Source organism: Pinus tabuliformis, chromosome 6 (genome assembly GCF_031772625.1).
Source record: "Pinus tabuliformis cultivar Carrire ecotype Pingquan chromosome 6, CPIR1, whole genome shotgun sequence".
Classification (NCBI taxonomy): domain Eukaryota; kingdom Viridiplantae; phylum Streptophyta; class Pinopsida; order Pinales; family Pinaceae; genus Pinus; species Pinus tabuliformis.
In genome coordinates, this window is record NC_142292.1 from 100152529 (window position 1) to 100224617 (window position 72089).

A 72089-nucleotide genomic window follows, 5' to 3' on the forward strand; every position below is an offset into this window, starting at 1 on the left:
ACTATGAAATCAACACGTTAATAATACATATATTTACCCATAATAACATCTTACTATATACTTTTTATACATTTTAAAAATACGAAAATGATAGATATATCTCGTAAATCCAAATTTTTATTTGGATTAAAAAAAAAAACAAAAAGATCTCCACGCTGAATGGGGGCGCCCATGTGACTAACTATCATATAGAGGTAGTTGCTGAGAAAATTCGACCATTCAGTTGATGAACGGTAGGTTGTTGATCTGAAATACAGGACAGGAGTAGCGGGACAACCACACAATTCTAAAGCTATGCGGGTTCCTTTTCCGGGAGTTTGATTGTCACTTTCTTCTCAGTCATCAATTACCGCAAGAACAGTAACTTTTTAATGGGAATTTTTTTGGCCAAACTTTACTTCTGTGACGCTGAATTATTTTAGATTAAAATATTTTTTTTAACTTTTAAAAGATTAAGGTGGTCAGAAGATTCAATGTCAACTTCAACAGCAGAATAATGGACCTTTCAGTGGCATTTAGCAGCATATTCCATGTTTCTTTACAATTGAACTTGTAGGCTTTAGTGATGACGAGTGGTTTGATGATGTATTTATTGTTTTGATTTTTAATATAGGCAGCAGTTTTATATTTTTCAGAATGGTCATAGTTATTTAGATTGTAGGAAGTATATGGATATTTAAATTTATTTAGGGTAGTTTGCTAGATTTATAATATTTTTTTTTATCATTTATTATTTTATTAGGTGGTCAACAAATCTGGTTTCCTAGACCATTTAACTATATGGAATTTTGATGTAACTCGCTTTTTTTAACAGATAATAAAATATACCACTAAACTTAAGCAAAAAAACATTTAAAAAATTAAATCAGTTATTAGTAGCCATCTCTCCGCTTCAAGAAATTATTGCTTGGTAGACTTATAATATTTTTCTTTTGGATTGTTTATCATGTTGTTAGGTGGTCAATAGACTTCGTTTCCCTCTCGGGCAGGTTGAAGCCACCTAACCATCTGAAATTTGGATGTAACTTTCATTTTTTAACCATAATGAAAGATACTACTAAAATTAAACAAAAAAACATTTCAAAAATTAAATCAGTTATTAGTAGTCATCTCTCCCGTTTAAGAAATTATTGCTTGTTAGACTTGTAGTATTCTTCTTTTGGATGGCTTATCATGTTCTTAGCTAGTCAACAGACCTGGTTTCCCTCTTAGCAAGTTGAGACCACCTAACCATATGGAATTTGGGTGTAACTTGCTTTTTCTAACCGATAATGAAAGATACTACTAAACTTAAACAAAGGAACATTTAAAAAATTAAATCAGTTATTAGTAGTCATCTCTCTTGTTTAAGAAATTATTGCTTGCTAGACTTATAATATTTTGCTTTTGGATGGCTTATCATGTTGTTAAGTGCTCAATAGAGCGGGTTTCCTTATCAGCAGGTTGAGGCCACCTATCCGTCTGGAATTTGGATGTAACTTGCATTTTTCAACCCATAATGAAAGATACTACTAAACTTAAAAAAAAGAACATTTAAAAAATTAAATTAGTTATTAGTAGCCATCTCTTCCGTTTAAGAAATTATTGCTTGCTAGACTTACAATATTTTGCTTTTAAAAATTTAAATCAATCATTAGTAACCATCTCTCCCGTTTAAGAAATTATTGCTTGCCAGACTTATAATATTTTGCTATTGGATGGCTTATAGTGTTGCTAGGTGGTCAACAGACCTGGTTTCCCTCGGTAGGTTGAGGCCACCTAACCATCTGGAATTTGGATGTAACTTGGCTTATTTAACTGATAATAAAAGATACTACTAAACTTAAACCAAAAATAACATTAAAAAAATTAAATTAGTTATTAGTAGCCATCTCTCCCATTTAAGAAATTATTCGTTGTTACACTTATAATATTTTGATTTTGGAGAGTTTATCATGTTGTTAGTTGGTCAATAGACCTGGTTTCCCTCCTCAGGTTGAGGTCACTTAACCATATGGAATTTGGATGTAACTTGCCTTTTTAACCGATAATGAAATATACTACTAAACTTGAACAAAAAATGTTTAAAAAATTAAATCCATTAAAATCCATTATTAATAGTCGTCTCCCTGTTTTTGGATGGCTTATCATGTTGTTAGGTGGTCAACAGACCTCGTTTCCCTCTCGGCAAGTTGAGGCCACCTAACCATCTGAAATTTTGATGTAAATTGTCTTTTTTAACCGATAATGAAAGATATTACTAAATTTAAACAAAAAAATATTTAAAAAATTAAATTAGTTATTAATAGACATTTCTCCTGTTTAAGAAATTATTCTTTGCTAGATTTATAATATTTGACTTTTAAAAAATTAAATCAGTTATTAGTACCCATATCTCCCGTTTAAGAAATTATTGCTTGCTAGACTTATAGTATTTTGCTTTTGGATGGCTTAGCATGTTGTTAGGTGGTCAACAGACCACCTAACCATGTGGAATTTGGATGCAACTTGTCTTTTTTAACCGATAATGAAAGATACTTCTAAACTTAAATAAAAAGACATTTAAAAAAATAAATTATTTATTAGTAGCCATCTATCGTGTTTAAGAAATTATTGCTTGCTAGACTTGTAATATTTTGCTTTTCGGTGACTTATCATGTTGTTAGGTGGTCAACAGACCTGGTTTTACTCTCTACAGGTTGAAGCCACCTAACCATCTGGAATTGATAATGAAATATATCACTAAACTTAACCAAAAACACATTTAAAAAATTAGATCAATTATTAGTAACCATCTCACCCTTTGAAGAAATTACTGCTTGCTAGACTTACAATATTTTGCTTTTTGATGGCTTATCATGTTGTTAGGTGGTCAACAGAGCACCTAACCATCTGGAATTTGGATGCAACTTGCCTTTTTTAACCACTAATGAAAGATACTACTAAACTTAAACAAAAAAAACATTTAAAAAATTAAATAAGTTATTAGTAGCCATCTCTCAAGTTTAAGAAATTATTTCTTGCTAGACTTATAATATTTTGCTTTTGGATGACTTATCATGTTGTTAGGTGGTCAACATACCTAGTTTCACTCTCCACATGTTGAAGCCACCTAACCATATGGAATTTGGATATATCTTGCCTTTTTTAACTGATAATGAAAGATATCACTAAACTTAAACAAATAAATCAATTATTAGTATCCACCTCACCCGTTTAAGAAATTATTGCTTGCTAGGCTTACAATATTTTGCTTTTGGATGGCTTATCATGTTGTTAGGTGGTCAATAGACCACCTAACCATCTGGAATTTGGATGCAACTTGTCTTTTTTAACCAATAATGAAAGATACTACTAAACTTAAACCAAAAAAAAAAAAAAAAAATAAAACCAGTGATTAGTAGCCATTTCTCAGGTTTAAGAAATTATTGTTTGTTAGACTTATAATATTTTACTTTCGGATGGCTTATCATATTGTTAGGTAGTCAACACACTTGATTTTCTATAATATTTTGTTTTTGGATGGGTTATCACATTGTTAGGTGGTCAACACACCTGATTTTCGTGTCGATAGGTTGAAACCACCTAACCACATTGGATATAACTTAGTTTTTTTAACTGATAATAAAAAAAATACTACTAAACTTAGAAACAAAACATTTAAAAAATTATATCAGTAGTAGTTATGAGTAGCCATCACCCTTTTAAGAAATTATTGTACGGTAGCTTGTTGATCTGAAATGCACTCGACTTATTGGTGGTGAGTGGAGTAGCTCGGTAATCATAATGGACGCGCTCATCATCTCTGAAAACCTTTATACCTTTATAAGAATAAGTTGCCATTACCCCCGATGTCGCATCCATCAGGGTTTTGTTAGGCTGAATGTTACAAGTTATTTGAGCAACACATAATGGAAAAACCCAGCAGGGTGTTGATCGTTGGTGGCACTGGATACATGGGCAAAAGGTTGGTAATGGCCAGCTTGGCCCTGGGACACCCCACCTTTGTTCTTGTACGAACTAATCATGTCGCTTCCAATATTCATAAAGCTCAGCTTGTAATTTCCTTCAAACAGGCCGGTGCGCACCTCATTCAGGTAAAATGGTTTGCTCGTTTATATTCAACCTCTAGCCTAGATAAGCTGCCATTAATTGTTTGATAAAAATTCTGATAGTTGGAGTAATTAACAATCCAACAATAGAAAACAAATGTGTTTTTTGGTTCTGAGCTTTTCTGAATCAACAATGAAACTCAGACGGAAATGCAAGAAAACCGGATCTAAAATTCTTGAACATTGAAACTCAGACGGAAATGTAAGAAATCTGATCTAAAATTCTTGAACGTTGAAACTCAGACGGAAATGTAAGAAATCTGACCTAAAATCTTTGAATTTAGATTGGGTTCGGGATTTCTGATTTCAATTCGATTATTTCTATTAAGCTTCAAGTTATGGTGAGATTATTTGCAATTGGTTGTTGTATGTTTCAGGGTTCAGTAGATGATCACGAAAGCATTGTAAATGCATTAAAACAAGTGGATGCGGTAATATCCACAATAGCGGAAAGCCATATAGTTGAGCAGCTGAAATTGATACAGGCTATCAAGGAAGTAGGCACTATCAAGGTCATTTCTTTCACCCAATCCACTTGTACTTGTTTTGTTTTGGTATCAATGGCCTCTTTTTCCGGCCCATGACCGGCGGAAACGATGCGTGTAGAATTGTTTGATAACGTTGGTGGATTTTATCTGAAATGTACAGCGTTTTCTTCCGTCGGAGTTCGGAATGGACGCCGATCGGATGCACCATGTTATGGAGCCCGGCAACTTATTATTTGAACAGAAAAGGCAAGTTCGGCGTGCAACTGAGGCGGCAAGGATTCCGTATACATACGTCTCTGCAAACTGTTTTGCAGGCTATTTTCTGGCGGGGCTTGCACAGTATGGCCGTTTCATACCTCCTACCGACAAAGTATTTATATACGGAGAAGGCAATCGAAAAGGTATTATATTAAATTCCATCCGTATCGTTTGATTTGAGTCTACCTTGGTGGGGAATCTACTAGGGTAGTATCGTTTTATTTGGACCTACCTGGGTGGGGAATCTCCTGGGAGGAAAGGTAATACCTTATGCAGTAGTCTTTAACGCGATTTTTTGAAAGCTTTTCCGGCGATTTTTTCCGGTGAAAATCCGGCAGTAATTTATTGGAATCCAAGTTTGATAGCTAATTTCTGCACAATGAAACCGTCCCAGGGGTTTTTCAGGGTGCTGAATCCGAATATACAGTTAAAAAACCATTTTAACTGCAACAAATCATGATTTCATCTCAATTTCTTCCGCCGGATTCCGTCACCGGAATCTCAAAAAGTCGCATTATAGACAACTCCATAACTTATTCACTGAACCATGCACTTTATATATAAATAATTAGAATTGATTAATTGTAATTTATAAAATAATTAATATTATATTTATTTCATTTTTAATTAAAAATAATATAATTTTTAAAACATATAGTTTTGAAGTATTTTTATCCATAAATATATATAATATTTAATTCTAATTTTACTCTCAAAGAAGTAATATATATATAGAATAAGAGTTTAGGCGGAGACCATTTAATATTGAATGGAAGAATAATTTGCTATCATTAAATTTGTGTGAAGCTTAGTTGAGTTTGGAGGTCCTTTGAGATAATTTAATTCCCTCAAAGGTGATTCCCATCTTCAACCCTTCTCTATAAAATTTGAATATGTGACCTCTTGGAAACTAAACCTCACACAAACCATTTAACTTTTAAAAAATCATTTTTTTCATTTTTTTCCCTCAATCCTATAAAGATTAAGTTGTTTTTATTAAATAATTATTTAATTACCCAATTTAGGCTTCTGTGATCCATAATTATGAATGTTAGGACATTTTTCGATATTAATCACATTTGAGCTTAATAAAATATTATAGTTAAAGAGTGAAGAACTTAATTATATTTTGACTAACAAAATGAATGTAAAAAATATTAATTTTGACTAAAAAAATAAATGTAAAAACTATTAATCAATAAAATTAATACCCTATAAATACTTAGAATTGACTACTTAATTATCTAATTATCTAGCTACTTTTGACATAAAATATATTTAAATTTTAACCTATAACGAAACTATAAAAATGTTAAGACTAAGTAAATATGAAATTTAAAATATTTAAACTCTTAGAAATAACTAAATAAATAATTAATTTAGCAATGAAATTTTGATTAAATGCTTCCATAAGAATGTTAAATTTATAAAAATTTAACTAAAATAAATAAAATAATGGGCTCAAAATTTTTAGAATCGACTACCTAATTATCCAACTTCTTTTTATAATAAAATATATTTAAATTTAAACCTATAACTAAACTATAAAAAAAAATGTTAATACCAATTAAATATAACTATAAAAATGTTAGGACCAATTAAATATAACTAAATTATAAAAATATTAAGACCAACTAAATATAAAATTTAGAATAGTTAAATAAATAAATATTTATTTAGACTAAAATAAATAAATATTTATTTAGACTAAAATAAATAAATAAATATTTATTTTTAAAAATATATGATGATGATGGTTAACATCCACTGAGACCAAAATTTGGTCTATTAGACCGAAAGAAACAATTTATTTAGTTTGATTTAAGATTTTATTTCTATTCTCAAAAAGCTTGGAGAGAAGCCTCCCGAGCTCACTATAATTTTGACATCGTAAAAGGCTAGGAAGGTCAGTGAGTATTGCGACAAAGATTATGAAACTGAGATCTAATGTGGTTGTATGCGGGGCACTTTAAGAGGAAGTGGTTTTCATCCTCAATGTTCCTATTCTCACAGAGATGGCAAATCCTTTCCATCCATGGTGTTTTAGGAACTGCCCAACTACCTGTTTCACTATGGATCTCATGAGAATTCATTCTAATCTTCGCTATATTAATTTTCTTCTTTGAGCTAGTTAAAATAGAGAGATACTTTTGATCTTCTAGTGTGGGGTTGATGACCTTCTTATAATAACTTAATTTTCTTTTAGTCGCTAAATCTTTCTCACACCACATTTTTTCTTTGAACTTAGAAGTAACAATATTTTTAATGTTATTAATGTTTTGCAATGCATCTTTCTCCTTGATCTCTCAATAGTTTAACCAGGCCCTCGTGTCTTTATACCACCCCAGTTTGAGCCTTAGGTGGTTTTGGCTTAATTTAAAGCTAGCTTAGGAAGTCTATGATCTCCTATGTTATTGACTTTGTGCTTTGAAAGCTAGAATTTAGCTTTAAAAAACTGTACAAATATCCTACTAAAAAAGGTTAACAGATTAAAATTAAAATCTACCATAATATTGTAATTTCAAATTAAATTAAGAAAATTAAAAATAAAATCTACCTTATAATTAATTTATTTTCTTTATATCACATTCATATTATTTTTTGTTTTTTATTATATAGAAATAGGTCATAAAGCTGTTTTTTATTATACAGAAATAGGTCATTTGCTTTATTTTACATTTTTTGAAAACTTCAAATAAAAAATAATTATTTTATCTTAATTTCATTTTGATTTTTTTGTTTTTATATATATTTAATATTTGATTTTTATATTAATTTTTCATTATGTTGTATTTAATAATGAGTAGTTCACTTAGTGTTGTTAAATAATATTTATAAGGAAATAATTTTTTCAAGCAATAACACGATTTTTTGTTGTTTAAAATACATTTTGTAATACATAAATGGATTTTGGACCCTCAAAACCTATAGGGCACTCTAATTCTAACAAATTAATAAGTTTAAATTCAAGTTTTTAAAAATCTCTACCAAATTTTGGCTAAAATCAACTAGAAAAAATCTTGTGAAAAAATGTCATTTTTCTATAAGTTAGACTACATCTATAAAATTATATGAATATTAAAGTTTTTATTTAAATTGTAACTCTTAAATCCATGTGCCTATGTGGTCTTAGAGGGATGAGTGGTTAGAGTGGCCTGAGTGAAAATAGAAATTCAACTTTGTAATAGTTATAGTAGTACTTCAACTTTGTAATAGTGATAATAGTAGTTAGAATTGATTATAGTGATAAATGAAATAATAGGAATACAAATTATTTTTGAGGTCACACATGAATATGAACCTAATTATAATCATATTAACCTAATCCTTTTACAAACCTTTTATATATTTATATATATATGGAACTTAAAAATGACCACTAACCCATTTAAATGATATTAACTTTTACACCTTTGTACATTAAAATCTTCCTTATCTTAAAGTGTATAAGTTATATATATATATATATATATATATATATATATATATATTTGTTTCCTTTTCAATTTTAATTCATATTTTATACAAATACCTATACTTTGACCACACTTGCGAAAAAAATAAACTTAGCTTTGAGAGAAAGAATGATTTCCATTGCATTTTTTTAAAGTTTGGTAGGTCCATTCCATTTTATATTATAAAATAAGCAAGTTTACACCACAAAAATTAACCAGTGGCCTCAATTTTCCCCCGAAGTGAAGCCAAGTGTGTTGGCCACCAGTCGATGTTATAAGCCATCCAAAAACAATACTATCTTAATCATTCCAGCCAAGCTAGATATGTCTCTATCTCATGTCCATACACTACATAACTGTAACAACTGATATTTGCAACATAGAAATTAAAAGCTAACCGCATAAGACAAAATTATGCATGGATAAGAGTCTAATCCTTTTGATCCTCTGAGGTAGATGCAACGGGTGCTAGATCCTTGGCGGATGCTCCTGGCATATCATACAACTCTATTATGCAAGGGATATGGTGGTCGATTCTGTCCAGCCTAATATCCTGTTTATGCCGCTGGAAGAGGATTTTCTCCATGCCCTTCTTATAGTTCAAAATTCTTTGTAGTGTCACTGCCATACCCACGGAGATCTGTGCCATCGCCTTGCCTAATAAAATCTTCATTAACCAGTACAAGTACAGGGTTTGCTTGAACTGTGTGATTCTTCCACGAGTGTTACCCAGATCCGGAACTAGGGTTCTCCAGTTATCCATTTCTTCTTTTGTCTCGCTTCCTTGTTTTTCCTCCTCTTCTCATTCTTCCAAAAAATTTTGGATTCCCACATCGTCCCCTCTCAGTATGCCTCTGCTGCTTCTGTGATGAGATTTTCTACTGATTTCCGACCCTTGCGTGGTTCTGACGTGCTCGACCCCTTATCTTTCCTGGGTGCTGGGCCTCTCCTACCACGCCCACGACCTCTCGCAGCATGAGCCATGACCTGCTTTCGAGAACAATGATGACATATAGAATAAGTTAGATTAAAACACAAAATTTTTGTTATGCACCACCTCGCCAGTTCATTGTTTCTTACAACGGGATACATCGTTCCCTGCTTCTCCTCTCCGCCAATTCTCACCACATTCATGCTGGGGTAGACCGAAGCCCGCAACTCACAATGGGTAGGTCCATGACCCTTACCCTTTGGTCCACCTTGTTTCCCTTCCCCATTACTAGTGTTTGTATACAGGTCAACCCTCCCCAGCCCAAGCTGAGCTCGCAGACCCCCCTTGTTTCTAGCTACATGCCTGCAGAAGTTCAAGTTCTTTACCCCCTCTGCCCAAGGATTAGTGACTTTGCCTCTCAGTTCCCCCCGACTGGGTTTCCACCCAGAGTTTCTGGCCTTGCCATCACTCCAGTAGGGGTTTCAAATACCCTAGCCCTTTCTTTGCGAGCCGCAGGCATGCCTGCGCCCCAAGCCTCCTACTAGCTGCTTCCCCCTGCCCATTTCTACAAGCATTTGCACCTCATGCATTTCCTTACCGTAATCAAGCTCCTCCCCAACCTTGTTTATAGAGCGCAGAACTTCCCATTCACACAAAAGCAATTGCCCCCCCAGCAGTCATGGGTTTTACCTATTTGATATAAGGTATGGGCACAAAACTAGGCAATGGCAAGGAGTTTCCTTCCCCATTCCCACCAGAAATTTTCTATCCCCCAAATTCTCTTATTGGTTACCCTCCTTTCATCCCAGAAAAATCCCAACCATAACATAATTACAATGTTGAAGTGGAGCCGAATTACATACACGAAGTCTGCACACGCTTGTCATCGACCTTGATTCTTCATGTTCTGACATCCTCCCACTACACTATAACGCCACCCTTCTCCACAAGCTTTCTTTCTAACACTACACGTTGAGTTACCTCTCCTACCAATATACCCTGCCTTACCCCCAGTCCCACCACCTTGCCCACCTCCCCAGCATGCATTCATGCCAAGGGTCACCGCACCCCCTGCCTTGAGCATGTGGGGGACGACGGTATTAAGTGCCCAGGTACCATTCATGACTGCACCCAGGTTGTCCCAACTGTCGGCCCACATCCCGATCGGGATCATGAGTTGCTTGGAATCTACTTTCTCGGCTTTTTCTGAAGTCCTAAGTCAGTATTACCTCCAGGAGTTTGAATTTTTCATCCCAGGGTTGGACTGGCCACTGTTTTTCTAACCTTTCCTGTTGATGATTACACCCCTAGTTAGCTAAGAAGTCAACCCCTTTGTTTCCTTCCCTCCTGACATGTCTGACCTGAATGTAATTGAATTTGGGGATGATTTCGCCTATCTCTTGGATGACTCTTATTGTCCTCCAACTTTGGCTGAGTTTATCCCACTTAGTGCCACTGTTTACTTTTATCACCATATTAATGACCAGGCTTGAATCCCCTTCCACCTCTAGGTTTTGATATCCCATTCTAACAGCTATTAGGAGACCTTGTCTCACTGCAGTAAACTATGTCTCATTGTTACTGGATATCCCACAGCTTTCATCATAAATAAGTTGAGTGTTTGCCTGGGGGTCCTGGAAAAGGCCACCTAGACATGCCTCCCCCACATTCCCTTTGGATGCCCCATCGAAGTTACATTTCATGAAGCCTTCTTTTGAGGGGGTGAAATGAGACCGAGAGGTCGCACCACCCTCCTTATATTCCACGTCGTAGTAGCAATCATTCTTGGAGCTAAATTGAGTTTTTGGAGGATGAGGGCTTCTTGGGGAGGCTTTTGGCAGTCTTCTTGGTGCCATGACTCAGCAAGAATTGTTTCCTTGATATTATGGACTATACCTTCCCATACTTTCTCCTATGTAGTTGCTTTATTCTTAAATATTCTATGGTTTCTCTCCTTCCAAATCGCCCAGAGGGTGAATCCTAGGGCCAGACCCCATGCACGATTTACTACTGGGCTTGAGTAAATATGATTTCGCCATAGGAGGATTGTTCCTTTTATGTTATTTTGGTCTCGGTCTATTCTATTGAAAACTCCTTGCATTTGCCTCCACTTTTGCTCCACAAATGGGCATGTGTTGAGGATATGCTCCATGTCTTCTCTGTGTTGATGACATAACCAACAAAAGGAAGGCCCCTGAAAACCTCTTTTCTACAATTGGTCCCAAGTCAGGATGTGCCCTTTACAGACCATCTAGAGGAAATGGGTTACCTTGGGCCACCATCCTCCCTTCCAGATTTTTTTCCATATGATATCTTGTCTATCCTGATCTTGTCTTACTTGGATGTCATAGGCTTCGTTTATAGTAAAGGTGCCTTTAGTGGTATGTCCCCATCTCAAAATGTATGGATCATGACATATCGTTATCTGTATTGTTCTCAATTCTTTGTCAAGAGCTCTCCATTGTTCCGTTTCTATTGCCTGATCCCAGTCTTCCTTCATCTTCCATCTCCTCCAGCTTCCCATTCCTTGCTCTTCTTTCCATAATTGTTCCACCACATGCTTAGTCATATCCATGGTATGCTGGTAGATGTCCCCGAGCTCTTGTCTCTCTATCATTTTTTCTCTTTGTTGCCATGAATCCATCTAGAATCTTGTTGTTTTTCCATTGTGTATTTCCTAAAAAGCATGCTGGTTAATAAGGCGCCCGTTGCAGGCTGCCAGATTCCACACCGTTGATCCTTTTGGGGGATCTTGATATCTCAGGATATCCTCTGTTCTCTCAGGCATATTGTATTTCCTCGTCCAAATTTATTTCCATAGATCTGTTCCCCCTCCCATCCATCTCCACCAAAGTTTTTCTCCCATGGTTTGATTCAGGATGTAGGGGTCTCTCAGACCTAGCCCACCATCCAATTTCTTTTTGGTCAATCCTTGCCAAGATACCAGTGCCCATTTCCTGATTTGTTGTGCTCCGCCCCACAAGTATTTTTTGAATATATCCACCATGTTGGAACACGCTCCTTTTGGGGTAGCCATGCCTGAGAGTTGGTAAATGGGAATCGATTGTAGCACGGCTTTGAGAAGAACTGTTCTGCCAGTTAAGTTAAGAAATCTAAAAGCCCAACAATTGAGCTTTCCTTGTAAATTTTGGAGAATGTTCTACCAACAGGCATTTCTTAAAGGGTTATCAGAGAGGGGCATGCCTAGGTATTTGGACAGTAGATTTCCAGTACTAAACCCTAGGATTCTGGCTAGATAGTTCTTGACATTCCCTTGGGTATTGAAGAAGAAAATGTACAGGATTTTTCATTATTTATCATCGTCCCCGAGGCTCCCGTAAAAGTGTTTAGAATTTCTCTAATTCGATAGGCTTCCTTCAAGGAGACCTGACAAAAAAGAATAATATCATCCATGAATTGCTGATGGGCATGTCGTTAACCCATATCCTTAGGCCTTGAAGACGGGATTCTCGAACCTCATGTTTTATGAATTGGCCTAGACCTTCCGCTTCTATGATAAACAAGAAGGGTGATATAGGGTCCCCTTGCCTAAGGCCCCGGGTAGGGTTAAACGTTGAGGTAGGTGTCCCATTTAGCAGGATCGAGAAGACCAGGGAAGATATCATGGCAAGGATCCAGTTTATCCATATTTGGGTGAAGCCATAGGCTTTGAGGATACTTGTCAGGTACCCCCAATTGAGTCTGTCATACGCCTTGGATAAATCCAACTTTATCATCATAACAAGAATCTTTTGGGTCTTAAGAGAGTGGACTACTTCTTGAGACGTGATGAAACCATCAAGGATTTGTCTACCTTCAACAAATCTTATTTGTTCAGGAGAGATGAGGTTGGGGAGAAGAGGCTTCAGACGTTTTACAATGAGAGTAGAAATAATCTTGTAAATGACATTACATAAGGCTATGGGCCGAAATCCTTGAGGATCTTTAGACTTCGCAGTTTTAGGAATCAATGCTATAAAAGTAGAATTCAGACTGGGGCATACCTTTTGGTTACATCTCGATTCCTCCACAACCTCTAGGATCTCTTGCCCCATGAATTGCCAGGTGGCTTGATAGAATTCTGTGGTGAACCCGTCAGGTCTAGGGGCTTTGTTCTTCTGCATTCCTTTGACTGTCTCTTCCACTTTTTCTAGGGTAGCTGCATACATCAAGGCCATGTTCCAGTCATGAGTTATTAGATGGGGTATGTGCTGCGTGATTCTTTGAGTGGCTCCCATTCTATTCTCAGGGGTTTCTGAGAGAAGGTCTTTGAAGTGGTTGACCAAGAGTTCTTCCATCTCTTCATGTTGAACTTTGCATTGTCCTTCCTCGTCCTTTAAGGAGTATATTATGTTGTGCTGACGATGGTGCACCATAGCTTTGTGGAAGAATCTTGTATTTCGTTCTCCTTCCCTCAACCAATGGACCCAAGATTTTTGTTTCCAAAGAATCTCTTCCTGCTTTCTTCTTTCCTCCATCTTATTTATTAGCAGTCCTTCTTCACAGACCAGTTCTTCAGACCTCCCTTCCTGGATAATTTGTTGTTGGACTTCCACCATATGTTTGCTTATCTCGTTCTAATCCTTGATAATGTGTCCAAATTCTTCTTTATTCCACTTCCTGAGCTTCTTCTTTAGCTCTTTAAGTTTCAGTTGGAAGGTGTGCATACTGTTTCTGCCCTACTGTTCACTTCATGTCCACCATTCCTCTATTTTTTTAAGGAGACTCAGGTCTCTGAGCCAGAAGGATTCAAACCTGAAGGGGCAGTTCTTGGGTCTTGCTTTTAGGTCCACCTCCAGTCGTACTGGCCAGTGGTCTGACCCCATGCATGGGAGGATCGAGGCTTCTATAAAAATATCTCAGCTTATCAGCTACTCCGAGAGTAGGAACCTATCCAATCTACATGCTATTTGATGTGTCCCTCCTCTTCTGTTGTTCCAAGTGTGAACACCATTGATTGTGGGCATATCAACGAGGCGTAAATTTGTTATGGTTTCACTGAAGGCTTCCATATCTGCATCTGCCCTTCTCATTCCTCCCTTTTTTTCCCCTAGGGTTGTAATCATGTTAAAGTCCCCTCCCACTATCCACAAGTCCTCTGGGTATAGGTTCCTTAGGTTTACCAACTTTTGTAAGAAGGCTCCTCTTTCTCCAGGGATATGAGGCCCATATACCCCTGTAAACAAAACACATTCTTTGGATCCTATATTTTGAAATTTACCTATGAGAATTCTTGGTAAGCTGACCCAATCTTCAAACCAAACTTTCTTCAAGTTCTAGAGAATCACCAGCCATCCTGTGCTGCCATTGGCATCCTGAGCCATGATCTGATACTTGGGCTTAAAGTGCTTCATAATTTCTTTCAGTTTTATTTCACTGATTTTAGTTTCCTATACTATCATAATACTTGGCTTGTCTTTTTTCAATCTCTCTTTAAGGTACCTCTATTTTCCTCTACTATTGAGGTCTCTAATGTTCCAGGTTGTAATAATCAAATCAACAATTTTAGGGGTTGATGGAAAACTTCTGACAATGGAAATACTCTTCCAGAATTCACCAACAGCTCCCCAACCATCTATATGGATTCATTCATCGTTCTCCTTCCTCTTTTTTCCCCCTTTTCCTTGTGTTCCCACCTCTTGCCCTTGGTTGACTTGGGACCCTAAATGGTCTGGTTGGCTGATTATCGCTAAGCCCTGTTTGTCTTTATATTGTTGAAAAGTGTCCTTATAGAGTTGTTTCTGGTCTTTAGGGATGAATCTTTCATCCAAATGTCTCCATTCATGTAGTAGCCGCTTCATGACTTGCTCTTCTACACTTAAGTCCTATTTCTGGTTATCAATCTCCATTAGGGTTTGTTCCACCATTTGCTCGGTATCCATTGTTCCTTGATCTACCTCTGTCTCCATCTTCTTCATTTTGTTTCCCTCTGATTCTCTACCTTTTTGGCCTCCCGTTTCCCAGGTGTTGTCTAGCGTGGGCTCCCCCATGTCATCCCCCTATAGCACCAAAAATCAGTTATGGGGTCTTTTTTCTTTCTCAGTTTGGTTTACTTTCTAGTTCCTTGGCAGTCTCTAGTTCCATTTTCTCCATTGCACCTCCTGAAACCCTTCACTATCTTCCTTTGCCATCATTTCCCTTACCCTTCTCTCCGTAGAGGAGTTCTCTTTCTGATTAAGGGGGCATGCCTGGAACAAGTGGCCATATTCATGGCATCGGCAACACCTGAAAGGTATGTGTTCGTAGTCTAAAGGTTGTGGCCATATCTCATCGTGATATTCCAGCTCTATATAATCTGGGAGTGGCTCCGTAATATTCATGTAAACACAGATCAGGGCATAGGAAGTGTATCTGCCTTTTCTTGTCGAATCTGCCACTTTAACAAAGGTTCCAATAGAGTTCCTGATTCCTTCTAAGATCTCTGGATCCCAGAAGTCCATTGGTAAGCCGAATAGCCAAACCCAAATTGGGGCAACCAAGAGTTTCTCCTGATCTGGGTTGTAGCATTCTTCCCAATGCCTAATGAAGAGTCCTGCATTGTTGAAAAAATACGACCCATCTTCGAAAACCCTTTCTTTGTCTTCCAGATTTGAGAAGATCATTGTGAAAAATCCCTTTGCCCCAAGCTTGAGATCGATGTGGCCTTTTGGTTGCCATCTTTGTTGGATCCATTTAATCAACTCTTTCTCTGTCGGCCATGCCCCGATGAACTTGCAGATGAGGGCATGATCCTTCATATATTTTCAATATTCCTAAAGTTTGTTGTTCGAAATAACAAATCTTGGTTTTTTGGCAGCTCTTGGTAGGCATTTTCCTCCCAAACCTGCTTCCCATTTAGCTCCCAAGACAAGTATTCCTTTACCTCTTCCTCCACTGCTGCCAATTGCTCCATGGTGGCTCGATTCTCCTGCGGCAATGTTCTTATAGGAGAGGATCTCATGTTCCTATAGGAGGGAATCTCTCCCCTTGCCATTTCGTTCATTTCTTCCTTAGCGGCGCGTGGTCAGTTTTACAGGCCTTCATTTAGTAGTATGTTAGCAAGGATGTAAGGGCAGAGCCATGGAGACCCTAGAAACCTTAAGTGCTCAAGCGCCTTGGCCATCTCTGTTAGAAATATTTGGCAAATTTAATTTTCATTTTCGTGGACGGGAGAGGCAGAGAGTTAACCCTTTCGCGAAATGAGGTTCGCGCACCGCGAAGCTGATTTCGTGGAGCTACCTTCGCACAACGCGAGACTATTTCCTAGTCTTGAATCTTGTGCACCACAGAACTAATCCAGAGACTTAATGAATCATAGGAAATATAACACGATAGGTTTGGAGCAACACACTAAAACTTAATATTCATTTCTTGAACATGAAAAATACATCGACATGAGACTGCCACTCATTCATAGGTAAATAAAAGTTTTACGGTAACTTACGCGCAACACAACATAGTAAAACTCAGTAACTGCAGTTTTACGCGCCCACCAAAAATTGCTCCACAAATTTCTCCACAGAGACTTGCGCTCTTTTCTTACTTCTTACTCTCTAACCTCTCTACATAGTCCAACCCCTACAAAATGACTTTTACATTCATATATAACTCAAAAGACAATTTTACATTTAATTCATGACATAGCAAAATTAATTTTGATGTTGTTGTTGAGCGTGATTAGAGTCACGCAGGTGTTTCTGGAGTGTGGGCAAGGTTGTTGAATTAATGCTTGCCCATATCATTTTACCTAAGTACATAAATTATTTAAATGCCTTTGCTGGGTTTTTGAATGGTTCGCGTCTGACTTCAAACCTTCTATATTCACGCTGAGATGCAACCTGCAAAATGTCTTCAAGCACAGACGCAACTTGCAAAAGTGTCTGACATGTATGGCTGCTGTCGAGCTATTTTTTGTGGTGGTTGGGATTATTATTTCCAACACTCCCCCTTAATCACAACTACCGCCATTGACAATTCCCAAACAGTTTCTGAGATAAACAAAATTTTCTCCTGCCAATGGCTTTGTGAAAATATTAGTAGGCTGTTCCTGTGACCTGCAGTGCTACAACACAATTTCATCATTGTTAATCAACTCTCTAATAAAATGATATTTAGCATCAATATGCTTGGTCCTTTTGTGGAAGACAGAATTCTTTGACAATGAAATTGCTGAGGTGTTGTCGCAGAAAATAGTTGTCGCGCCCTCTTGGTCATGACGAAGATCCCTCAACATCCTTCTCATCCAAACTGCTTGACACGCTACTACTGTTGCTACGACATATTCAGCTTTTGCTGTTGACAGTGACACTATTGGCTGCTTCTTGGAAGCCCATGAAATGGCTCCGGAACCCAAATGAAAAACATATCCTGACGTGTTCTTTCTATCATCGACACTACCTGCCCACTCACTGTCACGTCATACTATTTTTTCCCATTGACATACCTCAGAATCCTTTTCGCTGCTTGCCAATGTGTCTCCTTTGGTGTCTCCATGAACCTTGACACCAAACTTACTGCATACATTATATCCGGCCTAGTGGCAGTCAAATACATCAAGCTGCCTATCATGCTTTTGTATAATGTCGGATTGACATTGCTGCTACAATCTTCTTTGCTCAACTTCAACCCTATGATAGTTGGAGTTGGTGCGGACTTGCTGTTCTGCATTTTAAACCTTTCCAAAATTTCGCCACATACTTTTCTTGAGAGATAAAAATTCCATTTTCTGTTTGCTTCACTTCTATGCCCAAAAAATATCTTAACAATACCAAGTCAGTCATTTCAAACTCACTCTTCATGACTTGTTTGAAATCAGCGATGAGGAAATCATCACTGCCTGTAAAAATCAAATCATCTACATATAAGACGACAATGAGAATCTTACCTTCGCTCTCTTTGATGTAGAGAGTAGGCTCACCGTCACATTTTTCAAAACCATTGTCCAACAAGTAAGCATCGATCCTACTGTACCATGCGCGCGATGCTTGCTTCAATCCATAAAGAGTTTTCTTCAACCGATATACTTTGTCTTCTTGTCCTTCAATCTCATAACCAAGCAGTTGCGTGACATACACTTCCTCTTTCAGCACTCCATTCAAGAACGTTGACTTTACGCCCATCTGATACACTATCCATTTACGCTGCGCGGCAATCGCCACAACTACGCACATTGTCTCCATCCCCGTGATTGGCACGAATATCTCTGCATAATCTCTTCCATGCTGCTTCTTGTATCCTTCGACAACTAACCTTGCTTTGTGCCTTGCAATCTTTCCCTCAATGTTTCTTTTGGTCTTATAGACCCACTTCACTCCAATGACATGTTTTGCTTTCGGAAGGCTCACTAACTCCCATGTGTCATTCCTTTCTATTGCTTCTATTTCTTCCTCCATTTCTGCAACCCATTTTTCTTGTTTGTCTGCATCTTCAAAGTGGATTGGGTCATCTACATGGCAAAATAATGCAAATAAGGAATTCAGACCTGTGCCACTATCAACTTCATCTTGCTCATAAATTTCACTTAAATTTCTGAATTTTGGCCTTCTTGTGCTTGCTGAAGATGGACTTGATATGTCACTTGGTGTCGCGCTTTGCAGTGTGCTTGGAGAAGCAATTACTTGGCTACGTGAAACTGACCTATTATTTGTTGATGGCGTTGCTTGCTGTCTGCTTTGCTACGTTTGAATAGGAGTAAAGGGAGTCACTGTTGAGGAATTACTCGCTGCTGTTAATTCCTCTTTGTCCTCATGTGGTATGAATGCTTTGACATTGATTGTTTTTTTCTAAACTTCCATCCCATGCTTCCTCTTCTATGAACTGCACATCTCTGCTGATTATTACTTTCTTGGTTAATGGATTGTAGAGTTTGTATGCCTTGGATTCATCACTGTATCCAACAAATATGCATTTCTCCCCCTTTCTGTCCAACTTCTTTCTCAACTCATCCAGAACATGTGCATAAGCCACACATCCAAAAACTTTCACGTGAGTGACATTTTGTTTTCTTCCACTCCATGCTTCTTCTAGAACGATGTTCTGGACGCTTTTGGTTGGACATCTATTCAAGATATATGCTACACAGGCGACAACTTCAACCCAATAGTCATTTGGCAAATGCTTTGCCTTCAACATACTCCTTTCCATCTCCATAATGGTCCTATTCTTCCTTTCTACCACACCATTTTGTTGTGGTGTATATCTTGTTGTAAACTGCTTGTGAATTCCATGTTGCTTGCAAAATTGAAGGAAGTTATTTGAGATGTATTCTCCACCTATGTCTGTCCTAAGGACTTTGATGAAATGTCTGCTTTGCTTTTCAATAAGAGCCTTGTATTGGCGAAAGCGCTCAAACACTTCACTTTTCTATTTTAGGAGAAAGACCCATGTCTTCCTTGTGTAGTCATCTATGAAGGTCAATACATGGTGACTGCCACCAACTAATGGTGTCTGCATTGGTCCACATAAATCTGAGTGGACAATCTCCAAAGGTGCCTTTTCCCTCACTGACTTTCATGCTGGAAATGTTTCTCTATGTTGCTTGCCCAAGATACATCCTTCACATATGCTGTTTGGTTTTTCTATGAGTGGTAGACCCTTCACCATGCCATTCCTATGCAGCAGATTCCAACCTCCAAAGTTGAGATGTCCAAATCTCAAGTGCCATAACTAGTTTTCATCTCTTACCTCTGCATGAAAGTTTACTTGTGCGACAGCTGCCCCTTTTCTTCCATTTTCTTGTGAGTACATAAATAGTTGTGCTTGTGCACCTTCTTTTCTGCAAATCTGATATTATTTCCAGAGGAAACATTCTATTGCCTGTCATCTGAACCTTTGCAATCAACTGTCTACTTGGAGGCCTATCCAAAATTGTGCAAACATCATTTTTGAAGAAGACATTGTAGCCTTTTCGCATGAGCTGTCCAACGCTCATGAGATTATGTTTCAGACGGGGGAAAAAGTAAACATCAGAGATGTATTTCTTCTCCCCCTTATTTGTTAGGATATTAACTCTTCCTTTTCCCATGACAGAGACTTTGCTATCAGTCCCTGATGTCACTTCAAATTTCACACTTTCATCTAGATCAAGAAACATTTCTATGTTTCCTGACATGTGGTTGCTACACCCTAAATCTAGATACCATATATCACTCTGTTTTTCTTGTGCTATATTACAAGCTAAAAGCATGCTATCATGGTTCTGATTTTCTCTTGTGAAATTTACACTTGGTTTGTTACTAATGTCATATTGCTTCTTTCTACATTCATTTGCATAATGACCATACTTCTTACAGTAACAACATTGAACTTGCGATTTATCATAGCTCTGACCGTGTGCTTGATTTTGGCTTCGGCCTTGACTTGGATTTTGATTGTTGCCTCTTCCATTTGAGCTTGAAGGGCTGCTTCTTCCACGTTTGTGTGATCTTCTTCCTCTTCCTCTAGCATATGATCTTCCTCTGCCTCGACCTTGACCGAATGATACTTGGGTCTTGAAGACATGCTCCAATGAGGAGCTTGCTGCCCTATGTAGTCTATGTTCATGAGATATTAGTGATGCATTAAGATCATCTAATGTGAATTGTGAGAGATCCTTTGTCTCTTCTATGGCCACAACAATGGCCTCAAACCTTGCTAGCAGAATTCTCAAAACTTTCTCAACTATTCTTCTTTCCTCAAGTGTCTCACCATGAGACCTAATTTGAGTAACTAGCCCACTTACATGTGTAAAAAACGAGTCTATATTATCAGACTCTTTCATACAAAGTGTTTCAAAATCTCTCCTCAACATTTGCAGCTTTGCCGTCTTGACTTTTGCCATGCCTTGGTAGGTTGTCTGGAGGATGTCTCATGCTTTCTTGGACTTCATTGCTGCTGAAACCCTTGGGAAAATACTTTCATGAACTGCTTGAAAGATATAAAACAGGGCTTTTGAATCCTTCTTCTTGATGTCCCTTAACACATCTTTTTCTTTTGAGATAAGGCATTGCATGCTGTTGCATCTGTTGGTTCTTGAAAACTATTCTCCACCAAATCCCAAATGTCTTGAGAAGAAAAGAGGGCCTTCATTGTAATAGCCCAATAATCATAATTTTTGCCATTGAACTGAGCTATTTGAGGATTAGTCAAGCTTGTGCTTGATGTTGCCATTTTTGAGCGTAAAAACAAACTTTTTACTTTCTGGTAAATATGCTAAAATAACAATATGTGCTCTAAACAATTTTCACTGTTAGTAAAAACACTTGTTTTTACACTAACAAAGTTTAAATTGCTCGATACCATGTTAGAAATATTTGATGAATTTAATTTTCATTTTCGCGAATGGGAGAGGCAGAGAGTTAACCCTTTAGGGAAACTAGGTTCGTGCACCGTGAAGCTGATTTCGCAGAGCTACCTTCGCACAACAGGAGACTATTTCCCAGCTACCTTCCCACAACGGGAGACTATTTCCCAATCTTGAATCTCACGCACCTCAGAACTAATCCAGAGACTTAATAAATACTCACAGGAAATATAACAGGATAGGTTTGAAGCAACACACTAAAACTTAATATTCATTTCTTGAACATGAAAAATACATCTACATGAGGTTGCAGCTCATTCACTCACAGCAAATATAACACGATAGGTTTGGAGCAACACACTAAAACTTAATATTCATTTCTTGAACATGAAAAATACATCTACATGAGACTGCAGCTCATTCATAACTAAATACAAGTTTTACAGTAGCTTACGAGCAACACACCAAAAATTGCTCCACAATTTTCTCCACAGAGACTTGTGCTCTTTTCTTACTTCTTACTCTCTAACCTCTCTACACAGTCTAACCCCTACAAAATGAATTTTACATTCATATATAACTCAAAAGACAATTTTACATTTAATTCATGACAGAGCGAAATTAATTTTGATGTTGTTATTGAGTGTGATCATAGTCACGCAAGTGTTTGCGCACATGTTTCTAGAGTGTGGTCAAGGTTGTTGAATTAATGCTTGCCCATATCACTTTACCTAAGTACTTAAATTCTTTAAATTCCTTTCTTGGGTTTCTGAATGGTTCGCATCTGATTTCAGACCTTGTATCTTCACGCTGCGATGCAATCTGCAAAAATGTCTTAATCACAGATGCAACCTGCAAAAGTGTCTGACATTTATGGCTGCTGTCATCTGACTTTAGACCTTCTATCTTCACGTTGAGATGCAACTTGCAAAAATGTCTTCAATCACAGATGCAACCTGCAAAAATGTCTGACATTTATGGGTGCTGTCGGGCTGTTTATTTGGGTGATTGGGATTATTATTTGCATTCCGATTTCCATCGCATTTTTAACTTGAATGTGTTCCGAAATTTCTTTTACATGCCATCTCAATAACTAGATCCATCGAATATATTAATTAGGTTTGTGGAAAAAGATATTGGATTTATAAAGTTTTTGAATTTTGACATCTCAATGACTAGATGCATAAAATATAAAACATAGTCTAACTCATACTAAGCTTAAAATATACTTGTGGAAGAAAAATATTGGATTTAGAAATTTGAAATGCTGTCGTCTGATAATTTTCCATACTTGTAATGGATTTGGGCACAATCACATTCACGATGCACATATTCACTGCACCTGATTATCTGAATACAATCGCCGATTGTAACATTTGATGTCACTATTACAGTTATTTGGGTGTACGAGGATGATGCCGCAATATATGCACTGAAAACTGTGGACGACCCCAAAACGGTGAACAAGACTGTATATATACGCCCACCTAAAAACATTTTATCTCAGAGGGAGGTGGTGGAGATTTGGGAGAAACTATGTGGAAAGGTTCTGCACAAGATGCCCATCTCAGAGGAGGACTGGTTAGCTCCAATGGAAGGTACGTCTAACCCACTGAAATTGGAATTGGTTGCTTCAATTTATTATTTTTGTTGATGTCATGTGATAACTTAATGAGATGATGAAATGTGTGTTTGAGCAGATGAATCAATGAGTGTTCAGAGGAAAGTGGAGATGGCTATATTTTACCATATATTTTACAGGGGTGAGCTCGCCAACTTTGACCTAAATCAATCCAACCAACTGGAGGCTTCTACTCTCTATCCCGACGTTGAATACACATCCGTCGAGTGTTATTTGAGCCGTTTTGCGTAGATTTATCGCTCCTTTACTCATCTCTCAATTCTTTGTAACAAATAAATGGAGCCTTATTAATTTGCATTCGCAGCTAATCACTGCAACTGATTGTGATTCATAAAGACATGTCTGCTTCACTTACTTTTTTGCTCAAGAGAAAAATAAGGTTAAACTTAAAGTTAAATTATTTTATATATATAAATTTTGTGCACTGATCACTCTTGCGTTTCATCTTTTTAACCGAATATTTTCAAAGATAAATTAATAAAATTTGAAATCGGTAGAACGTGGTAGCGGAAAAGGATCGCTGGATAGACCAGCGACTTATCGTTACGGCTGGCCACTTATGGTTGTTAGGACAGAAATTTAAAATTTCTAATGTTGGAACTTCACTATTTAACGAACATAGAAAAAGTACTGATGCCACAATTTCCTGTGCATGGTGAAATTTTAAATAGTCCTGATGCCACAATTCCTTGTGGATGGTGAAATTTTAAATCTTGAAATTTTTTTTAATAAATTTAATTTTAAAAGTGTTTGAATTTTTTTAACGAATAATTGAATACTATAAAAACCATTTAATTTTAATGGTCAAATTTCTCTAAAATCATGCAATAATTTATTGAAATTACAAGTTTGATGGGTAATCACTGTACAATCAAAAATGTCTTAGAAATTTTTTAGGATGCTGAATTCAAATATACAGTTAAAAAACCAGTTTAAATAACACAAATCAAAATTTAACCTTAAAATCCAAAAAATTATACTAAAAACAACTCCCTTTGAAAATTAATTTAAATTAGTAATGGGTATTATCAAATATCTTGGTTTAAAACGTAAATAGTATCAATATATCTTGTGGAGTGTTTTGGACAAGTGTTTTCCATATACATACGAGAACCAAAACAAATAGTTGGTTCTTGACGGGGATTTGGACTTCTATGTTTATGGTTTTATTAAGTATAAACTTAATATTTTGTTTGAATTTTTTTTGGGATAGGTTAACATCATAAATTTGAATGGTGTAAGTTGAAAATTTTAATATTTAAAAGAATTCACGATTTAAATTGTCTTTGAAAGGACGGAGTTGAATTTTAGTGATACAATGCAGCATTAAATATGTTATATTTTAGAGTTTTCAATCCATATGTTATTTATATATATATATATAAATAAATATTTATTATTAAATGTGGAGAAAAAAATTAAATATTTAAATTTATAATATGTATATTGATTTATTAAAATTTAATATATTTAAAAGATATATAATTAAATAAAAGTTACTTTTATTTGTTTGTAATATTTATTAAATAATTGTATTTGATATAATAATGACAGCTAATTTATTATATATATATATATATATATATAAAAGTACTAAAGCTGTAAGTTATAAGGCACACTTTATAAGGCACACTTTAGAAATAGGAAAATAAGAAAGTAAAGAGACAAATCTTATTAGTAGAATATGATATTTTCCAATTTAAACAATTTTTTTCCCCTTTGTTTTATGTGATTAAATGCTATAACTACCATGATTATGGGCATAAGGCAGTTGAATGTAATATTATAAAATTCAGACCAACTGAAGAACCCAAGGTATGACAACAAAAAAGGAAGAAGGTAATGAAAAATGTGGCATTGTGTTGTATGCCCAAAATCAAGGCAGTCTTTTAGTAGAACCCATTTTTTTAATGTAAAATAACTATTTTTTTAAACCATGATTTAAAATATTATTTATGTTGCAAACAAAACCACAAAATTAATCTATTAATCTAAAAAGGTGCTACCAATAACATAAATTGTGCACCTAATAATATGAATTGTTTCATAGTTAAAATTTCAACTTGTTTAAAACCATAGCCTTAACCACTAGTATCATTGTAACCAAATATTTATAATACTTTGAATACTATGTTTTCAACTTAAAAATTATAATATATTTGAGTTCATAACATTTAAAGAAGGAGAAAGAAAGTCATGAAAATAGGAAAAACTATAAAGATAATAAAGAAATAAAATGGAGAGAAAAAATTAAGATAGTTTTTTATTAAGTACTTAACCAAGTTCACCCAATGTCGGGATGAGCTTGGAAGTGTCAATGTTACAGCTCTTGAAGACAATCTAGTCAACCTAGCACTTCTAAGCCTTCCCAGGAGTTGGCACAACTACTAAGACTCAGTAAATGGGAGGGAGAAGCTACCAGAGTGGGAGTTTTTATGGTCTAACTTGGTGCAAGAAGAGATTTAGTAGAACACCAGAGATGGATCCTCATCCGAGCATGATGATGAGGAGAACTATGCCTTAGCTGGAAAGGAGAAGAAAGGGAAAGGGAAGTCATCCCATTCCAAATTAGGTTCTAGTCAGGACAGTTTACCCCAGATCTCAACCAGTGTGTCTTGCTCTCTTGATTTCTGCCTCTTAGCTTGTTTTAGGCTATTTCTCCCTGACTGGAAAGCTTGATTTAGCTTGGTTTGTGTGCTTATTGGTTTTCATTCTTTTGCTTGATTTCTTGAGTCTTTGGATAGTTAGTGGTTCTAGGACATCTAGCTTGTCATCCATCCCGCTGATTGTGAACTCAATGAGTCAAGTTGTTGGTAAATTTACTCCTTGCATTTAATTTGTAGTCCTCTTATTGCTGTGATCTCCGTCATTCAAGTTTGAAAAGTTTCGTTTGGTTGTTTAGACATCTCTTTTTCGACATAGATCACATTGCTTGTCTTGTTTTTTGGTAGAGTCATTGCGTCATTGGTTTGCAGGAAGTTCTTTTTGTGTCTTTTCATCTACTTTAGGATTGATTGTCTCGAAAGCGTTTTCATTGAAGTGTTTTACAAAAATTCATTTTTGTCATTTCATGAAAAGTACACGATTCTAGTTTATTGCATCAATATGTTACATTAATTAGCATCATTGAAGACTAGAGTTGCAATTGCATTTGAAAAGAAAAAGAATTCTCTTTACCTTTGAAAGGACTGTTTGAAGTGCACTTGTTATGAAAATAGGAATTGGGAAGAATTTTTCATTATTTTGTGTTCAAAAAGTGAAGTAGTGAAAAAATCATTTTGTTTTCAAGTGCTTGGTTTTTTTCATTTGATTGTGTTTTCTACCCTCTCTAGTGTAAACAATTCATCGAATTGAAAGAGTCTTGTATCATTTAACTGCAAACAAGATTTTTTTGAGTCACATCGCCCGAAAACCGAGACATAATTAAAGATAAACTTTAAAATGAACTCAATTAACCTAAGGCACATTTGAAACCTAACGATCACATCTAGAAGGTCTAGGCTAGAGACGTAATCTGACGTCTCTAAACCTAGCAGTTGTCGTTCACTTCTACACTAGACAACGCTAGTACGGATTTGTGCTCCTCGTACCGTCAAGTATATAAAGGGAGACCCAACTAGGCTGCAGTCCTTTATCCATAGGAAGCAGATACTGTTGCCTTGTAAACGTGATACACTGAACACAACATTCGGGGAGATTGCCTCCCCGTATTTCTCAGTTCTCCGGGAGGTATTTTGCAGTTCATGGTAACCTGGTAATCTTTCTTTACCTAGATCATCCTGAGTAGTCATTTGATATGTTTGACTCTTTAAGCTTAAAATATCATCCGAGCACTTGTTCTTTCGAGCTTGCTTCAAATCGAAAGTGATAGAGTCACCTCTTCTTCTTTCTCGACTCTTAAAACATGAAAGAGAACCAATTTGTTTATGCGTCTTAAAAAATTGTTGCCCACGATCTCATAACATCCCTGTTAGTCTTTTCTAGACCAAATTGTGAGTATTCCTTTTAAACCACATTTAAAGCCTTGGAATTTATCTCTCTATTCTTTTTATTAGAGGAAAATCCATCGTAGTTGAACCGTCCGGTTCACCTAGTTCCTCTTCTTGTCCTCCGTCTGAAAGATTACTTGAGGAGCCATTTCCTGAATTACTGCAGTCACTTGAGGACCAAGGTGTTGAACTTGGAATTGGTCTGAGCATTCAACCTTTGTCATCGTGTCCTCCACCTCCCTTAGATACTAGGTCACTTTCTGATATTGGCCCGGAATCTCCATATAATCCTATCAAGACTCCCGAGAGTCAGCCGACCACTAACAATAAGCTTGGACTAGTTTTTTATCCTCCAAATCCTTTGTTCGACCCTATTGTGATATCACCGCAGTGTTTGTACAATCCATACGATTAGCCAGGTATTCCTTTGGAATTATCCCCTCGAACATCTTGGTCGTTTTTCATTGCTTGTTTCCACCCATGGAACTGGACGACAAGTTTCCAGTATCCTCTCCGGGTCATTCGGAGGTTTCCACTCCACACAGTATTGAGGAGGAAGAAGATCAATTTCGTCCTAAAGGTTTCCCTTTCACGGGATGCATTCCCATTAGTGTTTATCATAAATTACCTCCTAATTATGTGAATTTAGAATAGTTGGTCTCAAGTACACCTAGTGCCTCTTCACTTTATCATAATCATGTTTGGGCACTTGGTGCCATGCCTACCATGGGTCCGTTCATTCCGAATCTGACCCACCAACAGACATTGATTTCTACAGTCACTTCAGCCCTGGTGTAGCCCATCGTTTCAAATCCTCTTGTCTCATCAGTCCAAGTCACCCGTCTAGTGCAACGGATGATCTTGAGTCCTGCCTCTGTCAGTCCTTCGATCCCTCTAGTAAGTGCACAGGTTGTGCCACCACATAGGGGGAAGAACCTGAATGTCTCTATGGTGTCGAGCACAAATAATGTGAGTAGCTCGCATGCTCACGTGGTTGAGGTGAACCAACCTTATTCTGGTGTTATTCAAAACCCTACTATTCCTGCTGAATCGAGTAATGTCCAGTACCAACAGTTCCAAAATCCCGTTGGTCCGTCTAGGTCAAGCAATTTCTAGTATCAGCAGCCTTATGAGGCTCAGGTTCAACACCAATCCTTATGTTCCATATGGTTCCCAAGGAATGGTAAATCCACCTTACCTTCTTCAACCTTGGCAGTACGTTTAGCCTGGTCTGACCACCGTTCCCAGTGGCTATGGCCAGATACAATTCAGAAATTTTCAAGGTCTCAATTTGGGAAGTGTCCAAGTGCCCTTACAGCCGCAAGGACAACCTCTGCAGCAACAAGGACAACCTTCATTGCAGCAAGGGCCATCCATGCAGTAGCAAGGTCCGATGATGCAACAACAAGTACCACTGCAACAGTCACAGGGGCAACCCTCGCAGTAGTTGCAGCAAACCATGTAGCCACAAATGTTGTATGTTCAGCAAACCTCCCAACCTATCTCTTCGCAAGGCCAACCTCTGCAGCTGCAAGGTTAGCCCTCGCAACAGCAAGTCCAACCTTGGCAGCAACAACCCTTATATATATATCAACAGGGTCAACCTTTGCAAGGACAAGGTCAGGGTCAAGTCCTATAGCAGTAGGCCCAAAATCCTCATGTCCAAGGGAAACAGGTTAAAAATCCTCTTGCCCAAGGACAACATGTCCAAAATCCTTATATCCAGGGCAAACAGGTTGAAAACCCATATGCCCATGGACAACAGGTGCAAAACAAATATGTCCAGGGTCACCAGGCTCAACAGGCTTTTAACCTGTATGTTGCTTATCAACAACCTATGGCTGGAAAATTTCAAGGATTTCAAGGTCAAAAGCCTCCCTATGGGCAAGGTAACCCACAGTGGGGGAAAAATCAAATGCCTTATGGACAAAACCCTCCACTATGGGGAAAAAATCCTTACCAGCAGGGATGGGCTCCTCCAGTTGGACCCGCTTATTGATCTCCAATGCCTTTCAATACCCAATTATCGTTCTTGGCTACACTAGAGTTTTTAGATGTGTCTTGACTCATTAATGATCCAATTCTTCATTCACCCTACTGGCCTCCGGTTCCATCCAAGATCTCGAGCGATTGTCCAAAGTTCAATGGGAAAGCAAAGGAAGATCCTCAAGCCCATGTGATGACATATCACCTCTGGTGCTCTTCGAATTCTTATGTTGACAATTCTATGTGTCTCTGTCTTTTCCAACGAACTCTCACAGGCGTTGCAACCAAGTGGTATATCGAGCTCCCTCGAAGTACTTATTATGACTTCAACCCTTTAGCAATGGCTTTCCTCATGCATTTCCAATTGTTGGTTCGCTATGAAACCGGAACCTATTTGCTTACATTGCTCAAACAAAATACTGTGACCCACATCTTCCATCACATTCATGAATGGAGACGTAGGCATCCCCTGATCAAATTCGAGGTTGTCGATAAGTTACTGACTGAATGGTTCACCAAATCATTCGTCTCTCCAATTTCTCGTGATATTGCTATGGGTGAGTGCGTTAGGGAGGAGCAAGCCATTGCTCGTTCCCAGTACTTAGATCTTGTTTGCTCTCAGTCTGGCACTTTGTATGAGTTATTACCTGATGCTCCAAGGTCATCATCTGATTTGATGACATCGAGGTCATAGGATACCCCTCCTATTGATGGAGTAATTGGTTCAGTGTCCCAAGCCCCTGTAAAATCTTCTTCCAAACAAAAGTCGAACTCAAACACTGCTTCTAATAATCCCTCTTAGAATCCACCTGGCCCTGGTAAAACCTCAGAGGTCCACGCTATTCAGTTTACCGCAGCGGACAAATCCTCGAAATATAAGAAGAAAGGAAAAGGCAAAGCTAAAGCCGATGCCCCAAAATAGGGTCCTCCTAAGTCATCTATTGGTGATGCTTCCCAATGAAAACCTAAGTATCCATGCCTCATCTGTGAGGACGATCACTATACTAAGGATTGTCCCAGATAATCTGAAGTTAGTCGTTTGCTCACAGGGACCCCAGTTGTCCTAAAAGAGCCATTTTTGTCCCAACATACCCAAATGGTGGACCAACCTCAATCATTTTCTTCCTCAGGTTCACAAGTGTTCATGATGAGTATGCCCATTAATGTGGCTACTAGATCAAAATATTATCAAAATCCCCCAACAACAGGGAAAGGAAAAGAAGCTACCCCTTCTTCTTCTTCCCTGTCAAGTTATGGTCCTCTTCATATAGAGTGATCTAACCCTGATTTCGTCATTCGACCGCCTTCTCGAGTTGTGTTGCGAAAGTCCTCGTACAATCCCAACACTCGCACCGCTCAACACTATAATATTGTTGAGGATTTGGCTCAGACATCATCACATATGTCTTCCCTCAAGGTACTTCAAAGTCATCCATCTCAAAGGAAATCATTACTGTCGGCTATTGGGGGTATTGATCCTGCTGATTCTCATCTTATATGTTTTGATCTAGGAAACCACGTTCCACATCTTCCTCATCAGATTGCCTTTCTCATTCAGGTCATCATTAATGAGAAAACTATTCACAAAACTGTCATTGATGAAGGTGCTTCTACCTGCATCATGTTTGTTGCTTGTTGGAAGGAAATTAGTTCTCCTACTTTGAACGAGTCCCCTAAAACTTTGGAAGCTTTTGACGAGTGCGATTTGTGACCTTTCTGTGTCTTACCCAACCTTTCCATTACTTTGGAGGGAAAAACAATGTGTGTCGAGGTATATATTGTTGACGCTAATCTCAATTATAATCTTCTACTTGGACGGAGTTGGACCCATGCCATGCATGTTGTAGCCTCCTCGTTGTTTTGCATGTTTCATTTTCCCCATAAAGGGAAAATAGTCACAGTTGACGAACTGTCCTTTTTTGCCTCTTCCTCCTCAGATGGAAATGTTTCGTATGTCAAGAATAGTGGTGCTCCTTACAAGAGTGTGGGGGCAGGACATTTTAAAGATCCTGCTCTGATGGGTATCTTTCCACTCCCACCTCCTCATGTTGCCTCCGTTAACATGATTTTAGTTAAGTTTGATCCTTGGGTCATTCCCTCTCCGAATCTTGTTGACACATGGGCCGAGGTAATGTCGTTAATTCTTGGTGAAATTAATTACGTGGAAATTGTTTCGACTTCGTTGTCAGTGTCCTTTAATAATCTTGTTTCAAAAACCTCTCTTGATGCGTATTCTCAATCCCTGTGGCTTAGTTCTGGCCCGACGGTCATGTCTATGTGTCTTGAACAGTTCTCTTCTCTACTGCCTATTGACATGTCAATTCTCCTACCATTTTCAAGCTCTTTCAACTGAGGGCACCTTTATCCCTTCATGGATTCAGGATTTTTCTCCCTCCCCGAGTTTTTCCCAATTTCCCATTATTGCAATGGGGTTGTCATTTGACTCATAACCCTCCCTCGCCCAGGGGGCATGGGGGCAAAGCCTTATATGAGTTCTACTCTATTATTTGGCCAAGTCGATGCTTACTTGTCATGTCAACGGTAAAACTCTAGTATTCATATGTGTTGATTGATTACCCGAGTCCGAGCATGGACTCTCTCCACAAGTATTATGCTTAGGTCATATTGCATGGTTACTTTAGTACAATAAGTGTGTCATTCATTTTTGTGTAGTGTGGTTTGGTGTGTTGTTTTGCAAGAATCTTCCCTGCTTATTATGTTTTTGCCTGCTTTGTAGATGTCGATGTCTCCTCACATCGATTTCGCTGATGGTGCTTGCCGGAGTACCCGGAACCTATCATCTACAGCATGGGCCATTTATGACCCCCATGGTGAGTTGATTGATCATCAAGGAATTTGTCTAGTTCAAACAACTAATAGCATCATTGAGTATAGCACAGTTATCGAATTGTTGTCAGAAGCTATCACTCTTGGCATCTGGGATTTGGTTGTCAACCTTGATTCACAACTTCTTGTTCTTCAACTCAACAGGCAATATTCTGTTAGAAACCCTAAAATATTGAGAATGTATCTACGTATTCATCTATTGGAGAGAAATTTTGATTACATTACATATCATCATATTCCTAGGCATATGAATACATTGACAGATGAATTAGCTAATTATGTGCTGGAGATAGATTTGTGAAACATGTAGAAATAAAAAACAAATCATTTGTATCATAGTAAGCAGGAATATATATATATATATATATATATATATATATATATATATATATATATATATATATATATATATATATATATATATATATATATATATATATATATATATATATATGCATATACATATACATATATGTGTGTGTGTGTCAATAATGTTTGTCATACATCAAAGCCTCAAAGAAATTATGTGTGTCCAAAATACATCGGTGGCTCGCAGGCCTCAAAAATATGGAATGCTAGACCTATGCACTAAACAACATGATGCTCATGATAGCATGTAACTACTTGAACTACGTGAGTCAGCAGTTAGCGGATCTGATCTGACACCCCCATCATGTGCCTCTTGTACTGGCGTGGGACATCACCCATCCGAGCATACTCTAGGATCCCATGGGTCAAACCCTCGAGATTCTGCTCAATCACCTCCTCGTTGTTGCTCCCCTCTTGATAAGGAGCGACATCAAACTGCCAAGCGACATGCTTGGCAATTAGGGATATCCTAGCAGAGCGTTCTGGTCCAACATCTACATTCATAAAATCAAAGTTTCATGAACACATATATTTCAAAAACAGTCAAACATAAAAAACTAAAAAATTGTTTGCTTTACCTCCATCATCAAAATCCTCTCCTTCTGGGAGCAGCATATTCGAATCTCTGCGGAAACCAGTACCGCTGTAAGGCCAATCCTCCACTACAATCAGATTTCGTCATAGCCATGAGAAGAAGGTAGGCTTGTAGGACATCTGTTAGCCCCACGTAACCCTTGGCATCAACTTGCTCCAACAAACCATCCATGGGTCTCGTGGCATTGGCGAATCCACCTCGGTCAGCTGGTATTGGAACAACGGAACCCGCTCCAAGAAGGTCACTAGCATAGACCCAAAGCAAAACTGCTTCAGGTTTCCCGCCTTAGCTTTTGATAGCTGGCACTTCATGCTGATTTTCATAGATTTCGCCTAGTTAAAGATAGTGGGCGTTGTGCACTCGATATCATGCAGGAACTTTGACTTTTTAGTCTCATGCAGTGCTTGGGACCCAACCACTCTGTGCCTAGTCAACAATAACATTCTCAACACAAGATCCAGAATGGTCGCAATCTCGATCTTGCCACTCTTGGATTTGAGAGCTTCTAGGCAATGTCGGACAAGTAACATAGACACACTTGCCCCAATCGGTCTTGACCCATATAGGTTGACTGGTTCCCCTCTTTGGGATAGTACTATGATGAAATAAATATCTGAAGTTTCTAACTCCAGCGCTTGGTCACCAATGATAAAAATTTCCCAATTTATGTCCCAGAGACTAATCAGGTACCATAGCAGCTCAGTTTGAGCCCACATTCCTAGTGTGAGAAAGAACTTGAGGAGCCCACAGTTTCTCAAAGCCTCCAAGAAATTTGGATCAGCTATGGCTTGGGTATTGATATCCTCATGCTCTCTTTCTTTCTAATCCACCATTTTCGGCGATTTTCTTCCTGTAAAAACCATTCAATCAAGTCAATGATCATTTTTTGATAGAGAAATTTGGATTCAAACAGTCAAATTAAGAAAAAAACATGTAAATTTTTTTTTCACAGCACTGGCACAACTGTTTTTAAAAACAATGGCGCCAACGACGCAGTTGGCAATTTTAGCCACCCCTGATCGGTGCGGTTCCATGCTCGGAAATTGCGCCGACCGAGGGCGAAAATGTTTTGCCAAAATCTCCCCATGAAATCCAAAAATACACTATGAAAATGGAGCTTAAGGTCTTGGTTCTTACCTACACCTCATGGCTCGACGAATGACCTCCCGAATCTCTTGCAATTTGCTGCAAAAAACTTAGGGCACAAAAGGGTAAAAAGCTCTTCACACAAAGGTAAAATGGTAAAAAATAAAAAATAATTACTTTTCCCCTTTTTATTCATTTTTAAGAAAATATTAAGGTTTTTAAAGTGTTTTTGGCCTATTTTACCTCAGAACTGCATAATGTGTTTACCTTTCTTGTGCAACGACAGGTGACAGATTGTTGACGATGGTACTCAAGTCACCTTTAAGCTCTTTTTTGACTCATAAAAGATGAAAATATCACCGAGTATTTTCTCTTTTGACTCATTAAAGCAAATAAAATGGGAGGTCTGCTTTCAGCTCTTTTCCAACCTTTTAAACATGAAAATATTGCCAAGCTCTTTTTGTCTTTAACTCGTTAACAGATGCGAAACATCGTTTACCCCTTTTTTGGGCTGGGATAAACTATTTAAGAAAAAGGTACTTCTTGACTGAAATGGTCAAGTGGTTCTCTCATGTATCGTTTTCTACCTTTTTGGGCTCGAGAGACACAAATGTACGAAAAGGGACCATGTGGAGTTTTCTTTTCCATGTCTTTTTCAAACTCTCTAAACATGAAAAAGATATCGAGTTACACCGTTTTCGGACTCGTTAAAACATTAAACGATATCAGATTCATCACCATGACGAACATGAGATTCTCCTTCCTAGGGCTTATTAAACTTACTAGGTTGGATTCGTCCGAAGGATGAACTTACAGTGCAAGCATATGCTATCGCCTTCAAGCTTGCGATAAAAAATAATTGGGGTACCTACCAGAAATGGTGGGGGAAATTTTGGAAATTCAACCAGTCGTGTTGGTAAGTCACTCTTGAACATGACACTATCTATTTAGTGTCGGGTTGGGATATCTTCCTTTTCATCATTGACCTTCCTGGGTTAGGCCGCTCATTTTTTTCCTTCCATTTGATCTCTACCATGTCAGCATGAGCACCGATTCTATGGATCCCAAAGCTACCAAACTCCGGAATCGTGTCACCGATATGTTCAAGAGTTAGTCCCTTTACACTTACACTTACTCCTGATCCTCTATATCATAAGAAATCATTTGCATCCCCTTGTCTCATGTCGATGATGTGGGATAGATCATGGCCTTCCTTCGACACGGTCACTTCTTGTCGACTTCAGCTCATTATCCAAGAAGCTGGCCCAGTGACTCCCTTCCAGTAGCTTAGATCTTGCACGCCCTAATGGCAAGTTCTTCGCACTTGATGACAAGTTCACATCACTGGCTTTCGATTGGGTGATTTCACGGGTGTTCAACATCATTTACATTCTGTGAACTGTGCTGCTAGTACCTTGAGAGCCATTGTCATTATTGGTGGTTTCTCTTGCGCTTGTTAACAATTCACATCATTGACTAGTAATCAAGCGACTTCCTAGCATGTTCAACTTCAACACATTCATGCGCATGTTAGGATTTGTACTTTGACCTTGTCATTTGCAACGCAAGACCCTGGGCTAAGATTACATTAAGTCCAGTTTGCTAGGCGATGTGACATGATCATGTTGATATACATGTCTCTTTTAGATGGATGGCTACAACCATACCATGAGTTTTTATATGTGATCCTTCTCATTATTGGATTTTTGCGACCATACCTTGGTTTCATTATGATCCTTTCTATTGGATGGCTATGCCCATGCCTTGGATCCATTTACATGATCATTTTCGGGATGGTTGCATCCATACCATGATTCATGTATTATTCAGAGTTTTTCAGCGATGTATATGTATCTATTCTTGCTTGCAGGTTCTCCAACGACAGACTCTGGTTCCCCGCACGCACTTGTAAAGCATTTCACTCCTCATTATAGTTCGACCTTCATGCTTTAGGGGAAATCTGTTAGACAATATTTTGTCACTGTCCCTGTACTCCCCGTCCACGATCTTGGAGGACCTCTACACTGCACCCAACATGCTTTCCTACCATGAAGAAACTCCCAGTGTGTCCCTATTCATGAGCAAAACAATTCCCTTTTCCATCATTTCCCATAAATATTTTGTTTATCCTAGTCTACAAGACTGACGCTAATGATCCGTGTCCTCCTCGTGCCGATATGCAGGGTTTACAACTGTCCCTAGCATTGATCAGATCAATTGAGCCCTTTCTCAGTCGTGTTGATCCTCTTTTGGAAAGTTTTTAAATATGGAGCCGAAGCTTCCAGCTCTAGAAGCTTTGTAACGGAAGTCTGGTAAATGGTTAGGCCAGATGGAATCAAGGAGGTCAATTTGGGCTCCTTTCCCCTATTAGGATGGAACTAATCCAAGAGATAAGACCTTCTCCCATGATAAGAGGAACCATCTCCCCTTCATCCCAGCTATATAAAACTCTTTTTTTCCCAAGCACAAGTTAGCTTTTAGTCCTAATTAAGTTCTGGCTAACGTTTTGATTTTGGAGTAATCAGCAAGCTACCTATAGTTTTTAGCTTTTTAGTTTGTTTTTAAGGGAGAATTGTGAATTCGGTTTAGTGTGAAGACTAAAGGGAAGAGCCTTGAGACTACCATTGTCAAGGCTATCCATGAGATGTTAGCAGAAGTGTGGGAACCCAAATATGTCGGCGGAGAACAACAACGTCAAAACATCAGTTGTAATCTCTTCTTGAACTAATATAGATGCAACTCTCAATTGATTTCCTACATCAAACATCATCTCACATATTTATGGCTTAATGTTTCTGGACCTGTTAAGTAGGCTGAATACAATATTGTATGCTATTACGTTTGTTGTTTGTTGTTGTTTTCTTGTTTCAGGTGTGCAAAGGAAGGAAACGAAAGATAGCTGGAACGAGGAAGCAAGATCATCACCAAGCAGAATAGCATTCTAAGAGGTAGGCCCTCTTAATTGATTCTAACCTAAGGAAATCTTCCATAGATTATTTGTTTGTGAGTAGACCCACACTCTCGGGCTAGAGGAATTGTTTGTGTTTTCACTTAGAATTTACTTGCATCACAAGTAGTAGTTTCTTAGTACAACAAGAAGCAGAGATCAGTTTCACTCAGTTTGGTAGAAGCAAATTACATGGATGTTAGTCAAGCAGCTTGTGAAGCTATCTGGATGAGGAATATCCTTGTTGGGTTATTTAGTCAACAGAGGGATCCTACAGTGATTTACTATGGCAATCAGAGTTGTACCAAACTCTTTGAGAATCTAGTTTTTCATGATCGACCCAAGAATATCGACATCTGATATCATGATCTACGAGATTGTGTGTAGAAGAGAATCATGTTGTTGGAGTACATTCCTACAGAGGAACAAGATGTCGATATTTTGACAAAGACATTGTCAAGAAGAAAATTCGATTTTCATGGAGGTAGGATCGAGGTAGCAGATAATCCCTTTCTTTTTGAGAGGGGGTGTTGAAAATGTAACAAGAAAATCCTAATTTAATTTTGTTCTTGAATTAAATTGGAAATAAAATTGTAATTCCACATCTCATGACAACTTGTATTAGTTAACTAAGTTAATTTGACTTGGTTGGATCAGTTAATTCAAGTTGATGGTCTAAATTGAGTCATGTAAAGTGTCTCCTACTTTATAGGATCCCTAGTTGAGTTTATTTTGAGTTGTAATTAATTAATTCAGTTCAACTGAGTTAAAATTAGTTAAACTAGTTTCAACTGTTGGAGGAACTAGTGGGAGGTCTAGTAGTGTGGTGTTGCTTGCAATGATCAACTATTAAAATGATGATTCACTCATAAATAACTCATGCATGTTAGATCTAAGAGTTACCCAGTTGATATTGGAGTTCAGGGATAGTGTACTATCTGTTATATAATCATCCAAATTTTACAGGTTGTGCATGTAGTCAGAGGAAGACCTATGAGGTTTGCATAATTCCAATTGAGGAATTCCCCTAATTAATAGGTTGCTAATTCTCAAGGAAACAATGCAAGGAAATAGGGACTTGGGCAAGCAAAAAATTGGTTAAGTATTGGCCTAGGCTTGTCTAAGAAGTCATGAGACAGATAAAGATAGGTAGAGGTTACTTGGGCTTGAGCAATGCATTATAATGTTCTCATATTTTTCTAACTAATGCAATATACAGATAGCAGGGGTTTTTAGTTGTGGCTTTCCCCAAGAAATCATTGTGTAATGCATTTATTGAATTCTTTCTCTTATATGCTTCATGATTTCGCGATCGTTTAAATTATTTCATTGATGGGTAGAGTAGATTTAAGTCTATTGCTTTAGGATATTACAATTAGTAGTTTGAATCTACAAGGAACTTCTACATATTGATGAGTTTCTATCCCTTTTTCTCTGTTGTGGTGTGTCTGCAAGTCGTCTTGTTGCCAACAATTGTTAATCTGTTGTTTCCACCTATGCTAGTGGTGTTTTTTCTATTGCAAGCTCTGGTGCTATTGTAGTGTTAATGTTATTATTGTTGGGGTTCATCACCCTGGTCATGTAATATTTTGTTGCTCGATTATGGGCTTGTGTATGGACTCTTTGGGTCATTTTTTCATTTTCTGGACTATTCTTAGTCTATTTGTATTTAGGGGTTTTAGTTTTGCAGTTTCTTTGTAGCAGGGTTTTCTTTTTTAAGCCTAGGGTTTTTTCTGAGATGTGTAACAAAATTCCATCTGAAGTAGTTTTTATCATGGCCCTTTTGTGATTATTATTATTATTATTATCATCATCATCTTCAGATGGTTGATAACTATTTTCTGAACCTGTATCTTCGAAATGTGTTTTGGCATATGTAAAATGTAATTTCATTCTTCTTTGATGAATAAAATTATGTTTTTTTTCTAGAAAAAAAACATTGATGAAAACTACCCCTCCCATCTTATGTCAACTAGGTTGAGGCCCTCTATGCCAATCAAGTTATAAATGTTTTCAACACCAACAATAAGTTTGAAATGGTGGCTAGTTATTATGCCATGAAACTCAATCCTACATAATCAATTTTTTCTTGTATCATCCTCAACCTTCATCATTGTCACTCCCTCCATCTTTAGAGCTACCTATAATAAAAGGTGGTGATTTCCTCGAAGGGAGACTTTATTCATAATGATAGAGGGAGGACTATAACATGGGTGATGTCGTATTGTAGCTTGTTGCCATATTGTAGCTATGCCAACTCATTTAAGGTTGTTTCCACATGAGAGAAAGCTTAGATTAGCCCATCTAGAATTGTTCATAAGAAGATATAGGCATAAAGGAACATGAGGAAAATCATGTTGATAAGAGGAAGGCAACATTGCCATGGAAAACTAGAAAGTATGGGTGTGATAACATTGTTATTATAGCCATTAAAACAAAAAAGAAGAATAAACCATAAACTAAAAAAATAAATACAAAATGGATGAAATAAAGAATACAATCTACCTAAAAGAAGAGGTGCTCATCCAAGAATACACTTAAAAAACAAAAAAAAACAAAATAAAGTAAATGCACCAAAATTTTCCAAGAAAAATATTGTAAGCCTTTTTATATAACCGTAATAGAAGAATGCACTTAAAAAAATGAAAAATTAAGAAAACGACAAAGAAAATGTACCAAAGAAAAAAAAATCTAAGGTAAAGGTTATAAACCTTCTATATGTAGAACCACAATTGAAAACACAAACAATCAAGTGGATAAGAAAAATGCCACATTAACATGGAAAATAAGAAAGTGTGGCCATGATAACCTTGTTATTACAACCATTAAAACAAAATTAGAAAATAAGCATATATATATATATATATATATATATATATATATATATATATATATATATATATATATATAAATATATTCTAAGCCTCTTATAACACTTATCCAAGAATACACTAAATAAATAAATGAAAAATTGAGATAGTAACAAAGTAAATGTACCAAAAAATACTAAGATCATAAACCTCATATATATAAATCCATAATTTGAGAACATAAACAATTTAATGTGGATACAAATGTAACATTAACAGGGAAGACAAAAAAAAAAACCAACATAAAATTGTTATTATAGCCATTAAAATTAAATTAAAAAATAGCATATAAAATAAAGAAAATCTATTTAAAAGAAGTAGAGGTCCCTATCCAAGAAGAAACTAAAAAAATAAATAAAGAAGAAGAAAATAACACGGTAAATGCAACCATGTCCATGGAGCTTCGGATTGACCATGAATGATACACTATTAAAATATTACTTATCATAAATGACATATTCAAATTCTTAATAAATAAACTCTGAATAGATATGATAAATACACCTAAAAAAAAATCATAGACTTTTGTAATATTTAAACAAATTTATAATAAACAAAGTAAAAATAATAACAAAAATCATTAAAAAATACAAATATCAAATATATATAATCACAGAAAAAAAACAAAGCATATCAAAAACTTAAAATATATAAATAATTAAAAAAACTTCATAAAAATATTAAATTATAATTTTACTTTCACATATATTTAAAATTATAAATACGTCTTTCTTTCTAAAATCAACTCCTCAAAGTGCCACCTCGCACTACTTTGAACCTTCAACTATTATTTTAATATTAAACATTGAACAAAAATCAACCATTAGATTAATAATCAATTAATAGTAATTTCAAATTAATAATTAGTTAGGCCGATAGGCCTTCCTATGAATCAATTCAACCATCTAATCATCTACAAATTTTTTCTCTGATTGACTTGTGGTACACAATTTTTTTTATTATTTATTTTAATGGAAACCAAAATTTGAAAACAACTCTTGCGGTTGGTTTGGTTTTTGATAACAGGAAACTGTCCACTTGACATCTGTGCGCCGAGTTTCTCGAAGAGTTTGTAGAGTTTATGGCCCAATGCTCGCACAGAGTTTCTCGAAGAGTTTGTAGAGTTTATGGCCCAATGCTCGGAGTGGGAAGCTCTCTATTATTACCCCATATTATTTCCATTTACGGGGCGGGCTGCATGCATGCCCGCGGTTATTATTATCGGGTATTGTTTCCATTTACGGGAGTTTGTAGAGTTTATGGCCCAATGCTCGGAGTGGGAAGCTCTCTATTATCACCCCGTATTATTTCCATTTACGGGGCGGGCTGCATGCATGCCCGCGGTTATTATTATTATCGGGTATTGTTTCCATTTACGGGGTGGCGGGCATGCATGCTTGATTTTTTCTAATTTAATTTCACAGCTGAATGAGTGGTGGAAAGTAGGGAACAAAACAAAACGGCAGGGAAGCGTAGCGCTCCCCACTCGATTTACTGTGCAAACAAATATCTACCGACTGTAATCAATATATGTACAACCACATTACAGGAAGCTTATTATTGTAGTAAAATTGAATGCGAACTTGAGAAATCTGATGTTTACACTTTTAATTTTCATTGTATAGTTTTTGGATGTATTTCAAATGCCTATGCGGATGAACATTGAATTTATTATTTTTTAATAGTACATCAGCAAACACAAGTCTGGTGTCATTGTTCAATTAATCATTTGTGACCAAAACTGTTGAAGCATAAACCAGCTTCATTAGACATGAGAATCAATATTTTGCTACAAATATAGTACTAGCATATTCCTACTTAACCTTCAAAACAAGTATGATCTGTTTTATTTTTCTTTTCTCCCAAGTTCAAGAAAGTTTTCCGTTCTCTATTGCTTTGGCGTGGAAGGATTCTGCTTCCGAGTCTGAAGATGGAACTTTAGAGCAACGACAAACCAAAGTTGTGTTCCCTAGAGGCAACACATTGCCAAATACAAAGGTTTTTACATTCTTAAGGTCTGGGACCTTCACAGTAGACATTTTATATGAAGATGTGAACCAAGTTCGGGCGCCTGCACTGATAAGTTCATACATGGTATGGTATTTTATGCCAAAGAATAAGATGTTGCCATTTTCATACAAAATTCTCAGAATTGAAATCTCTGAAAAATATTGTGGACTGGCAATGCAGCATTAACAGGGATTTATTTGTAGCACTGAAACAATGTTGGGTATCATTGGATTGTAAATTTGTCTATTTTTGATGAAAACAGTCACGATTTTTGAATATTTAATTTTGTTATTTTAAATATGTAATACATTTAATCAATTTCCTAATAAACGCATATATTGAGATTCTCTTCTCCTTTTTATTCCAGTTGCCAATCTGAGAAATTGCAAATTGAGATTATTTGATGAGTTGAAATTGTGGAGTGAGAAAAAATTGCCAATCACTGAAACTCTTCTGTTTTTGCAGATTGGTCCTTTTCAGACTTCAAAAGGTGAAAAGGCTAAGCTGAAAGTAAGAGTCCAGTTGGATAAGCATGGAATAGTTTCGATTGATTCTGCAACTGTAAGTAGTGACAGGTTTCACATATGATTTTTATATTTTATTTATAATATGAGTTATGTACTTGAAAAATCGGAAGCTCAGCTCTACTGGGATGAGAACATTATTTGTATCCTGCAGATGATTGAGGAAGAAGAAATAGAAGTCCTTGTTTCTAGTGTGAAAGAAGGATCAAATGACGAGAAAGAGACTGCTGCAATGGATACAGATGATGCACAAAACAATGGTACATCTGCAGCTGGTGACAATGCTGATATTAATATGCAGGATGCCAAAAATGCTGCTGGAACTGCCACTGGTGCTGAAAATGGGATTCCTGAGTGTCACAAACCCCGGTAACCTCGCATGTAAAAGGTAGGGAGTTAGAATTTTTATACAAATTACCACAAGTAATTATCCAATTCACAACTCCACATTCATCGTTAACCATTAGATATAAAGTTCATTAGTACATAAAGTAAATACAGTAGAGAACAGTAAGACGCATAACCCTTAACAACTACTGCTGTAGTGTAATAACATAAACTGTCTAATGAACCTTGCATCCACCTTGCATCCATTTCATGTTTTCCCTTAACCATATTCATTAATTTCTTACTTGGGAATTATGAGTATCGCAACCAGTAAAGAATCATCATCATCAAGTATTCAACATCATCAAATTGACACAAAAGGCAATCACACCATTGAACACCGATGTACCCTGGAAACCCCGTAGGGTGAAAACCAGCAAACATTTAATCTTATTATTAAACACTCGTGAGGGTTTTCACCCCTCACTCAATGGCTTATAAGGGATTCCATCCCTTAACCATTGTATTAAAATCTTTACAATGAATTATCATTAAGTTGTCACATAACTAGCTAAAAGCTAATACAATTTTCATGTAATCTTTTATTTACATACCGCCACATACAACATCCCTTGTGGCATGATTGTTCTAACAATGTACGATCCTACAACTTGAACTCATCTGCATGGGCCAATAATCCTTTTCCTGCCATAATGTTAGACATCACTTTCCTTAGGCACCAACCGCCATCGTTTCCTGTCAATGTAGTTGTCAACAAGCTTTGGCAACAATATTAGATACATTATTAGTAATTCATTAAACAATCTCTAACAGTGATCTTTTAACATCTACTCATCTGCATGAGCAGGCATAACATACTAGCTAACTAGTACATCTATTCAAGTAAATTCATGTTCTACTTTTCACAATGCTTATTCACACTGGTACATATATCTCTCTAAGAGATCTAACCATTAGTTTTACAAGTCCATATTTTCTTTTTAAACATATAACACAATGATTATGTTTACATACCAGGTAATAACTATTGTTCTGCGCCCTTGCACATAGAGATCTAACCATTAGTTTATCCTAATAGCCCTTCTTTAGTATATGCAGTGCACATAATCTTTTAATGATACAAGTAACGGTTCTTGCTCTTGCATGAACACTATTCATGTGTGTCTTTTAAGGAAAGAATCTCTATCTTTGTTTTTCAAAAAGTCTCTTAATAAGTTATTATTTCCATGCATGAAGAATCCTTTCTTTTCCTAAAAAGACACTATATTTGTGGATATAAAACATAAGTTTTTCTTCAAGAAGGTTAGAATGATTAGCAATTTCTATTATGCATGCAATGCATAAATTTTCCACAAGAAACTTCTAAATAACTAGTATCCCAATGCAATAAAGCATATTTCCCTTTCCAATAAAATCCAACTTAACTTCTATTTCTATTATATGCATTCTTTCTTTCCATAAATGCATTATTAACTTCCATTTCTTTAATATGCATTCATTTCCAAGAATGCATTATTTACATCTATTTCTTTAATGTGCATTCTCTTCTCCAAGAATGCAATATTTACTTCTATTTCTTTAAAGCATACTGTAGCTTGAACTCAAAGCCAGCAAGGAAATCAAACGTTTGACATCTACGATACCTGTCATAGCCGAGCTTATGAAAGATTTATCCCCAACCAATCAGAGGACTAATTGTTCCCTATTGTCTGACACCTCTGCTCATGCCAAGAAAGCCCTAAGGGGAGAACCGGCCATGACCCCAGTACCATGGCTTCACCTATGGAACACTAGGAATAGTTATGACACTATTCGGTCCACATGGCACATGCCATTTCAGTTTCAAATAGAAATAAGAAGCGTCCGTTTAATATCCTAAAGGAAGTTGATAGGTTCCATTTAGATTAGACCCATTGGCAGAAGGATACAACATGGGACTATCTAGCAAGTCATTAAAATACGAAACCAGAAATCTTTGGTCCATTCCATCTCTGTTTTTTTTTTCTTACGGTTTTCAGTTCATGCATCATATCATGGAACACAACCACTAAGGGCTGTAATAAAACAGTAAGTAAACCATATTCGAAGATAAATATAACCATTCAACATAACGACAACACATTCAATCAGGGTTTCGTGAATACAAGTTACTGTTCATTTTCAAGAAATCAAGATGCCGATGCTCGTGGGAGGATTCTTCAACCAGGGGAGAACCTCACCTATTTAGGCATCTGTCATAAAAAGAAAGCCAAAAATGAAATAGCATACCTGTAACACCAAAAGTGTAACAAACCTTTGAATCCTCTTCCCGCAACTTCGCAGACATTCATGAGGTCTCCCAATGGAGTCGGCTCCTCTTCGTTTTCTCATCCCAGCCAAATCTTGATGCCTCAACCTCCCATTGCTGAGAAAGTGACCCGGTATCTCGTAATATCTCCCCAATCCATTTAACCAACGCCAAGAATTAGTTCTCGATGTCCAGAGAGCTACAGCTTGACCTTAATTTTACAGGAAACTATCAATAAGTTCGGGTTACCATTGGAGAACGGGTCTAAGGGCTGTCAAAAGAAGAGCCACATATCTCCACATCAAGGAAACAGTGCTGCTATCTGAGAAATATGAAAGGCCCCAAGCTGGATGAAAACGAAATCCAAAATCCAAACAGGGCATTAGAGCCGAGTGATCAAGTTTAGGGAGCGGAGAAAACGGAGCTGAATAAACTATCTCAAGAAAAGAGCAAAGAGACACCCCCCCCTTCTGATCCTTTGCAGAGATCCAGGTTAAAATCCGAATCCAAGAATCAGTTCCGAATCCAAGAATCCGTTCCGAATACTAACTGTTAACTATTCATAACTGTTAATTTACGTTGAGTTACTACGGACCCTCAGTTACAACCAACCCGTAAATGTTTCATAACGGTTTATTATGACGAGTTATTACGGTAGGGATGTTACATACTCCCCCCCTTAACAGGAACACCGTCCTCGGTGTTCATCTTTCATTGAGAACTTGAGATTTTACTCATGGTATTACCATCCAAACCACACAAAATAGTAATGATATAATCATAAGAAAGATCATTAGTTATAAGCATCAATAGTCATAAGCTTTCATAATTGCAAAAATATGCGACTTCTAATCGCCACCACTTGGCCCTTATTCATTCATAATAAACAATTCTCTGTGTCAACTTACCATTACTTACCATCTATTCTTGAAAATCATGAATACTTTCATGTAAGCATTTTAATAGTGGTTGGACAACTCTTCAACCCTCCATGGTAAGTAATTCCTGTAATATATGACTAACAAATTCAATCGCATTAGTCACTATATTTTGAGTCAAATGAAATACGTTTGACTATCAATCAATTGTGCAACGCTAGATGATTTCTAAATCACAGTACTTTTACAAGTACTTAAAGAGCACTAACACTAATCATCAAATGATGAATCACTGCTCACGTGCACACTGAACGAATTCTCACTAAAGACATCCGCAAAGTGCTTCTAGATGTACCAAAAGAGCACCTAGCTCTCTAATCATCAAAACTGTCAATCACTGGATCATTTGGAAATGGTCTTAGCCCCTACTAAGACTTTCACAAGATTAATAAAATGATACAGGAATTAAAATTTCCAATAACTCCTTATTGAACATTAAACTCATTTCCTGTTAAATGTGCATAACACATTTCACACAACTATATATAGAATTTATTTTTAACATCACATACAACTGATTAGTTAATTTCTTTAGCCATGAAAATCACAATAGACTAAAGAATTCCCAACCCATGGGAACTGGTTTCCACAACCAAACCGAGTCATTTTCACATCCAGACAGTTTCTTTGATAGAGACCTTACCAGGTCCAACATGGGATTCCACTGGCCAACCAGCTCAAGAATTCCAATGTCCACATAAAATCTTTTCCCTCATTGAGATAATTTATCTCTAGGGAGAGGAAATCCGGGCAGACAAGTACCATCAACCCCTCCGGGCAGGTAACTGCCATCAACCCAAGGCATTCCAGCCTTTCACAATCCGGGCAGACAAGTACCATCAACCCCTCCGGGCAGGTAACTGCCATCAACCCAAGGCATATCCGGGCAGACAAATACCATCAACCCCTCCGGGCAGGTAACTGCCATCAACCCAAGGCATATCCGGGCATACAAGTACCATCAACCCCTCTGGGTAGGTAATTGCCATCAACCCAACTATCTGCAACTGTCTGGCATGTTAAATTCCTCTTTATTACTCTTTCTCAAAGTAATTTACGTAATGAACCATTTGAACATTATCATTAACAAAGTAAACATGCATGTACACCATGCATTTACACTTATCCCTCATCATGGGTCCACAACATCTAGATTGATGGGAAACATATCTATCATACATGTTGTATGCATGCAAATTTTCCAAATAACATAATTCATGCATATCATATAACATCATTCTTTCCCATTTATGATTGCAATTCACACTGCAACAATTTACGTGATGAGTTTTCTTGTTGCCATTAAGCTACCACTACTTAATCCCATCAGCAACGTTAGTTATAAATATGCATCAGTTAACACGTATTCAATTTCCAAGAATTTTCATGCATACAATATTGTTATGTATAAAAGCATATGCAAATATTCATCAAGGTATAAATGTCAACAACAGTTGAGTTAATAATCTTAACATTTTCAATTTTTCCATAGTCTGTTGTCTTAATCCAAATCGTCATTAATGGAGTATTATCTTACGTTTACTATGGCTAGCTTTGGTCATGCATCGCTAATATAATTAAACATAATCTCTCTAACATACAAGAACATATCTCTATGTCACAATGACTAATCTTTGTGCATACCATTGCTTATCATATAAGCCCTTCACTAGAATACTTCCACCATTTCATACAACAAACTACATACCTCTTTCTTCTATCTTCCCTTTCAGGGAATTATTAAAGATATCCATCTTATGCATAAAAATCAAGATACAGAACAAGATTTACTTATCCATCCAAAATCAAGAAATCACACAACTCATCTATCAAGACAATCTCACAATAGCTACCATTATGCAACATGTCTTTTCCTAACACAATTACTCTACTTCATTGCACATAGTTCTTTTCATGAAACAAGTAAGGATTTTGTTTCTTGTATGAACACTATTCTAATGTGTCTTTAAAGGAAAGAACCTCTATTTTTATTTTCAAGAAAACTCTCATAAAATCCTTCATCTTCATACATGAAGTATGCACACTCTTAGAATGAAACTATATTTATGTATATATATATAATATACTCTTTCTTCAAAAAGTTAGAAATGAATATCTATGTGCCTAGAAGCACATCTTTAGCTATCTTTATCATGCATGTAATGCATAATCATTTCACTAGAACTTAGAAACTAACTAGAATCATAATGCAATTAGTATATATATATATATATTCCAAGAAACTTTTATCAAGTAAAAATACATATTTCAATTCAAGAAAACTTGGCCACCTTTCATGCGATGTCCTCAGGACGTTTATATGCCTCATCTTCTTTTCTCAAGAAGATACTTTGGCTATATCTAGCAAGGATTTTATTCCAAGAAAAATGACAAGAGACAAACATTTCTCACACAAGACTCACATGTAGTCTTTCTAGGAGGAACCACCTATTTTCTTTATTAAGAAAGTATATAAAATAATCAATCTTTACTGTAGAAATCAAACCCATGATATTTCCAATTTGTTTAATAAAACACAGCTGATTATTCTCTATAAAGAATAGAGTTACTTATCTTTTCCTTGGTTCAACATGCATAACTAACAAATTAAACCACCCTTACCGGAAGCAATTTCTCTACTTATGCAATTAGAAGCATGATCTCCTAAGTGTCACACATGCACCAGAGTTACCACTTGATGCTAGATGCAACAACTGTCATAACAGTACTATGTGTCCATTTCAGAATAATGACTTCAAGGAGACATTACGAAAATCATTAACATCAACACACTATAGTTATCATTTTCCAACTCCTTAAGCATGGTCAAGGAAATACTCACATGCACATCGAGCGCTATCTAGTCATCCCCAGACTTAGCGTCTTCTGCAAGATTCTGACACTCAAGCTTGCACTATCTGGTCATCACTAGACTTAGCGATTTCTTTTTCCCATCTTCGTCTGTCCCTACAGCACGGTCTTCTTCCTTCTCCTTGCTTCCTTTTCCTTTGGAAGCATCTATGGTTGGGGAAGGTAGTTAGAGTTTACTGACAACTGCATTAGCACAGGTAGTCTATTTATGAATATTTGTCACATGTAATTATACCATGAATGGGTCCTAGAAATGTTACCCACTGAACATGCCTCTTCAATTAACTTCACACTGGAATGCAACATGCATAAGAAATCCATCATTCCCATAGTAGAGATAAATTCAACCATCATTAAATCGGGGCTCCAATGGTTTTTATCTCCCAACAAGTAATGATTAACATAAACACATACCATGCTAATGAATTTTCAATTAATTAGAGGGTAACATCATTAAATCTATTAAGACATAAGCATATACTATTCATCATGCATTCTCATGGTGAATAAAATTAAGAACTCTTCTCATAAACAACTGGAACTATAGCACAAGAGAGTAAAAATCTCCATACTCACATTCCATGCATGTGACATCAATCAACCTTCACTTGTTTACAAATTGTAATAATCTTAAGTCCAATTCAATTAATGCATATAAGTTCTATGGGTTAGTCATACAACACTAACCAATCTCAACTACCAATCGTCTTCATGCATCCATGACAAGACTGAATCAAAAGTTAGTTATTACAATCAAGTCTCACTACTTGACTCATTGTTTACTTTCAAGTCTAAGGGGGTTCTTCTTATGTCCTTTTAAAACAATTTGTTATCCTATTCAAGGATATTCCCCCTAATTTATATTCATGCATTGGCTCATTAAGTTTTGTTCATTGTAACTTCAATCTTGTTTAATGAATGTATCATTGTTATTACCATATTTGCAAATCAAAAGCTGGTAGTTCGTTGTCACTTTCCTCAATGACTGTTCAATATTGTTCTTACGTGTAATGAGTGTTCAATATTGTTCGTAAGTGCGACAAAAGTTTCATTGTCTTTTTCCCTCATCAGGAATCCAATGTTATGAATGTAGTTATGCAACAACTTTATTACTTACTACTCAAAGCAGTTATAAACATGAATCACACATATCATGCCGAAAGTAGTGTACTACATAAATCAATATGTGAATGGATAAACTCATACCTGAGTTAATGCCCACTAACGGCGTACCTCAATTTCTTTTCCGCTTACCAATTCCCAAAGGCGCCAGTACTGCAACCTTTAGCTCTGATACCACTTGTCACAAACCCCGGTAACCTCGCATGTAAAAGGTAGGGAGTTAGAATTTTTATACAAATTACCACAAGTAATTATCCAATTCACAACTCCACATTCATCGTTAACCATTAGATATAAAGTTCATTAGTACATAAAGTAAATACAGTAGAGAACAGTAAGACACATAACCCTTAACAACTACTGCTGTAGTGTAATAACATAAACTGTCTAATGAACCTTGCATCCACCTTGCATCCATTTCATGTTTTTCCTTAACCATATTCATTAATCTCTTACTTGGGCATTATGAGTATCGCAACCAGTAAAGAATCATCATCATCAAGTATTCAACATCATCAAATTGACACAAAAGGCAATCACACCATTGAACACCGATGTACCCTGGAAACCCCGTAGGGTGAAAACCAGCAAACGTTTAATCTTATTATTAAACGCTCGTGAGGGTTTTCACCCCTCACTCAATGGCTTATAAGGGATTCCATCCCTTAACCATTGTATTAAAATCTTTACAATGAATTATCATTAAGCTGTCACATAACTAGCTAAAAGCTAATACAATTTTCATGTAATCTTTTATTTACATACCGCCACATACAACATCCCTTGTGGCATGATTGTTCTAGCAATGTACGATCCTACAACTTGAACTCATCTGCATGGGCCAATAATCCTTTTCCTGCCATAATGTTAGACATCACTTTCCTTAGGCACCAACCGCCATCGTTTCCTGTCAATGTAGTTGTCAACAAGCTTTGGCAACAATATTAGATACATTATTAGTAATTCATTAAACAATCTCTAAAAGTGATCTTTTAACATCTACTCATCTGCATGAGCAGGCATAACATACTAGCTAACTAGTACATCTATTCAAGTAAATTCATGTTCTACTTTTCACAATGCTTATTCACACTGGTACATATCTCTCTCTAAGAGATCTAACCATTAGTTTTACAAGTCCATATTTTCTTTTTAAACATATAACACAATGATTATGTTTACATACCAGGTAATAACTATTGTTCTGCGCCCTTGCACATAGAGATCTAACCATTAGTTTATCATAATAGCCCTTCTTTAGTATATGCAGTGCACATAATCTTTTAATGATACAAGTAAGGGTTCTTGCTCTTGCATGAACACTATTCATGTGTGTCTTTTAAGGAAAGAATCTCTATCTTTGTTTTTCAAAAAGTCTCTTAATAAGTTATTATTTCCATGCATGAAGAATCCTTTCTTTTCCTAAAAAGACACTATATTTGTGGATATAAAACATAAGTTTTTCTTCAAGAAGGTTAGAATGATTAGCCATTTCTATTATGCATGCAATGCATAAATTTTCCACAAGAAACTTCTAAATAACTAGTATCCCAATGCAATAAAGCATATTTCCCTTTCCAATAAAATCCAACTTAACTTCTATTTCTATTATATGCATTCTTTCTTTCCATAAATGCATTATTAACTTCCATTTCTTTAATATGCATTCTTTTCCAAGAATGCATTATTTACATCTATTTCTTTAATGTGCATTCTCTTCTCCAAGAATGCAATATTTACTTCTATTTCTTTAAAGCATACTGTAGCTTGAACTCAAAGCCAGCAAGGAAATCAAACGTTTGACATCTACGATACCTGTCATAGCCGAGCTTATGAAAGATTTATCCCCAACCAATCAGAGGACTAATTGTTCCCTATTGTCTGACACCTCTGCTCATGCCAAGAAAGCCCTAAGGGGAGAACCGGCCATGACCCCAGTACCATGGCTTCACCCATGGAACACTAGGAATAGTTATGACACTATTCGGTCCACATGGCACATGCCATTTCAGTTTCAAATAGAAATAAGAAGCGTCCGTTTAATATCCTAAAGGAAGTTGATAGGTTCCATTTAGATTAGACCCATTGGCAGAAGGATACAACATGGGACTATCTAGCAAGTCATTAAAATACGAAACCAGAAATCTTTGGTCCACTCCATCTCTGTTTTTTTTTTTCTTACTGTTTTCAGTTCATGCATCATATCATGGAACACAACCACTAAGGGCTGTAATAAAACAGTAAGTAAACCATATTCGAAGATAAATATAACCATTCAACATAACGACAACACATTCAATCAGGTTTTCATGAATACAAGTTACTGTTCATTTTCAAGAAATCAAGATGCCGATGCTCGTGGGAGGATTCTTCAACCAGGGGAGAACCTCACCTATTTAGGCATCTGTCATAAAAAGAAAGCCAAAAATGAAATAGCATACCTGTAACACCAAAAGTGTAACAAACCTCTGAATCCTCTTCCCGCAACTTCGCAGACATTCATGAGGTCTCCCAATGGAGTCGGCTCCTCTTCGTTTTCTCATCCCAGCCAAATCTTGATGCCTCAACCTCCCATTGCTGAGAAAGTTACCCAGTATCTCGTAATATCTCCCCAATCCATTTAACCAACGCCAAGAATTAGTTCTCGATGTCCAGAGAGCTACAGCTTGACATTAATTTTACAGGAAACCATCAATAAGTTCAGGTTACCATTGGAGAACGGGTCTAAGGGCTGTCAAAAGAAGAGCCACATATCTCCACATCAAGGAAACAGTGCTGCTATCTGAGAAATGTGAAAGGCCCCAAGCTGGATGAAAACGAAATCCAAAATCCAAACAGGGCATTAGAGCCGAGTGATCAAGTTTAGGGAGCGGAGAAAACGGAGCTGAATAAACTATCTCAAGAAAAGAGAAAAGAGACACCCCCCTTTTTTTATCCTTTGCAGAGATCCAGGTTAAAATCCGAATCCAAGAATTAGTTCCGAATCCAAGAATCCGTTCCGAATACTAACTGTTAACTATTCATAACTGTTAATTTACGTTGAGTTACTACGGACCCTCAGTTACAACCAACCCGTAAATGTTTCATAACGGTTTATTATGACGAGTTATTACGGTAGGGATTTTACATTGAGGCAGAGGATAAAGCTGCCCAGATGGAGTCGGATGCCAAGGTACATCCTTCTCTTGCTTTTTCCAATTTTCTTATCGAAAGAATGGTTTGTGGTAAATTTTTTGGCTCCAAACAAAACAAATTTGATATAAAGATCTAAGATTGACCCGGTTATCTCCATGATTAACTGATTGTATAGCTCCGGGAATGGTGGGAGCCATACCCAATTGAAAAGTAATGTTATCTGAATGCATTTTAAGTAATTGCAAGAGGATGCAATTATTGTTAGTCTGTAATGAAAACGCATTTTCGGTTTTTCTTCTGGCTGGACCAAAAATCAAACAACCATGTATTGTAGCAGCAAGCATTTACTATCAGCAATTAGAAATTAATCAGTACTCTTGGCCCAGACTGGGTGTAAATTTGACAGGATCTGCGCTAAGTTCCATGGCCGCAAACCTATGGCTCCTATACACAATTGTACTGACAGCCAGAGTGAAAGACCTGACTACATCTGTTAACTGTAACATTGCCGAACTATGCTCACCTGTAAGTGTTAACCAAGATTTTAAATTGTTCCTTGATTGTTTATAAGCAAGATTGCTCCAATCATATTATTCTTACATTCATTTCTTGGGAGTCAAAAGATTTAACTTATATATTTTCAATGTATATTTTCAATGACTCTTTTTTATTATAATAAATAATATTTCTTTAATATAACTCTTATCTGAAATTGGATGAACTTTAATTTATTATATATTTAGTTTAAAAATAAAAATAAAAATATATTAAATTATAATTTTTAATTAAAAAATTAAATAAATATGTTTTTTTGTTTTTAAAAAAAATTAATAACTTTAATAATCTCCATTGCTCAAGATTGTTGAGTGAGGGGCTCAAAAAGTATTGCAAAGATAGTCTTGAAAATTGTTGATTAGATTTTTTTTTTTTTCTATCTTTAATTTTTTTTTATAATTATTCTCTTAACAATTTTTTTGTTTTTGTAATTAATCTTTAAAAGGAAATATTATAAATAAAAAATTTCTTAAATACATAATATAAATATTGAATTTAGTTTTACATCCTATGTAAAATAATGTAAAACAATAACTAGTAGACGAGTGAAAATATTTTTTAGACTTAATTTACAGTGCATATGAGATTGCATGTATGATGTGTAGACAATCCCTCAAGAAGCCTAGTGATAGATTTAACTTCTAGTGCATATGAGATGGCATGTATGATGTGTAGAAGGTTCCTCAAGAAGTCTCGTGATAGACTTAACTTACAGTGCATATGAGATCAAGAAGCCATCAATGATTAAGAACATTGTGGAAAATGCAAAGGAAGCAATTCATCTTGGATGGAGCTTTTTTTTAGATCACGCACTTCAACATAGAAATACTAACATTTCCTTTTGCACTATTTTTATTTCCTCTTAATTAAAAATGGTTTACAAGGCAATAGAATAGATAATGTGCCATTATGACCTACTTTGTTATGTTCTATGAATTATGGAATCAATGACATTTTCCATACCTTAATAGTATACTTTTGAGTTGTATATTTGTTTCATAAATATGAAGGCAAGCTAAATTGCATAACTAGTAACAATAGCCTTACCTTAATAGTATACTTTGATTTATTATATTTGTTGCATAAATATAAAGGAAAGTTAGGTTCCCTTTACTAATTGAAGTAGTAGAAGTATTTTGGAAGCTATATAAATTGGATTTGTTTTCAAATATGTTTTCTTTCTCACTAAGATGCTTATGCCAAATTTTGGCTTGGTAAAATAATATTTTCCATGACAGATCAATTATTGACTTCAATTCTTAGGGTAATAATGTCCAAATACTTATTTCTACGTATGGAAATTCTACAATTAAAATAATAATTTTCCATCACAAATATTAATTACAAAGCTCAATGCTTACAGGAATAATGTCCCAAGATTTGTTTCTATGTGTAGCAATATATGGACCTACACTTCATTCTACTCTTGAAATATAAAATAAAAATAATAAAAAAATAAAATTATATATATATATTAAAATAAAAAACTATAATTCTATGTGGAGACAATTATTGCTTTACATAAAAATTTGTGCAGACAATTACTGCTTTACATTGAAAATAAAAATTTAGATGAATATGCAAAGATGTCAAATTTTCCCATTACATGAATGAACTCTCCATCATTTACAATTGAATGGAAAAACACTATTTACAATTCAATATAGAAAAACCACATGTGGTTAATTGAATTTTACTGGACTATCTCAATTTTTAGGAACCTATAATTAGATATGAATGCAATGTCTTTGCATAGTGATTTGATTCCTAGATGCATATTTTCTAACCTTTGAATTTGAACTTTTAACGTTTTACAAGAAGCCATGTATTAGCAATACAATTTTTAACCACGTTACAATTTCTTGTTTTTTATAAATGTTTTTGCATGCATAAATGGATATGTGACACACTCAATTTAATTTAATTTGTTTAATTTTTAGAATGCATTGGCATTTTGAGTGTCTAGTATTTAATGTTTCAGCTTGTTTTTTATAAATGTTTTTGCATGCATAAATGGATATGTGACACACTCAATTTAATTTAATTTGTTTAATTTTTAGAATGCATTGGCATTTTGAGTGTCTAGTATTTAATGTTTCAGCTTGCCGTTGTAATGACATTCTAGAATGCATGCTTTTGTTAACAAACTCTAATATACTTACAAATTATAAATTTAGTAAAAAAATAAACAAAAAAAATTTAAATTTAATATTTGAATTGTTATCGTTTGATTATGAAAATTAAAATACATATTTTTCAATTTAAACACCTTTTAGAACAATTACTAATTAATTAATAATTAACATAAAATTTAACCAATGAAATACTCATTTTGTATCTTATGGCCTTACCCTGCAAATCACCCACTGATATATCGTATTTATTCCTGCTCACCCACAGTTTTGAAAAGCGTTGCTGTTCTTGAAACCATTAATTGGGGGTATGAATCATTATGATAATGAGATAAATCCATTAATTCGGGGTATAAATTATTAAGATAATGAGATAAATCTGCCATTGCAGTTTAGTAGTTTTAACCTGTGAAGCGTTGCTGTCGCTGATATTATCATGGAGGCGACCCATGAGCATCGAACAAATCCGCAGGAGTTGCCATAGAACTGTATATCTCACATTCTCTCCTTCACCACTCCACCCGATGCCTGTAGACTGTCAGCCGTATCCAAAGACTTCAGATCTGCAGCCAGTATAGACTGTCAGCCGTAACCAAAGACTTCAGATTTGCGGCCAGTAATGACTCCAGACTGTCAGCCGTATCCAAAGACTTCAGATCAGCGGCCAGTAATGACTCCATCTGGGACAAATTCTTGCTTCGGAACCAGACCCTGCGCAGGGCAGTTACCCCTTTCCCGCCCTTTTCCAAGAAACAACTCTATTTTCGCCTTTGCAATTCGATTCTCATAGACGAGGGAAGAAAGGCATAATCCATATCCACATATTCCTTATTATTGTCTCCATGGTTGTTTCCCCCACTCATATTCAGTGATATACGCTGGAACAACAACAGAGACTGTTTCTGGAGCGATCCACAGGGAAAATAGGCTGTGTTATATCTGGAAGAGAATTATCCATAGCTTGGGGTAACGATCTGGTGTTGGGTTTTTAGGAATCCGATTTATTTGAATTAGTTTAATAGTTAAGAATGTGTGTTTTTATAAAAAATTATAGGTTTAAATCTAAAAAAATAAAATTGATATATTTCTACAAGTTTTAAAATTGATATATTTCTACAAGTTTTAAAGCTCAAATTATTGTATACTTTTATTTATAATATCATTTTTTTTTCAGAGAGAAAATCATCATAGATTATATTAAGGGAATATAAAGATCTATATACATGATCGAAATACATGAGTATCAACTGAAACATAGAATTACAGCTGAAACATAGAATTACAGCTGAATCAGATAGTATGACTAATGATGAAACAGCATAAACACAATAACACTTCATGAGAAAGCTAGCATCAGGAAGTGCTGGGGCAGCATGAGCAATATGCCAAACATCATAAAAGTTAATATATGATATTATAAATAAATATAAATCTTTATTTATAATATCATATATTAACTTTTATGATGTTTGGCATATTATTATTATGAATTGTAAATTCAGATTCCAAGACTAAAATGATGTCATATACTAATTTGCTATCTAAATTTGAATTAATTTAACAATTAAAAATATGTATTTTTTTTTTTAATTTTTTATAAAATGTTATAGATTTAAATCTTAAAAATAAAAATAAAAATTGTATATCTCTACCGGCTTTAACACCCAAATTATTATATATCTTTGGCTTTAACACTCAATTTATTATATATCTTTTGCTTATAACGGAATGATCCACTATAGTAGGCATTTATGAACATTTAAAGGTTTGAATGGGATGATAATGTTTATACAGTGGAATATTCAGAATGTGTTTTTAAATGTAAATAGATTTTGTGAAGTTCTTGTGGAAGGAAATTTGCAGTGCACATTTGTTGTCAGGGTTTTTATCATCACATGATAATGTTCAGAAGGGTAATTTTATTATAAGGATATTATTTTATTATCAGTGAATTTCACTTATTAAATTTTTATTTTATTGTTTTCTTTAGCTGATGTCATTAATATGTTGTAAAAGTTGAATTGGAAAGATTTTTGTTTTATTTGTGGTGGTTTATAACATGTGTATAATGTTGGATATGATCCATTACAGTGAGCAGTTGTGAACATTTAAAAGATTTGCATAGGATGACAATGTTTATAAAGTTGAATTATTAGAATATTTTTTTAATTGTGAATAGATTTTGTAAAGTTTTTCGGAAGTGGAAAGAAAACAATGTTTATAAAGTTGAATTATTAGAATATTTTTTTAATTGTAAATAGATTTTGTAAAGTTTTTCTGAAGTGGAAAGAAAATTTGCAGTGCATATTTATTTTCTTATTTAATTTTCAATTCAATAAAATTATTATCCTTACATTCAAATGATCTTTGTGGTGATGGCTCAAATGATCTTTGTGGTGATGGCTCATATTGAATATTATGATTTTTTAAATTTTTTATTTATAAAAATAAAAATAAAAACTCAAAAAAATCATATACTCTTTAGATTGATTCATTTAGTAGTATAGTCGATGAGAGTAGAGACTCTGATTTCTTCCATCACATTATCTTCTTATACAGAGCTGCAGCCTGACAGTCAGGGGCCGGCAGTTCAGTTCCAAGGTTCATTCAAAACCTTTTTAATTTGAATTCCCATAATGCAAGAGGAAAATACCACGAAAGAGCCACTCCCCTACACGTTAACACTTCCCTTTCACCAATTGCTGGTCAAATTCGAATTTTAATCCCCTTAATTAGATTCTCTCCCTTCCACTTAAAATAAAAAAACCATCCCGGGCCAGGTCCACATCACTGCAAACTTGTATCTTTTTTCTTAATTTTCTTGGCAAACTCTCACCGAACAAAACAAAATCAACCACTACAAACGCTTCTTTCTTTCTTCTTAGTTTTCTTGGCAAACTATCACCGAACAAGATAAAAGCAACGCCGCCCTCATCTGCATATTTCAGTTACATGACAAAGTCTCCTCTGAAACAATAAGTTACTAGTGAGTGTTAATTTCCGTCAAAATATGTATGTTTGGCTTTCTTACACAAATCGTAATTACAGTTAGCCTTGAATAAAGATAGATTCAATGATGGAAATTAAGAATATTTTAATTTACGTTTTTGAGATTATATATATATATATATATATCTCTGCACACTAGTGCACAGTTCACGTGGTTGGGGCGGTGGTTTTTTTCGCTTCTCACTCGTGATCGATTTCCCTTGAATGTGGCGCTGCTAGACAGTATATATGTTTCATCGAGAATGTATATGATATTTGACTATACAAATTAAATTTGGAATACATTTAACATACCTAGTTTATATAGTAAATTTGCAAACTCTAGATCTAAATAATTCTATGTAATCTTCATCATGCTCTTTATAAAATATCTATTTTGCTTTGTACATAAAATAAAATATTGGTGACCTTTACACCATAGAGTGTCTTAACAAAACATTATATCTCTCTATTCTAAACTAAATTGTCTAAACTAAAATTCTACGGTCACATTGTTTTACTTTCTTGTTTGTTAGGTTATGTGAGTCTATTACTTTATTGTTTGTTAGGTTTTACTTATTCTAAACTAAACTCTACCATCACATTGTTTTACTTTATTGTTTGTTAGGTTATGTGAGTCTATTCTAAACTCTAAAGTCGCATTCTATTCTAAACTATTTTACTTTATTGACTGACACACCTAAGTCAAGTCATGACTTAAGGGCTTGAAAATCACTGGCACCTAGCAGTAGCTTAAGACATACAACCAACTCTTAACATGATTGGATTTTTGCACATGGAATTTCAAATTGGTGACCTTTACACCATAGTTGACCATCAAATGAGTCTATCTCTCTATACTAATCCAACATTGACCCAATTAAAAGTTTTTCATTTAACAATACATAAAAAACAATAATCAACTAAATTAATAAATATAATTTTAATTAAAAAAATCCCTAAAAAATGTATTGCTTTTCTTTTCTTTACTTTACTTTTTATTAATGTATTTAGTCATCTATTTTACATTCACTATACAAATTAAAATTGGAATACATTTAACATACCTAGTTTACATAGTAAATTTGCAAACTCTAGATCTAAATAATTTTATGTAATCTTCATCATGTTCTTTATAAAATATCTATTTTTCTTTGCACATAAAATAAAATATTGGTGACCTTTACACCATAGCCTGTCTTAACAAAACATTCTATATGTCTATTCTAAACTCTGTGGTCACATTCTTTTACTTTATTGTTTGTTAGGTTATGTGAGTGCCTCATGACCCAAGGTCTTGAAAATCACTGGCACATTGCACATGGAATTTCAAATTGGTGACCTTTACACCATAATGTCTTAACTCCTATTATTGTTTACTCTAAACCCTATGGGTCACATTATTTTACTCTAACTATCTAATAAATTAGTAAGTATAGTTTTATTAAAACAACAAAATTTGTTAAGGAAACAAGTTGTTTTACTTTATTTTTTATTAATATATTTATTGAGTGAGAGAACTTAAAGTAGAGTATTCTATGAATAAATTGCTTTAAATAAAAATACAAAAAAATGAAACTATATGCCTTATCACAATTTTTTACAAAGATAGTTTATTAGATTTACAACAAATGACAAATTAAAATATATTGATTCTTCACGTTTTTAAATAGGCTACACCAACCTCGATCCACTTTAACTCCAAATCTACCAAGGTCCATCTAGATTGGTTTAATTTGCTACACCAACCTCGATCCACTTTAACTCCAAATCTACCAAGGTCCATCTAGATTGGTTTAATTTACCCCTTTAAATAGATTATACTCCACATGAATACCATGGGACAATACCATGGATTCTCAATACCATGGGCCATTTTTATTTTTATTATTATCTTATTTTTATAGTATTGTTTTCATTTATTTTTATTTTTATTTTCATTTTGATGGATTTGAAATGCTTACTTTTTTTTTTTTCTGAGTAAAGACTATTCTATTAAGTAAAAGAAAAGAAAAAGATATTTACAAAGAGGTGGCAACCTCTGAGGTCAGAAAAACTCCGGCCCTCGGCACTTGACTGATTGTTTACATAAATAGAGACGAGAGCCTTATACGACATTGCCAAAAAGCACAGACAAGAAGACGAAAGAGCAGTACAATGACACAAGACTGACGAGAGCATCCGCGGCAACACAAAACCGCGTAACCAAAACCACCAAGTTATCGGACCGCCGTCGACCAAAAAGCGGTTTCCGTATGGACAAGCCCGATAAAGCCTCCTGTTGACGCGTGGCGTCCGCCTGACGTCATCCAGTCTGGCTTTTCGGGGCGTAAAGTTCCGCCAAAAAAGGCCTTCCGAAATCCTCCTCCGTCGTTCGATTGTCTCCATCAATCCTCGCCATTGATTGATTCTGCCTGCTGTTGTAATTCTGCTTCATCGTTGTTGGCCTTGCCCGGAGAACTGACCCATTCGATCATTACATTGTCTTCAACGTCCGTGATACTGCGCCCAGGCGGCATCACCGGATACAGAGCAGTGCCGGAGAACTGCGCCGGACCGCAGAAAATGACCTCCTCGTGTGAGGAAGTTTGCTGAAGACCTTCATCCTCTTCATGACTTTCATCTTGCTGCATCTCTGGAAGATTGGGGGAAACCTCTACCCTACCTCCTTGAGTGTCCTCGGAATTCTGGGAGAGATTTCGATCAATTGAGTGTTCGGCAGAGCCAGGAGGGTCATCTTCTTCCTCTGAGAAATTGACCGTGATAGTGGCAGTGATATTAGGCTTGTGAAGCTTGCTCTTGAAAGTGAAGTGGGAGGTGCGGAGAGAACTTGAGCGGGATGGACCAGAGTGATCTGAAGGTGGAGAGGCAGGTGAGACTGAGACCAGCCTGGAGAAGCATCGAGGAGCCAGACCTCCCCTTCCTCTACCCCTCCCCCGTGTGCCTGAATGTCTTCCCCTTCGGGAACCACCGCGAGGTCGAACCATACTGGCTAGAAGAGGTAAGCAAATGAGGCCGACCTGTTGCAGGTTTCGGTGGAGCACTGATGGCCTCCAAATGCTTATCTCTGTGCCTAACTCCTGAGAATCAATACTACCTGGGACATCTCTGCTAGAATGAGCCAGAGAGAGTGCCGGGCTCTGGGTAATTGATATAGATCTTGATATCATCCTGAGGTACGTACCGCACTTGCTGTTCACCCAATTCTCCCTTAATGGGATTTGATGTTCTGACAAAAATCGCCTACTTGCTCTACGCTGGCGTCCCACTCCGGCGTCGCTCGTACTGATCTCCTCCCTCAGCGTAGCTTGATAGCGTGCCGGCATTAATGAACCATAAATGCTCCTCTTATGCCGCTTGCGCCAGCCTTTCACCTCGCCCGCTACCATCTGCTCATGTGGCGACATTAACTTCTCATATTGACACCCGCATCCGGGTGATTTGAAATGCTTACATTACATTGCATTAATCCTTTAATTTAATTTAATTTAACTAATTTATTTATTTCTATGTAATTTGAATTAGTCAAAATGGTGAACATTACATTACAAATCTATACCATACTAGGTTGGAGAGCGCCTTTAATAAAAACTTAATAATTATAAACTAAAATAACAAACATAAAATTAATATAATAATTTATAACTATAATTGATTATAATTAATAGTTAAACTAGCATGAATCTATCTTATCTTCGGATCTACCAAGTCTCCAAACCTCTTCTAGAGTGAAAAGAGATTTGATCTCTCTCACCACTTAGTAGATTTGGAGTTAATATGGATCTAACTCTGGTTCACCATTTTTTTTGTTAGTTAAAGTTCTATTACTTTCAATGTGCAAAATTACATCCCAAGTACATCATGATATACAATTACCTCAAACTAAAACATAAGAAGCTAGAGTACTATATCATCCACATAATAGACACCAAAAGCCCTTAAAAAGACTACAATTGTTTCAAACATCAATACAATAGAGACCATTAACAAGAGATCAATAGAATACATTAGAGAAGGCTTAGGAGTCACACAAGGTCATTGGTTTCCCTTGCATTGAAGGTTACCCTCTATATAGGCATCCAATATTTCGAAATAATATTTTTGATGCCACTGAATCCTTCAAATATCATTGAGATATAAGACAATTTCATTCTCGTCTTCTCTTTTTCCTTTAGAATGTGTTTAAGTAGAGACGTCAATTCCCAATGCAAAGTAACAAAATGCAAGCATCAACTCTTTTGTCTCCTAGTGTGTCTAGGGTGAGGTAGCTAATTAGACACCTCACAACAAGATCTAAGTAAGAATAAGCAAGGGGTTCTCAGGCCACATTAGACTCCAGTTGTCGAATTTATGCTCTAGTGCTAGGGGAAGTTGTTTCATGGTAATGGGAATGCTCTAGTGTTAGGGGAAGTTGTTTCATGGTAATGAGAGGCTGCCTCTTGTACCTATGGTTACGTCTAATATCTAATATATTCTGTGTCTACATCTCATATATTGCTTGGCCATGACAGAAAGAGGTAAAAAGAGACAAAACCCTCTCACCAACTCTCTAACTAATGATTTTCACTTTCCAAAATATCAAACATCTCAAATTACTGTATAATAATGAATAGAATATTTAAGCAATAAACTTATTAAATTATGATTAAAATTAATAGAATATTCTTGTAATAAATTTATAAAATTATAACTACAATGTTACTATTTTTATGCTATTTTTCTAGAATTTATTTATGCCTTACCACGTTTCCTTTGCAACATTTGGTGCAATTGCTAGTTAACTTCCTTATAAAAATATGAAAGTGGATTAGATTGACTAAATTTCACATATAGGGAAGACATTAGAAAGTCGCCACTGTACATTACAAGTTTGGAACATAAAACCTCATAAATTAAAAATACAAAAAGAAATTGGAATTTAAATACATTAAATTAAAAAATCCAAAATTCAGTAACATAATTTTTTTAAATAAGAACATACATATTAGAAATAATTTATGTTAATTGTAATTTCATGATGTTAATTGCAGTTTCATGTGATTGCAACTTTCAGTAACAAAGCTAACAATAACTAGAACATTTTGATTATGATATGAATTTATATCAATAATTTAAATATACAATATACATGATAGAAAGATTTCATTAATTGGTAAGTATAAGTGTTGTCTATGGAAACAAAAAAAACATATAAAATTTTTAGAAACAAAATACAATATAAAGTATTATTTAGATGCACAATTGATATTAATCATATTAATAATGTACAAATTGAATATTCTGGGAAGAGTAATTTGAAGAGAATTTAATTTTAAGGAATATAATTAGTAAAAATGAAATATTAAATGATCCAAAAATGGATCCTGGATAAACCTCTAAGTCTAAAAGACTTCATATAAGAGGTAAAATGTGCTAAATGGCACAAATTCTTTGTAAATCAAAGGAAAATGGAAGTTGCAGGCTGCTCTCGGAAATAGTCTCATTGCATAGATCTCTTCATTCTGAATCCAACGCAACTTGAATGGGCGAAAACAGACTTCAGATGAAGAAGTTATCGTAGGAAGAAGTTTTCCCTTATCCTTTGAAAAAGGGGCAAATTCCATTAAAAAAATGGCCTAAAAGGCTATTTGAGGAAATCACATTGCATAAGGCAAAGAGGAGGACTTAAGGTCAGGCAGAAGGCACCCTCGATCAGCGACCTCTGATGATAGGATCGGCGGATCGGGTTAGAGGTAGGCATATGCACCCATAAGGCAAAGGCCCCAGGCTAATGCGATAATGTGATTGCGATCGCCGATATCGGTGGATCGTTGTCGGCGATCCCAAAAGGGAAGGACCCCGGGCTGTGCGACTTGCGACTGCGGCCGAGATTGGACTCGATGGGGTTTAAAAGCTTGATTCCATAAAATTTCAAATCCGAAAATTCAGATTTTCCTTTGTCTTTCCTGTTTAGTGGATTTTTGGCCATTGGCCCTGTCGCAAAAGCGATTGCGATACGCGATGAAACCAGACCCGAAAGGGTTTGCAAATGCCACTTCATAAATATTTCAAGTTCGCCATAAAGCCGTTTTGCGATATTTCAATGATTTAATGTATTTTTAGAATACAAAGGAAATCATGAAACAGGCAGGATTTCGGGTGGGCTGTGGGCAGTAAATAGTTTTGGCCAAGATCCGCCCAATTTGATACAATGGCTGCCACATGTTCAGGTTGAGGAGAGAGAAAACCACCCTTATCGGGTGGTTAACCCTCGTACGAAAGAGCTGCCCGAAATGAACCACCACTGTTGGATCTAGATCTCCTAGATGAATGGTGGGAATGCAATAAGCGATTTAAAAGGTAGATTCGAAGGGAATATAGGGTGGAACTAATGATTTTTGAAGTTCGATAGACCGTTTTTGGGCGGATTTTCTTTGTATTTCTCTGTGTAAACAGAGAATGACCATTTGTGGGTTTTTGCCTATGAAACGGCCCCGATTCCTTCTGCAACAACCCATAATCATCAGTCCACACTACAAGCAGGCATTTTGGCAGACGATGAGGCGTTTTGAAAGCCCAGAGCCGCAGAGCCAGATGGCCAGTCAAACAGACATCGAAAAGAAGCCACAAAGCCGCAGGGGAATGATTGAACATAGGGAAAAGGCTGGGGAAGCCGAAAAGCCAGAAATTCCTCAAAGAAGCTAGAGAGCTCAATTGATGGGCTGAGAGAGAGCAGGTTGAGAAAACAGGGAGCAAGAGCTAAGCGCGCAGAGAGTCTTTGGAGTCACTCGGAGGTCGAGTGAAAAGCCAAAGAGCTCAATTGAAAATAGCATATTATTGCTGAAGGTTGCTGGAGTTGCTTGGAGGTCAAGCAACTGACAGAGGCACGCAGAGGCCAAGAGAAAGAGCTCAGAGAAGCCAGAGCAGAGAGCCACGAGCCACAGCTAGAGCCGAAGAGGCAGAGCCAGAGCCGAGAGCCAAAAACGGAGCCAAAGCCAAAGAGCTAGAGCTAGAGTTAGAGCCGAGACTGAGAGCAAGAGCCAAGAGCCAGAGCCAGAGCCAGAGCCAGAAAGCTGAGAGCTTCAGAGCTAGGGATGAGATGGTAAAGTAAGCCCATCGTGTTCTGTGTAAACCGATGGAGTTGAGTCAAAGACTTGTAAAAGAATTGCTGCCATAATCCCAGAGAGCCTAGTTGAGTTGACTAGAGCTCACGGAGACGTAGCCCAAGAGTTTTGGGTGAACTCCAAATTAATATTGTTGTTATGTGTGTGCTTTACTTGCTGCATTATTTACTATTCTTTGTATTTAAAATATCAACATAAGCAACAGTAATTACAACACTTAACAGTAAAAAATAAACACAAGCATACACCTATAATTTCAAGCATTTCTTATTTCCGCATTGGTTAATCAATAAGACTTGGGAATATTCAAGCTTTGGAAGTGGGAGAGGTTCTTGTAAGTTAGACAAAAAGCCTAAGTGCCCCATTTCCAGATCAGGTGGTATCAGAGCTTAAGATTGATTAACCGCACCTTTCAGAAGGTTATATCAGAATGCTTGATTGACATAACCGAGATTGCTTGTCTAAATGGTGTTTGGGAAGTCAAGGATTGATTTTCTGATTGATTATATGCTTGTTGCAGATTGACTATTTGCTGAGTTTGCAGAGGTGAAGGGAAAGCTATTGATAGCTCAGTCTAGGAAGGACAAGAAGGAGAAGGAATGAAGACATTCTTCTATCCCAAAGGACCTCAAGGCAATCCAAAGCACAAGAGGTTTGTTGCAAGAGGTTTCTTAAATAATCTCTTTATTTATCTTGTTGAAGTTTTTTTTGTTCATTGGCATAATGACAACTTCTACAAGTGGGTCCTAAAATTCTGCATTCTTCACAAGATTATTTGATGAATACATGTAGCAAGAATTGTCCACCATGATGGATATGGTGAGAGAAATGTAAGAGGATGAAAGGAAGAGCAGCTGACTTAGAGAGCAGCTGAATTCCATGAAGGAAGAGAAGCAGTTGCTTTCTAACAAATTGCAGGAAATGGAGAGCCAACTTCGTATTACAAATATGAACTTGAAAAGGATGCATGAGTTGGAGTCACAGCTATTTGTTGCCCAAGAAGCCTTAGTCAAGTATCAGCTTGGAGAAGAGGTAAGCCATTCCAGTTTGTCTTCAAATTCTTCTGAGAATGGTTGTATTGGTTCCTTTGAAAACCATAATAGAGGCATGGGTTCCAAGCTAATGTCCAAGATGGGCTATGAAGGAAAGGGCTTGGGAAAGCATGCACAAGGTATTGTTGAACCAATAATGGTTGAGGAAAGGCCTAAATATTTGGGTCTTGGCTAGGGACAACCTTATGGAGAGAATTCCAAAGCTGCCATTAAGGTCATTGAAATAGTCCCAAGAAGGAGTTTCATTTCATGTCCTCTACCTTAGAAGTGTGAAGGTTGTATTCAAGAGGAATGCAATGGCTTGAAACATCATTTGCAGGATGCAGGTGTTCAGAAGCACACACTTGAACCAAAGAGTTGGGAAGACTCTAACAACCTTGAAGAGATTGATGGGATTCCAAAGGGAGCCACTTCTTCATTTTCCTCATCTCTTCATGAAGGCAATAAAGGTGAAAGAGAAAGGTATAAATCTGGTTCTAAACATTTTCCTTTTGATTGTGCAAAGCATGATAAATTTCCACATAGGTATGGGAAAAGAATTGCATGTTCCTTCTGTGGTTTGGATAACCATAATTTTTCTAGATGTTGGAAGAGAATGGCCACATACAGGAAGCAAAAGAAGGAAAAGAAGCAAGAAGCCAAAGGTTCATTGGACAAGGCAAATCATGTTGTCAAGAGGATACACATGCAGTGCACTTATTTCCATAAGCAAGGATATCTTGCTGCAAAATGTTGGACATTGAATCCAAAAATGCTTCCACCAAAGTTGAAGAAAGTGGAAAGAGAAGATGGCAGAAAGGGATGTGGAGATTCCATGAATGATGTGTCTCAGAATGATTCACATGATGATGCTGATGTGCAGACAAAGGTAGTACCTTTGAAAGGGATTGGTAAGGAACGTTTGAAGTTCTTATCCAATTGATATTGCATGTCTATTAATGCATCTACATTATATTTCATTTCAACTTCGAAAGTACAATGTGCTTAAGTGAAAGTTGAAGGATGAAATGCATACATGAGCATGAGATGCATGAACATAGGGATGTTGATGATTTCCTTGTTTTGAACATGTATGTGTAATTAACTTGTAGGGTTGATTGCTTTGACATGCATGTTATGCCATGTTGACTTAGGAAAAGTTAACTTGGTCTCCAAATGGAGATAATGATGAAGTATTTCATCTTTTGAAAAAGAGTCCTAATGGCCTTTTTCTACATGCTTGACTTGAAGGGTCATTTGTTTAAAGGCATGTTTTGTGGGCTTGTTATCTATTTCATCATTTGTATGTAGATGTAAGACATGGAGGTGCTCACAAAATGTGAAATCTATTTCTTTTGTTGAAGAAGTAGTTTAGGCCATCCAATTGTTGTATGTATTTCTGTTGTTGTTAATAGTTGTTGTTGACAACTTGCCAAACATGTACAAATGAAAGTTTTGTGGAGCAAATGAACTTCACATTTGTTTGAGCCACCTTGGATTAATGATCAAGGAAAAGAAGTTCAAACCACCTTCTATGACCAGTACAACAAAAGTTCTGCAGGAAGGCAAGGAGGACCAGCCCATCCAAGAAGGGAAGTGGTCAGAAACCTTGGTTCAAAGGCTCTATGCAAAGGCAAGTGTAGGGAGACTGAAAAAAGAGGGTGAGTCACTCTCGTTTATTGTTCAAATCAGCATATCAATCTTTTGGAAACCAAAAGTTCTTTTAGTGGGAAGGCGTAATCCAAAAATGGATCCTGGATAAACCTCTAAGTCTAAAAGACTTCATATAAGAGGTAAAAGGTACCAAATGGCACAAATCATTTGTAAATCATAGGAAAATTAAATTCGTAGGCTGCTCTCGGAAATAGTCTCATTGTAGAGATCTCTTCATTCTAAATCCAACGCAACTTGAATGGGTGAAAACGGACTTTAGATGAAGAAGTTATCGCAAGAAGAAGTTTCCCCTTATCCTTTGAAAAAGGGGAAAATTCCATTAAAAAAATGGCCTAAAAGTCTATTTTAGGAAATCACATCGCATAAGGAAAAGAGGAGGACTTAAGGTCGGGCGGAAGGCACCCCCGATCAGCGACCATCGATGATCGGATCGACAGATCGGGTTGGAGGCCGGCATATGCACCCATAAGGCAAAGGCCCCGGGCCGATGCGATAGTGTGACTGTGATTGCCGATATTGGCGGATTGCTGTCGGTGATCCCAAATGGAAGGACCTCGGGCCATGCGACTTGTGACTGCGATCGAGACTGAACCCGATGGGGTTTAAAAGCCCAATTCCATAAAATTTCATATCTGGAAATTCTGATTTTCCTTTGTATTTCCCGTTTAATGGATTTTTGGCCATTGGCCATGCCGCCGAAGTGATTGCGATATGCGATGAAACCAAATGTTGTGCTGAAGAACCAAATGTGTTTTGGCATAGAAAACAACATTGTGTAAAATTGCCCTACAAAGATAAGTATGAAGGGAAACCCTGCAAGAGCAGAGCAATCCCTATGAACAAAGAATATAGAGATCTCTATCAAAAAGAGATACAAAGCCTCTTGGAAAAAAGATTGATTAGAGAATCTAGCAGTCCTTGGAATTGCTATGGTTTTTATGTTAATAAACATTCAGAACAGTTAAGAGGTATCCAAAGACTGGTCATAAACTATAAACCTCTGAATACTGTCCTCTCAGATGATACTTACCCCATTCCTCACAAAGGAAATATTTTAGCAAGAATAGCAGGGGCTAAAGTATTTTCTAAATTTGATATGAAATCAGGGTTTTGGTAGGTGGCAATTAATGAAGATGATAAGTTTAACATTGTTTTCAGTGTCCCAACAGGACACTATGAATGGAACGTCATGCCTTTCGGACTAAAGCATGTCCCCTCCAAATTCCAGAAGGTTATGGATAATATTTTCAAACCATATTTTGATTGGTTACTAGTATATATTGATGGTATACTTATATTTTCTAAAAATGTCCATGATCACTTTAAACATGTCCAGAAATTTGTACAACTTGTCAAAACAAATGGATTGGTTCTTAGCAAGAAAAAGATTGAAATATTTCAGACAATTATCAAGTTTCTTGGCCATACAATTAAAAATGGGCAGATCACTCTGCAAAAACATGCTCTGGAATTTGCTGATAAATTTCCAGATATTATCACTGAAAAAACTCAATTACAGAGATTCTTGGGATGTTTAAACTATGTAAGCATCTTTTACAAAGATTGCACCAAATATAGATTATTACTCAACAGAAGACTGCAAAAACATCCAGAACCTTGGTCTCAGGCCCACACTAAAGCTATCAGAAGAATTAAAATAAAGGTAAAAACTCTTCCTATTCCTCATATCGCTGATGAAGATTATTTCAAAATTGTTGAAACAGATGCCAACAATGAAGGGTGGGGAGGAATTTTGAAGCAAAAGAAACAAGGAAAAGAACAAATAGTTCAGTTTGTCTTAGGCACTTGGATCCCACCTGAGAAAAACTATTCTACTATAGAAAAGGAGGTCAAAGAAACATGGAACTGAATTGATAAATTTGATATCCACCTGATACACAAAAAATTCTCTTAAGAACATATGCCTCTGCACTAAAGAAAGTCCTTAGTAAAGCTATAAAGAAAGCAGGAGAAGCTAAGTTCGCAAGGTGGCAGGCTCTATTTGCAAATTTCGAATTTGAAGTCAAACACATCAAAGGTGAAAATACTTGTCTGCCTGACTTCCTAAGCAAAGAATATTTAAATTAGAAAGACAATGCCATGGTGATAGTAATAGAATGGGACCCTTCCCAACATACAGAGACTGAGAAGTATTTCTAAAACGCAGAGCTAGGAAGAATATTGTTATATCTTCCTTTGTTGATCGGGTACCAGATACATACATGCCATAAACTTAAATATAGCATATAAAGACAAAAGCTATGAAAACAACAAAAACACTCTTCAGTTGTATGTCTAAAGGTCTTCCATATTCCCTTTTTTCTCCCGAAATGTGTTGATCCTAGGCCGGTAAAGGTCTTCTATATTTATGCCTGAGTTGAAAATAGGGAGATCAACCACTGACATGCAATCATGTCTTCTTGAGTATTCTTGTTATTTCCCAATGACATTCCCATTAACTGGAGTTTTTACACAAAGTGGAGAACAGTGTCTTAGTTCCTAACATTCTCCTAAAACGGAAAAAAACTGTGGTAAGTTAGCACCCCTAAGCACTCCATTGATGTGAGGTGCATCATTATATAAAGCATGCAACATTATCGAATTTTTTTGTGACCTCAAGATATGTACCTCCCAGTTTTGCAAGTTGCAACCTCCATGTGCCAATCAGACTTGCACTTAGATGGATTGTTACCTTTTCCTATGTGAAACCCAAAAGCCATTGCAACAAGGTGTAGAGCAAAGTAGTGCTACGCTGTAGATTAGAGGAAAGGAATAAAGAAGCTGTAAGGTGGAAAATGAGTTGTCTAGTGAGGCGGAGGAATTGCTCGGACGGTCAAAAGTGGCCAGAATCCGGGCAAAGAACATTCAAAAAATCTTGTAGAGGTAATGTTTGAATCAAATTTCCGATGGTGGAAATGAATTCAAATTATGAAATTTGATAATTTTTACTTGGATTTACGAAATTCCTTGCCATATTTTTTTAAAATATAACGAGAAATTCCATAACTTTCATGGAAAAAAAACATAATAATGCGGTGGAAAATCCTTCTATTTGCATTGGAATTCCATGAGACCACCTATCAATTCGTTACCTTGCGGCATTAATGTAGGGATGTCAATTACATGATGCAAATGGAGACAGATGGAACAAAGATGGCAGAGGCCGGGTGACACTAGTTTCAAGGCTTTTGATTTTCGCTGCTAAAAAATGGTGGTCTATAACTCTAATTCGTTGTCTAATAGATAGAATGTGCCATTTCAAAAATTTATAGTTATTTTTTATAATAATAATGCAATTTTGACTATGATTTTAAATACATATAAAATTGATATTAAATATGTGTTTTTAAAATTATCAATTTAACATTTTTTTAATAATAATTATGGTTATAAGTGTGTTTATTTTGGAGTAAGTTTTTTTGGTTTTAATTTAATTATCAATAATTAATAAGTAATAGGTAGATGGTAGGCATTTAATTTTCACAGAATTTTAGAATATTTTCATTTGGCATCACAAATCAATGGTTAAAATTTATGTCAAAAAAATAGTCATGGTCT

The 72089-nt window shown here is 36.3% G+C and overlaps 1 protein-coding gene and 1 pseudogene across 2 annotated transcripts; both read left to right on the forward strand.

The window, feature by feature from the left end:
* Window positions 1–3777: 3777 nt before the first annotated feature.
* On the forward strand, window positions 3778–23477 carry LOC149257449 (bifunctional pinoresinol-lariciresinol reductase 2-like). The gene is made up of 5 exons (XM_089369786.1): window positions 3778–4076; window positions 4469–4603; window positions 4740–4980; window positions 22877–23080; window positions 23183–23477. The coding sequence occupies exons 1-5, from the start codon at window positions 3891–3893 to the stop codon at window positions 23353–23355; spliced, it is 939 nt and encodes a 312-aa protein (XP_089225912.1). The 5' UTR covers window positions 3778–3890; the 3' UTR covers window positions 23356–23477.
* Window positions 23478–41489: 18012 nt separating this feature from the next.
* LOC149257450 (heat shock 70 kDa protein 15 pseudogene) lies at window positions 41490–42720 on the forward strand (annotated as a pseudogene). Its single transcript, XR_016247194.1, has 3 exons — window positions 41490–41907; window positions 42289–42384; window positions 42502–42720. The product of XR_016247194.1 is annotated as a heat shock 70 kDa protein 15 pseudogene (transcript).
* The last annotated feature ends 29369 nt before the right edge of the window (window positions 42721–72089 follow it).

What these genes read in the sequence shown, in the direction of transcription:
- LOC149257449 (XM_089369786.1), top strand. Translation starts at nt 3,891, where the DNA reads ATGGAAAAACCCAGCAGGGTGTTGATCGTTGGTGGCACTGGATACATG. An exon ending in CCGGTGCGCACCTCATTCAG is followed by an intron (nt 4,077 to 4,468) that starts GTAAAATGGTTT and finishes TGTATGTTTCAG; the next exon opens with GGTTCAGTAGATGATCACGA. An exon ending in AGGAAGTAGGCACTATCAAG is followed by an intron (nt 4,604 to 4,739) that starts GTCATTTCTTTC and finishes TGAAATGTACAG; the next exon opens with CGTTTTCTTCCGTCGGAGTT.